Below are 67500 nucleotides of genomic sequence, written 5' to 3' on the forward strand. Positions count from 1 at the left end.
ATGTGATTTCAATGAGATTTGGTTTATAATTTAAGTAGTCGGTTATACTGGGCAACTACAACGTGGCTCCCCATTGGTTCATTTTAGAGGATAATTATAATTAGTGCTTAGAAAGAAGCTAATGTCAGCCTTAATATACAGGCTTCTATGACAGAGAAATATGTTCAGATCAATGGTTTTATTTACTTGCAAAAATAAAACGATTTTGTTTCTCTGTTTCATGTCTATTTTTAAAATGTGATACAGTAGATCAGTGAAATATAAGGCGAAAATAAAGATGGTGCATGGTGTGAATTTAATATATATGTAATATGTGTTTGTGAGTTGTGATGTTGTAGAGCTATGAAATATAGGCAGGAAATAAAAACAATGTGTGAAGTTGATATTATATAGTTAGATTTTATGAGGTGTATGAAATATCATATTGTAGAGCAGTATAATATTGGCATGGGAGGTGGGGGTGCATTTTGATGTATGTCTAAGATGTGTGATACTGTCAAGACGTGTAATATTGATAGGAAAAAGGATTATATAGTCAGATTAGATGATGTAGATTTAAGATGGGTGATGCTATAGAGCAATACATAATATGGATACTGAATATTGAATACAGAGAGTGTATAATGGAAAGTCAATATTATTTAGTTAATGGAAACAATAAGCATATAAGCAATCATGTTGAGATCCCAACAAGGAGACTTAGGTAATCAAGATATTCTATTTGTTAGATATTTTCATTTAACAAACTCCATAGCAACGAATGATTGAAGACAGAGTACTTTTGGGATGTCAGATAAGAACCATCACCAGAGAGACATAAATAGTTATACGGGGAGTCAAGCAAGTAGCGATAAACAAGGTGACAAAGATTTGAAGTGGCTGGAAGAAGTCCAGTAAATGCTTTCTCTGTTGGCAGCAATCAGATTATCTTCTTATGCGAAAGGCAGACTATATGATTCATGAGTTGGAAATGCAATGCTATATTCTAATAAAGCTTTTATATTTCCCTCTGCTGCCATCAAAAAATACAAATTATGCAAATGAACACATCCATTATTGATTGATGGCTTTTTCCCTTTCATTAATAGAAAATAATATCATATTCATAGATAAACTATTCCACGTAGATGCTTATTCTTCTTGTGTATCAATACTAACTAGAGGTATCTTTTATATACATACCGATGTCTCCAGTATATTGCTGGTACTAAAATGAAAACCAATGACTTTACAAATCCAAAGCAACGTAGTCCTAATGAAGCCCTGTTTTGTTACCATTCATTTCTTTATTTATACATGGTTAAAGGTGGCAAGCTGGTAGAAACGTTAGCACGCCAGACGAAATGCTTAGTGGTATTTCGTCTGCCGCTATGATCTGAGTTCAAATTCCGCCGAGGTCGACTTTGCCTATCATCCTTTCGGGGTCAATAAATCAAGTGCCAGTTGCATACTGGAGTCGACCTTATCGAATAGGCCCCCTCCCTACAAATTCCGGGCCTTGTGCCTAGAGTAGCAAAGAATATTTATACATGGTTATTGATATATATTTTCTAGTTTTCATTAATTCTTTTTCTGGCATTTAAAAATGCCAAATTTGCAGCACAAAATCATACTGACATCATATGAAGACAATCAAATTAGAGAAGAAGGGAAGGAAAAAAAAAGAAACACAGTTGAGGAAACTAAATATTATTTACATGTTCATGGAGGCATTCTAAGACATATCGTTTTTTTTATGTAACACAAGTTAACTTTTATTATCTTGCTCCATTTATTTTTTACAGATGTTTAGAGTACTTTATGTCTATTTATTTCGTACACTGATAGTTGTAAAAAAAAAAATAAAAAATAACTACAAGCTGTTCAGAATATCAGAAAGAACAGAGTATAAGTGTATGAATGAGGAAAGAGACAGACAGACAGACAGCCTGGCTGAAACAGCAAGAAAGACAGACAGAAAAAGCCAAGGGAAAAACAGACAAAAAGAGTCCAAAATTTTGGGTGTGTGAGATCCCTACATTTAATATCTTAGAATTACTTATTTGCAAGCATTTACCATAAATAATTTAGAAAATAATGAATGTTTCTATTTCAGTAAAGTATGTTTGAAATTATATTTTATTCTTCCTTCTGTTTTATTTTTTTGCTACTTTACTCTATTTTTTCCTCCAGTCAATAGAATTTCAGAAAATATTTCAGAAAATACTCTTGGTTAGCATATAAAATTACTTTCCCCACCTCCAGTACCTAACTAAATTTCAATTCTTCACTTATTTAATCAAATTTTATTAAAATTTTGCACAAATGTTTTTAACAATAGCTTGTATAATATTTTATGAAGGATAAAAATAATAAAATCATCTTTAAATATTAAAAAAAAATAATAAAACTCAATCAATAACTTCCACATTGTCATAAAGTTGCTCCATATTGTTCTAAGAGATTTATGCTTTTTTAAGTCTGACATTACTCAAAGAAATAAAATGAATCTAAAGCTCTTTTTCCCATCTTTTATTCAGATATTTATTTGTTGTTATGACAAGGAAGCATTTAAACTTAACCATCTTCCAAATTATGAAAAAATTAATCTCACTACATACATACATATATGTATTTATGTAAGTATACAAATATGTATATATAATATATATATATATATATATATATATATATATATATATATATATTACTTTCATATACATACATATATATATATATTCCATGGAAATTCAAAAAAATCTCTATTGCTTCAACCTATTTGCACAATATTTAGATTCCAGGTTAGTAAAATTTAATACAGTAATTTGTTGCACAAATGAAATTTTGTTGTAAAAAAAAAATAGCTTCAAGTTGAGTAGTTAAAAAAAAAATTAACTATAAGTTTACACAAAAGATATACATTTATCATCATCATCATCAGTAACAGCATCAGCAACATTGCAATGGGCTACACTGGTATACTACTTCATTTCTAAAGCCCAGCAAAGTGAGATCTGACCTCACTGAACTTAGCATTTAATGCTTTTTTTCTGACGCCCAAATCCAATAGTCTCATGTCTTGCTACCACTCATTACTTCTCACACTTTATAAACTGTGCACAATTTTACAGAATTCTCTCTCCTAAGAACTGCTTTGGCAAAGAAGCCCATCATATATATATATAAGGCGAGCTGGCAGAAATGTTAGCATGCCGGACGAAATTCGTAGCCGTATTTTGTCTGTCGTTACGTTCTGAGTTCAAATTGCGCCGAGGTCAACTTTGCCTTTCATCCTTTCGGGGTCGATAAATTAAGTACCAGTTACGCACTGGGGTCGATGTAATCGACTTAATCCCTTTGTCTGTCCTTGTTTGTCCCTTCTGTGTTTAGCCCCTTGTGGGTAGTAAAGAAATATATATATATATATATATAGGCGCAGGAGTGGCTGTGTTGTAAGTAGCTTGCTTACCAACCACATGGTTCCAGGTTCAGTCCCACAGCGTAGCATCTTGGTCAAGTGTCTTCTACTATAGCCTCGGGCCAACCAAAGCCTTGTGAATGGATTTGGTAGACGGAAACTGAAAGAAGCCCGTCGTATATATGTATGTGTGTGTGTTTGTCCCTCACCATCTAACACTTCTAACCCTAGGATTCACTTTCCATGTGTTTTGCTCCCAGTCACTGATGTTCAAAAGTATAAACTGATAACTGTGTCGTAGCCTTGACAAGCTATCACAGTACCTTCATCAAGGACTATTTGGAAAGAAATAGAATTACTGGTCCACCTTCTTACAGTTAGGTACATGCCTGATATATAGGTGCTGGCGTTGCTATGTAGACAGGTGAAAGCATGGCTGTCTGGTAAGAAGCGGCAATCTGGCAGAATCATTGACACGCCGGGTGAAATGCTTAGCGGCATTTCGTCTGCCGTTACATTCTGAGTTCAAATTCCACCGAGGTCGACTTTGCCTTTCATCCTTTCGGAGTCAATAAATTAAGTATCAGTTACACACAGGGGTCAATATAATCGACTTAATCCATTTGTCTGTCTTTGTTTGTCCCCTCTGTGTGTAGCCCTTTGTGGACAGTAAAGAAATAAGAAGCTTGCTTCCGAACCACATGGTTCCAAGTTCAGTTCCACTGCTTGGCACCTTGATCAAGTGCCTTCTACTATATCCTCAGGCCAGCCAAAATCTTGTGATTGGATTTAGTAGAGGGAAACAGAAAGAAGCCCGCTGTGTGTCTATAATATATCTTTGTGTCTATGTTTGTCCCGTCTACATTCCTGTAACTTAACAGTTTGACAAAAGAGATTGATAGAATAAGTAGCAGGCTTTATAAAATGTACCGGGGTTGATTCATTTGACTAAACACACGCACATATACATTTATACACACATATTCATACACACACATATTCACTCGCACTTACACAGACACACATACACAAAAATACATAATGCACTTTCTTACTTTTGTGTGTGTGTCTGTGTGCATGCATGCATGTGTGTGGGTGGATGTGTGCATATCTGTGGGTGGGTGTATGTGTACATGTGTGTGTATGTGTGTGTGCATGCGTGTGTGTATGTATGTGTGCGTGTGTGTGTGTGTTTCATTCTACTTGATCAGTATGATGCTTGGTTATGTTCCGCAGCTTTGCAGCTCAGTATGCAAAGACAAGCAGAATGAAGTGCCTCTTATTTCAAAACAGGTTAGGATTAGCATAAGAAATGGTATCTGACCATAGAAAATTGCTCAAAAAAGTCTCATCCGACCAATGCCAGAATGGAAAAAGCACATGCATAAAATGATGATAATCATCATCATCATCATCATTTAACGTCCGCTTTCCATGCTGGCATGGGTTGGACGGTTCAACTGGGGTCTGGGAAGCCAGAAGGCTGCACCAGGCCCAGTCTGATCTGGCAGTGTTTCTACAGCTGGATGCCCTTCCTAACGCCAACCACTCTGTGAGTGTAGTGGGTGCTTTTTACGCACCACTGGCACAGGTGCCAGACGAGGCTGGCAGATGGCCACGATCAGATGGTGCTTTTTACGTGCCACCAGCACGGGGACCAGACGAAGCTGGCAACGGCCACGGTCGGATGGTGCTTTTTACATGCCACCGGCACGGAGGCCAGTCAGGCGGCGCTGGCTAGGTAATGACAATGATGATGATTACACACACACACATGTATGCATGCACACATGGTGACAAACAGTACAACTTGGCTGGAATATCCACATCCAAATGAGTCATCTATCCTTTTGCCAATCTCCGTTCCATAGCCTAGGATGAAATGAGTATCAGACTATATAAAAAAGATAAGAAACCATGAAAGACCTATACTGACATTCAAAGACACTGCAAAAGGGGACATGAAATGGAAAGGAATTGATCATAATAAATGGTAAACTCAAAGGTAAAAGCCGACCGGTATGGAGAAAGCTTACCGAGTCATGCCCAAGCCACGAGCATTCATAGTTGCAGCAACTGACAGCAGATAATAATAAGTATCAGACAAATGTACTGTGATTAATATAAATAAAGTCAGCAAGCTGGCAGAAATGTTAGCATGCCGGGTGAAATGCTTAGTAGCATTTCGTTTGACTTTACGTTCTGAGTTCAAATTCCACTGGGGTCAACTTTGCCTTTCATCCTTTCAGGGTTGATAAGTTAAGTACTTGTTGTGTACTGGGGTTGATCTAATTGACAGCCCTACCTCCCCAAAAATTTCAGGCCTTGTGCCTAGAGTAGAAAAGAATATTAATATCTTATACTTTTGAAGGTGGAGGCACATGGCTTAGTGGTTAGAGTGTCAGCATCATGATCGTAAGATTGTGGTTTCAATTCCTGGACCGGCCGATGCATTATGTTCTTGAGCAAAACACTTCATTTCACGTTGCTCCAGTCCACTCAGCTGGCAAAAACGAGTAACGCTGTGATGGACTGGAGTCCCGTCCAGCTGAGGAACACATACACCATTGAAACGGAAAACTGGGCCCATGAGCCTGGCTAGGCTTTAAAAGGGTGCATTTATTTTTTATTTTATTTTATACTTTTGAAGGCTGTGCCTAGTATGACCAGAGTCCAATGAGTAAAACAAGAAAATGGCAGAAAAAGATAATAAAAAAAATGTTTATTACATTCAAAGTCAGAAATATAAATTAATGAATTGTTTATTAATTATGTGGTTTGTCCGTGAAGAGGTTATCATGTCTTCTTAGTATGATAATCTTGAATTTTGTACAAGATTCTCCTGTTTACAGAACAAGCCATTTGATTTTCATACAGAAAATACTTTGAGAAATTGTTTCAAAAATATTACTATTAATTAAATTCCAACATCATATTTCAAATCTTCAGAAAGTACAAAACTCTTCAAAGTTTCAGAACTAAGATAATAGCTTATCAATCTTTCTCATCAAGTGCTTTGTGAAATTTTTATGTGTTTACATTAATTTCCTATAGCCTTAACCTTTACTAATCTATTTTAACAAAATTATACATAGACTATTTTAAATAACATGATAGATAAGATCGAAATTTGTGCATTGTGATAATAGTGATTAAAATTGATCTACCTACACCTGGAAGTAAATGAATTGTAATTGGATAGAACAAGAGAAGGTGAAGACAATTCCAGAAGTGTGTCATGTGGCTGAATAGACTAACATCTCATAAATAAATCTATCGCAGAAATGAAGCAGGAAACAGACAACAAATAACTGTTTGGATTATGTATCATAGAAAAGTTTAAAATATCATACACCACCTTCGCATACGGAAATTAGAGATGTTCAAACTGTCGACACTAGTTGAGCTAGTGATGGAACATCGGATATGGTTACACAATCTGCTAGAAATAACAGTTAGTTTCCCTCAGATTGTACCTATTTCTTTACTACCCACATGGGGCTAAACACAGAGGGGACAAACAAACGGATTAAGTCGATTACATCAACCCCAGTGTATAACTGGTACTTAATTTATCGACCCCGAAAGGATGAAAGGCAAAGTCGGCCTTGGTGGTATTTGAACTCAGAACATAGCGGCAGACGAAATACTGCTAAACATTTCGCCCGGCGTGCTAACGTTTCTGCCAGCTTGCCACCTTAGATTGTACCTTGCTGACGCTGGGTGATAACACTTGACTCAAAGTAGGCACCTTCAGTTTTTTACCACATCCTCAAGACAGCTCCAGAACCTGTGTCTCAGGTAAGATCATCAAACACCTCCTTGATTTGGCCACCAGCTGAGCATTGATGCTGCAGACAGAGAGGTTGCCCTCTTTCTCAACCATGCCCCACATATAGTAATTCATGGAATTACAAATAGGAAAATTAGGAGGCCAGAAATTGGGGCTGGTGAAGTCATAGAAATTTTCCAACAACCACTTCTGACACTTTCTGGAGTTTAGAACAGAAAGCTACAAATGTTCCCTCCTGGTTTTCCTGTCAATTTTTGTATCATCCATCTGTCCATCGTCTGTTACATTCTTGTTCCATTTTTTAAAAATTTATATATACATAGGCGCAGGAGTGGCTGTGTGGTAAGTAGCTAGCTTACCAACCACATGGTTCCGGGTTCAGTCCTACTGCGTGGCATCTTGGGCAAGTGTCTTCTACTATAGTCTCGGGCCGACCAAAGCCTTGTGAGTGGATTTAGTAGACGGAAACTGAAAGAAGCCCATCATATATATGTATATATATATATATATATATGCATGTGTGTGTCTGTGTTTGTCTCCCTAGCATTGCTTGACAACCGATGCTGGTGTGTTTATGTCCCCATTACTTAGCGGTTCAGCAAAAGAGACCGATAGGATAAGTACTGGGCTTACAAAAGAATAAGTCCCGGGGTCGAGTTGCTCGATTAAAGGCGGTGCTCCAGCATGGCCACAGTCAAATGACTGAAACAAGTAAAAGAGTAAAAGATATATAGTGGCATACATACACATTTTGCTCAGCTTGTAAGTATATATCTAAATTCTGTATGACTTCCTTCTTTCCTCTTTTCTTTTTCCCGCTCCTCCTCTCTCACATTTCTTGCCATTCTCTTTCTTTAATCTCTCTACTTTCCTCTGTTATCTCCCTTGTACCTTTCTTTCTGACCTCTCTCTTTCTGGTTCCTTCCCTAATTCTTCAATCCCTCTGTTCTTCCCACCTGATCAGTGCTCAGCCAAGCATGATCTTTCTTTCTCGGTCTGACTGCCACTCACACAACACCTTATTTTCCTGTCTGCTGACTTTCATCTATGTTTGCTGCCTTAAGGCTTCCACTTAACATGTCAGCTTAACTTAACTTGTCCCTTTAGTCGAAAGACACCTATTGTTATTCTTGTCATTCTTGTTATTCTTGTGTAACATTTTCTCCATTTTCTCATTTTTTTTTTGTCCGTGTTGTTGTACATATTCACTTGCTTTCTTCCAAAAATTTAATGCCCTTAGCTTTGATTTTGGGGGCCTACCAATTTTGAACAGTTTCAAATGTAACAGGCCAAACTTGTAAGGATAACTGGAAGCTTGACTGATGAATAGAAAGCCACAAATATTCCGTCCTGGTTTTCCTGTCTGTCTTTGTATCATCCATCTGTCTGTATGTTTTCATTGTTATCCGTTACGTTCTTGTTCTGTTTTTTGGCTTTATATATATATAAATATATATATATATATATATATATATATACATGTATACATTTATATATATTTATATGTATATCATCATCATCATCGTTTAATGTCCGTTTTCCATGCTAGCATGGGTTGGACGGTTTGACTGGGGTCTGGGAAGCCAGGAGGCTGCACCAGGCTCCAGTCTGATCTGGCAGTGTTTCTACAGCTGGATGCCCTTCCTAACGCCAACCACTCCGTGAGTGTAGGCATCCAGCAACAGGACCTCCGTAATGCCATGATGGACCGTGAAGTCTGGCGTAGCATGGTAAATTCCATTGTCTCGACCACGGTCGAACAATGATGATGATGTAGTGGGTGCTTTTTACATGCCACCAGCACAGGAGCCAGAGGTGGCTGGCAACAACCACGATCAGATAATGCTTTTTACGTGCCACTGGCACAGGTATCACAAATACAATTTCCATTTGATTTTTATTTTGATGTTGATGTACTTGACTCAATAGGTCTCCTCAAGCACAGCAGGTCGCCCTATGATCCAATTTAAGCGCAGCAAGCTATTCTGCGAGCCATGAACTCACTTCATTTGTCAGGTCTTTGCAGTCACAGCATATCTCCAGAGGTCTCGATCTTTCGTCATTGCCTCTGTGAGTCCCAATGTTCGAAGGTCATGCTTGACCACCTCATCCCATGTCTTCCTGGATCTACCTCTACCTCCGATTCCTTCAACTGTTTTGGGAGTGGCACTTCATCACACATCTCCTCACCCATCCATAGTACATTACCATACCAACATGTAAACATATATGTGTGTGTCTCATCACCTTAATAACAACGACGGTCTCTCCCGTCGTAGACAACGTATAAGTGTTCAGCTTTTGCCAAACGACCTGCACAAATGACTTGTCTATAGTAGTCAAATATTTGTGCTGTACATTAGCTCACTCCCTCCATCAGATTGACATTGCCTGAACGGGTGTACAATGTGCCACACATCAATTGTCAAAATGATCATACTGCAACATGAGGTGAGGGGTTTTGCTCAAGAATGCAATGCACCACTTGGTCTAAGAACTGAAATAACAACAACAGCAATAGTAATAATAATAATGGTTTCAAATTTTGCCACAAGAGCAGCACTTTTGTTGGGAGGGAATGATTCGATTGCATTGACCCCAGTATTCAACTGATACTTATTTCATCAACTCCAAAAAGATGAAGGGCAAAGTCGACCTTAGGGAAATTTGAACTCAGAATGTAGCGACAAGTGAAATACCGCTAAGCATTTAATCCAGTGCACCAACGATTCTGCCAGCTCACCACCTTAAATAATAATAATCCTTTCTACAATAGACACAAGGCTTGAAATTGTGGGGGAGGGGGCTAGTTGATTACACTGACACCAGTGCATAACTGGTACTTAATTTATTGACACCGAAAGGATGAAAGGCAAAGTCAACTTTGGTGAAATTTGAACTCAGATTGTAGCAGCAGATGAAATACTGCTTAGCATTTTGCCTGGTGTGCTAATGATTCTGTCAGCTCGCCGCCTTAATAATAATAATAAGAAGAAGAAGAAGAAGAAGAAGAATAACAATAATACATACTGACAGGCAGACAGATGTATATATCTGTGTGTGTGTTTTCATGGAAAATCTACTTTTTCTGTCGAGGCCTTATATGCCCCAATATTAGATTATTTTCTTTCGTCAATATACGGTAATCGCTTATAAGCTTTAAGCTTATAAAACATTATTATTTACAGAATAATATATATAATATATATATATATATATCAACAAAAATAAAATAAATTGCAAAACTAGGAATTCTTGTAGGAAAATGTAGCTGCTCTAGTGGTATTCTATTTAAACTGTTTAAACTCTACTATTAAACCAAAACATAAACTGTAAACTTCCAGGCTAATTTGAGCTGCATAAAATTGTAATAATGAATATAATCAGAAACTTGTTCAGCCTAAGGACTTTAGGATAGGCTCGATGTTGTAACCTACATGTAGTTCAATGAGAATTAATAATAATTTCTGCTCTTTGCCACAGGGCAAATAAATATGATACTTTATAGTGGAATAACAGAGATAACTATTTTAGGTTGTATGTACATAATCACAAACTGTGAAGCCAAATTATACATAAATACATGTACACATATACTTATGGAATATGCACACTTATGCAAGAATGAAGTGCGCATACACACGAGCACACACTTGTGTATAAATGTGAAATGCACACTGACAACATGAGTGCAAGTTTATCTACATGTGCACGCATATGCACACACCAACCAACTGCAGGTTTATCTTCCTTGTAAATTACTTTATTAGATGTTTCGAAGTTCTCAGATAAAATGCTTTGGAATTAGCTTTTGCACCTTGATTCAGTGGCTGGAGCAAACAAGTTGTGTTCTTAGGGTCACATTCTGCTATCACATTATCAGAAAGATCATTTAAGTTCAATCAATGGCTTCATTGAAATATTGTTTGATATTCCTGTTTCTCTTTCATATTCTAACCTCTTCTCACCTGGCACACAACCAACCACTTCCCTGGGTTCCACTCCCTTTCTCAACTAAGAGGGCTTTGTCCTGCAAGGTACTTGATGATCCCACTGATGCTGGGGCAATGTATACAGAACTCAGTACACTGTTATGTGGTTGATGTCAAGAAGAGTATCCAGCCGTAGAAACAATGCCAAAACAGATTGGAACCTGTCAGCTCCTGTCGAACCATTCCAACCCAAGCCAGCATGAAAGACAGACATTAAATGAGGATGATGATGATTGTACCTTTCTGATGGCTGGCAAAATGTTTGTAAACAAGTTTTGAAAAAGGCTGACAACTATCTAAGTCTTTTTGTTTGAACGCCAAGTCACAAGTAGATTAAAATTGGCACAAACCTTCAAAGCCCCCACAGTTTGGACGAGTGATACAAAACCTGATTTTTGCATATTTTAAAGATTGATACAGATTTTTCTTCCCCAGAAATATAAGTCATGGAAGGCATACATTTTCAGAAAAGTTCAGTTTCGTTAATATTGCACAAATATTTTGGTGAACACCTTCCTTCACCTATAATATTCTTCAGCTCCTCAGGATCATTAATAACAGCTTCTCTGTTAGTCGGCTTCACCACTCATTTTAATGTTGTACAAATTAAAATTCCTCTTAAACGTTTCAAACCAGGCTTTACTAGCAAGAAGAAGTTTGGCAACAGAAGCCACACTTTCTACTTTCTCCAAATTATTACACAAACTTTGAGCTTTTATTTGATTAACCATTTTGTTTATTAGTACATCTAGTCTGAGCATCAAACATAATCAAGAACCATTCAGTTTTATGTATCACGTTAGGTGTATCAAAACCAATATCTGGACATTTAATAGTGAAGTTGCTTAAGTGCTTAACTAATTTTAATCTTTATTGTTGATCACTGTTCTCACTATACACTTTGAAACTGCAATGTTTTTGAATATGGTTGAGATTTTTTCCCACATAAAACCGTTTGAAAGCATTAAATATAATATCCAACATAACCTCTTCATAACTCATTAATGAACAACAGCCTTTGCTTCTCCTTGATAGTGTCTTTCTCTCTCCCCCCTCCCCCCAGTTGTCTTGAGTAGGGGTTATATTCTATAAGTTACATATTAGTACTTTAACCAAACAGTGACAGTGTTAGAGAAGCAATCCACACCAAGCTGGCAGAACCATTAGCACACCAGGTGAAATGCTTAGTGGCATTTACATTATGTACATTATTTGTCCTCATCTTGTTTGTTGTTAACACAACATTTCGGTTGATATATCCTCCAGCCTTTATCAGGTGTCTTAGGGAAATTTCAAACCTGAGATCTCATTCCTATGGTATTTTTCAATGTTGTTGTTGTTGTTGTTGCTGTTATTATTCAGGTCACTATCTGGAATCAAACTTTGAATCTTGGAATTAGTAGCTCGCACTCTTAACCACTAAGCCATATGCCCGTGGGCATTTGTGGAGTGAATTTTAGGGCTTATAAATCTGATATTTTCCTATCCTTCCTTAATACTGGTTCCCATATTCTACTCATATCTGCACTCAGTCTGCTTAAGAGGTTATTATGTCCTAGCATATGAGCTGCTTCTTTTAGTTTTCGTATTTTCCAGTGGTGTTCTCTGTCTATTATTTTAACTTCATCCCACAGGGGGAGGTGGTTTACATTTTTCCATACCTGATCAGCTATATTCAATTTATCAATATCTCCTCATGTCACAGCTTTGCGATGTTCGTCTACCCTTATTTTGATGGGGTGGCCAGTTTCGCCTTTGTATAATCTACCACAGCTGTTTGGGATGGAGTATACACAGTTTTTGGTCATATTCTCTTCTATTGGTGGTTTTAGTCAAAGGAGATATTTGCAAAGTTTTATATTACTCTTGAAACATTGTGTTAACAACAAACAAGATGAGGACAAATATCCGTCAAACAATGATAAATTAAGTACCAGTGAAACACTGGGGTCGGTGTAATCGACTGGTACCTTTCCCATAAATTTCAGGGCTTGTGCCTTCAGTAGAAAGGATTATTTGTAGCGTTATCTGCTACAAATTTCACCATTCCAAAACAGAATTACTTCACATATTGTGATTTTTATTTTTAAGATTGTTAAAATTAACTCAAGCTTCCATTTAGGGAAAATGTATAAGAATTCCAAAATTCGAGGTCATTCATTAAAACCATGGTGATGAAGACTGATGCAAGCTCACAAGGTGTATAGCTGACTGAATTACCCCTACTGTTTAGCTGATGCTTATTTTATTAATATGGAAGGAATGAAATGTAAGGACAACCTTGGTAGGATTTCAATGTAGAAATATGAAACTAAATAGACATTTAGTTTGGCAGAATAATCAGATCTGAAGATAAATTACTGTTAAAAGCTATTGACCTTTAGAAAAAAATAACTAAGAAGGTAAAAATTCTTGTTGTTATTGTTGCTCAACCCCAAGTCAAGTTCAGTTATTAAAGGCATTTTAGTAGTAACCATACTGTCATTTTAGGAGTTAGTTAATTAGTTCCCTCCATGCTATGAGGAACATAAGGCTACAACACAACCTCTCCAACCAGCTCTGTTTTCTGCCACTGTTCTGGTCTAATTCCAGCTTCTTCACCCTTTTCATCTCCTTCTCTGGTCCTTTGTTATGTGGTTATAGGATGCCCTGCTGCTCTTTTCCCCCTCAGGCTCCCACTTTAGTGGCACCATACAATCACTTTCTCAAACTTTTTAAGAGTAAGACTACATTATTTGATATCCTTTTACTTGTTTCAACCATTTGACAGTGGCCATGGAGCACTGCCTTCAGTCGAACAAATCGACCCCAGGACTTATTCTTTGTAAGCCTAGTACTTATTCTATCTGTCTCTTTTGCTGAACTGCTAAGTTTCGGGGATGTAAACACACCAACATTGGTACTTATTCTATCAGTCTCTTTTGCTGAACCGCTAAATTACGGGGATGTAAACACACCAACATTGGTTGTCAAGTGACAGTGGTGAGGACAAGCACAGACACATATACACACATATATATATATATATATGACAGGCTTCTTTCAGTTTCCATCTACCAAATCCACTCACAAGGCTTTGGTCGACTCAAGGCTATAGCAGAAGACAGTTGCCCAACCCAGTACTATGTGGTTGGGGAAGCAAGCTTTTTATCATACAGTCACACCTGTGCCTGTATATCTGAGCTTTTTTTTTTGCTTTTTAAGATGGTGGGTGTGACTTGAGGGAGATTTCTAAGGCTATTTCCAGCAGGTTGTGCATTAGGTTGTATAGAACAGTGTTTTCTAAATTTATTTTGGTCAAGGTACATATATTTTTAATTGCTAGATCTGGAGGAAGAGGTTGTGCTCATGCTTTTTGCAAGCTCTTTGAGGCTGGTGAGATGAAGGCTATTAATATTCTGCTAAAACAGTTGCCAATCGACATTAGCAGGGAAGACCTGAGCAATGTGGGAGTTCCAGAAAACCAACATTCTAGAGAAGGAAGATTTGGTTGAGAGCTTGGTGTAGGACCCAGGGAAATGAGCACAACAAGGGTGATGGAAAGAGGAAAGATGAGTGAGTCAGGAAAACCTCTGTGGCGGTTGCATAAGTCTGTCACCTCGAGAAGAAAACAAGGTTATAGGTCGGAGGGTGGAGAATGGCTCCTGGATGTTTCATAACTCATGTATAAAACTTTTATATTAACAGGACACCAGTGTGTTCTCTGTGGGTCAATTATTAGAATGAATTTGGTAGAAGGAAACTGAAAGAAGCCTGTCGTATATGTGTATATACAAACATATTCTTTTATTTCAGTTATTTGACTGTGGCCATACTGGAACACTGTCTTTAGTCGAACAAATCGACCCCAGGACTTACTCTTTGTAAGCCTAGTACTTATTCTCTTGGTCTCTTTTTGCTGAACTGCTAAGTTTCAGGGATGTAAACACACCAACATTGGTTGTCAAGCAATAGTGGGGGGGACAAACAAACATACATGCATACATTCATCATCATCATCATCATCGTTTAGCGTCCGCTTTCCATGCTAAACAATGATGATGATGATGTATGTATGCATGTATGTCTGTTTGTCCCCCCTACTATCGCTTGACATATATATATATATATACATACATATATACGACAGGTGACCCTCTTCTGGATGCAGTGTAGAATGTCTGTGTGTGCAGTAGCAGTAACTGTATGAAGGGGCACGGCTTAGTGGTTAGAGTATTTGGTTTATGATCATAAGGTCATGAGTTCAATTCCTGGCACCGTATTGCATCTTTGAACAAGACATTTTATTTCCCATTGCTCCAATCCATTCAGGTGAAAATGAGTTGTACCATTATTTCAAAGGGCCAACCTTGTCACATTCTGTCATGCTGAATTTTCATGATATCTACATTAAGGGTACACGTGTCTGTGGAGTGCTCAGCCACTTGCGCATTAATTTCAGGAGAAGGCTATTCTGCTGATCAGATTAATTGGAACCCTCGTTGTCATAACCAGCCAGGTGCCAGTAGGTACATCTCACTCAAGTGTGCTGTGTATGTGCCATTTGCAAAAACCAATGGCAAAGATGCTCCTCTGGTTAGCTCATGAGTAAAAATAGTCAAAGAAACCCGATAACTTTATTCAATGAGCTGAAATCTACTTGCAAGACTTGTTTTGTTAGCTGTGGTCTAACTACATAAAACCAATTAACAAGCCTGTCAATCATGCATAAAATCATTTGTTCATTGATTAAGTACTTATCTTTTTTTAATTTCATTCATTAGGCTGTGGCCATGCTGCAACACCACCTTGAAGAATTTTTAAATGAATAAATTGACCCCCAGAATTTTTTCTTAAGGTGGTACTTATTCTATCAGTCTTTTTTTACCAAACCACTAAGTCACAGGAATGTAAACATGCCAAAACCAGTTGTCAGATGGTGGTGAATGACAAACAGATACAAAGACATGCACACTTATATATATATATATATATATATATATATATATATATATATATATATATATATATATATGCATCATCATTATAATCATCTTTTAACATCGGCTTTCCATGCTGGCATGGGTTTGATGGTTTGACTGAGGACTGGCATATTAGAAGGCTACACCAGGCTCCAGTCTGTTATGGCAAAGTTTCTACAGCTGGATACCCTTCCTAATGCTAACCACACCGACAGTGTAGTAGGTACTTTTTACATGCCACCAGCACAGGGGCCAGTCAGACTGCACTGGCAATGACCACACTCGAATGGTCATTTTTACATGCTACCTGCATGGGAGCCAGTCAGGCAGCACTGGCATCGACCACGCTTGAATGGTGCTTTTTCCGTGCCACCAGCACAAAAGTCAGTCAGCGAAATTGGCACGTATATATATATACGTATGTGTGTGTATAGAGAGAGAGAGAGAATATAAGTCATTGTCTCCATTTCTGCTCACTTGGATTCCCCTTTCAGTCACTCTTTACCCTGCTGACTTGGTCCTCACTGAAGATATCAAAGTGTAGGTTCAAATCATTTGAACTCTACAAAGTGTTTTCCACACTGAGATTCTCTCGATCTCATATGTTAATATATAGACGCAGGAGTGGCTGTGTGGTAAGTAGCTTGCTTACCAATACATGGTTCTGGGTTCAGTCCCACTGCGTGGCACCTTAGGCAAGTGTCTTCTACTATAACCTCAGGCTGACCTAAGCCTTGTGAGTGGATTTCGGAAACTGAAAGATGTCCATCCTATATATATATATATATATATATATATAGGGAGAATTCACAAAAAAAAAAACAGAAGACGAAGACAGGTGGTGTTGACAACAAACAGATGTATTAGTATAACGCTCGGTAAGTGAAAATCTTTAACGTTTCAAGCCTATGCTCTTCCACAGAAAGAAACAGGGAGAGAAAATAAAGAATGTGTAGTGGCTAGCTATCTATGCTTGTCACCCCCCACCATCACTTAACAACCAATGTTGGTCTGTTTACATCCCCGAAACTTAGCGGTTCATTAAAAAGAGACCAAGAGAATAAGTACTAGGCTTGTTCGACTAAAGACAGTGTTCCAACATGGCTACAGTCAAATAACTGAAATAAAAGAATAAAATAATATGTTTGTGCATACACATATACGACAGGATTCTTTCAGTTTCCTTCTACCAAATCCATTCAAATAATTGACCCACAGAGAACACACTGCTGTCCTGGCAATATAAATGTTTTGTACATGAGTTATGAAACATTGGGGAGCAATTGCACCGAATCAGTTCATACTTGGTTCTTTTAGTTTGGTTTCTTCTGTAGACAAACAAGAACTGATGGAACTAACCATTCAAAAGTGAGAGGGTCTACTTAAAGCTGATATGCTTTATTATTCATTGATCTACTGCTTCATTAATTAAATTATAGTACCATGATTAATACGATGCCATAGTTAAAAACAAATGTTCTTTGATGTTTATTTATTAAAATATAGCTGGAAGCAAATGAGATAATGAAGGTAATTTAGTCCATTAAGGAGAGAGATCGCTTCTAAAAACAATCCACTAATAGGCCACCCACACGAAGAAATAAAATATTATTAAAATTGAAGATCAGTTAGATGTGTTCTGATGAGGGTAACTTCCAATTGTTTAAATGGCAATCAACCTACTAGAAATAGCAGCAAAATCTATTCCAAGTCTCATCCCATCATCCTAAAAGAAGGAATAATTATACAAGGTCATCAATATACTTCTAAAGAACATGGGTTAGTTATTTCTTGGCCAGAATGCTCAGACAGTTGCTGCTACTGCTGTTACTGCTGCTGCTGCTACTACTACTACTACTACTATTCAGACAGTGTTGATCTGGGCTTAAAATCATCATCGTTACCATCACTATCAATCAGTTAGACAATGAGAGGCATTCAATCTGGCTAGAAATAGCAGCCAAATCTTTTTCAAAGCACCCTCTACTTTTCTCTTGTTTCAGTCATTAGACTGCGGCCATGCTGGGGCATTTGCCTTGAAGAATTTTAGTTGAATTAATTGACTGCAGTATTTTTTTTTTTAAGCCTATCAATCTCTTTTGCCAGACCACTAAGTTACTGGGGTATGAATACACCAACACTGGTTGTGAAGTAGTAGTGGCATACAAACACAGATACAAAGACACACACATACACAGAAACACACTCATGCACATGCACACACATACACACACACAAACCCATATACACTCACACACAGAGAAATACATTGGCATGCACACACATTTATGACGGGCTTCTTTCAGTTTCCATCTACCAAATCCACTCACAAGGCTTCAGCTTGCCCGAGGCTACAGCAGAAGACACTTGCCCAAGATGCCCCACAGTGGAATTTGAACCCAGAACCATATGGTTGGGAAGCAAGCTTCTTACCACACTGCCACTCCTGCATCTTTGTTCATTCTTTCTTTTAAAATATAACAAAAAATTTAGTAAAATAACTTAGTTATCTTTCAGCTAGTGTGAGGAACATAAATTGTGACTAAGGTTTGGTGGAAGATTCTAATTCAGAACTTATGGAAACAAGACATTTGTACAACAGAGCCAGAGGCAGTTTCAGGTGGGTTGGTATCAAAAGGGTTAAATTAATAATTTGTTAACCCTTTTGTTACCATATTTCTGTTGTGATGCTCTGTGTTTCTTTCAATTAATTTTAAATATAACAAAGAATTTAGTAAAATAGCTTAGTTATCATTAAGCTAGTGATAAGGAACATAAATTGTGACTCAAGTTTTGTGGAAGATTTTAATTCAAAACTTATGAAAACAAGACATTTGTACTCAGATCCGGAAGCAGTTTCAGCTGGCTTGGTAACGGAAGGGTTAATTGCTTAATCTGTGTCAGATATTTCTCAGTGAAGGCATATGGCTTAGGGGTTAGGGCATTTGACACACGATTGTAAGGTTATGAGTTCAATTCCCAGCAACGTGTTGTGTCCTTGAACAAGACACTTTATTTCATATTGCTCCAGTCCACTCAGCTGGCAAAAATGAGTTGTACCTCTATTTCAAAGGACCGGCTTTGTCACAATCTGTGTCACGCTGATTCTCCCTGAGAATTTTATCAAGGGTACACGTGTCTGTGGAGTGCTTAGCCACTTGCACATTAATTTCACAAGCAAGCTGCTCCATTGATTGTATCAGCTGTCATCTTAACCTACTGAGTGCTCCTTTCAAGTGGAGGTGCAATGGCCCAATGGTTAGGGCAGCAGACTTGCAGTCATAGGATCACAATTTCGATCTACAGACTGGGCGTTGTGAGTGTTTATTGAGTGAAAACACCTAAAGCTCCGTGAGGCTCCAGCAGTGGGTGGTAGTGAACCCTGCTGTACTCTTTCACCACAACTTTCTTTCACTCTTTCTTCCTATTTCTATTGTACCTGTATTTCAAAGGGCCAGCCTTGTCACACTGAATCTCCCTCAGAACTACATTAAGGGTACACATATCTGTGGATTTGCATGTTAATTTCCCAAGCAAGCTGTTCTGTTGATCGTATCAGCTGTGGCCCTCGTCATCGTAACCGACAGAGTGCTCCTTTTAGATATTTCTTAAGCAGAATTGATTAAACTTCTTCAACAACAAATACAACTACAGCTGCTGCTGCTGTTGCTGCTCCTCATTATAATGTTTCATGCTAAAATAGAGTGAAATAATTCATAAGTCGAAAGGCAATCTACCTAAATAACAAGTTGCCATAAATCAAGGAATAATGATTGCTGAGTGAAAGCAATTTAAAACCATTTACCAGCTTCCATTTATTTTCTCACCTTATAAACACAGCAGAACACAGAACAATATCTGAGTATAAGAAATTCCAGAAATTTGTTACATTCTTGTTTTGGAGGAATAAATGATGTGTGTGTGTGTAAGTGTGTGTCTGCATTTGTGTCTGTGTGTATGTAGCAACTTCTGAAATTTTGTCTAGGTGAATCTAACCGAAGAGAACTAATCAAATTTATGTTAACAAATGTAACTTGGAAAGTTCAAAACCTAGGTCCTAGATTATTCACATCTGGGTTGTGCATTTTTTTAATGTTCTTCCTACAGGTTCACTGCCTGCAAACATCTTTGCCAGTATATAAATATATATATATATATATATATATACATATTTCTTTACTACCCACAAGGGGCTAAACACAGAGAGGACAAACAAGGACAGACAAACGGATTAAGTCAATTATATCAACCCCAGTGCGTAACTGGTACTTATTTAATCGCCCCCGAAAGGATGAGAGGCAAAGTCGACCTCGGCGGAATTTGAACTCAGAACGTAGCGGCTGACGAAATACCGCTAAGCATTTCACCTGGCGTGCTAACGTTTCTGCCAGCTCACCGCCTTTGTATATATATATATACAGTGAAGCTTTAGTATAGGGTTGTATATTATTGACTGTATTATTGTACCACTATTCTACATATATATATATATATATATATATATATATACACATGCACACGCACACATACACGAATTTATTACCTCAGATTAAGGTAAAATTATTTTTAGGATTACTAAATATAAGAACAAACATTAACATATATGTATGTTTTTATCAATATTTAGCAGAAGTAACAGAGTGACTCAAGGTCTGAGAGTTTTGTGCATTGGCACGAAACTCTCAGACCTTGAGTCACTCTGTTACTTCCGCTAAATTCTTTTATTCTTATATTTGTTTTGGTCATTTGACTGTGGCTATTCTAGAGCACCGCTTTTAGTCGACCCCAGGGCTTATTCTTTGTAAGCCTAGTGCTTATTTTATTGTTCTCTTTTGCTGAACCGCTAGCTTACGGGGGATGTAAACACACCAGCATCAGTTGTCAAGCGATATTGGGGGGACAAACAGACACACAAACATATACACACACATAAATATATACATATATTTAAAATATATATATATCATCATCATCATCATCATGTAATGTCCGTTTTCCATGCTGGCATGCGTTGGATGGTTTGGCTGCACCAGACTCCAATCTGATCTGGCAATGTTTCTAAAGCTGGATGCCCTTCCTAAGGCCAACCACTCCGAGAGTGTAGTGGGTACTTTTTACATGCCACCGGCACAAGAGCCAGTCAGGGAATATTGGAATCAGTCACGATCGGTTGATGCTTTTTACGTGCCACTGGCACAGGAGCCAGTCAGGCAGACTTGGCATCAACAACGTTCAGATGGTGCTTTTTATGTGCCACCGACACGAGTACCATTTGCATGACTCTGGTATCTGCCATGACTGCAATTTTACTTGGCTTTTTAGGTCTTCTTCTCAAGCACGACGTAAAGCCAAAGGTCTCGGTCATTGCCTCTGCGAGGCCCAACATTCAAAAGGAGCTCAACCACTTTGCCTCCATGAGGCTCAATGCTCGAAAGGTGAATTTTACATACCACCTGCATGGGTGCCAGGTACGTGACACCAGTACCATCCATGACTGCGATTTCAAATACATGTATATACATAAATATATATATATATATATATTATATATATATATAAGATGCACCAAGTGTAAGCTATGGACACATAAGAGATGCAGCAATGTCAAAGGAAGGCTAACTAGGAAGATGGTTTTTGTATGTGGCAGATGCTCAGGAACAATAAACACTGAAATGCTCTGAGACCAACTTCCGTCACTTCCAGGGAGAAAAACTAGAAATAGTTGATAGTTTCCGTTACCTAGGTGACCAAGTCAGCAGCGGGGGTGGGTGTGCTGAAAGTGTAACTGCTAGAGTAAGAATAGCTTGGGCAAAGTTCAGAGAGCTCTTACCTCTGCTGGTGACAAAAGGCCTCTCGCACAGAGTGAAAGGCAGACTGTATGATGCGTGTGTACGAACAGCCATGCTACATGGCAGTGAAACATGGGCCGTGACTGCTGAGGATATGCGTAAGCTCGCTAGAAATGAAGCCAGTATGCTCCGATGGATGTGTAATGCCGGTACTCACACTCGGCAGAGTGTAAGTACCTTGAGAGAAAAGCTGGACCTAAGAAGCATCAGTTGTGGTGTGCAAGAGAGACGTTTGCGCTGGTATGGTCATGTGGCGAGAATGGATGAAGATAGTTGTGTGAAAAAGTGCCACACCCTAGCGGTTGAGGGAACCTGTGGAAGAGGCAGACCCAGGAAAACCTGGGACGAGGTGGTGAAGCACGACCTTCGAACTTTAGGTCTCACTGAGGAAATGACTAGAGACCAAGACCTCTGGAAGTGTGCTGTGCGCGAGAAGACCCGGCAGGACAAGTGAGTCCACAACCCGTGGCCTTCTACATGGGATGGAGCCAGCCTACGTATGCATACCTTCCCTTCTTGGGACACAAAACTCTACTTGTGAAGACGTGTTGAGGCAAGTGAGGATCAGAATCGAAATCGATCAATGGAAATTGCGGATGTGCTACCAGTGCCGGTGGCATGTCGAAACTCTGCTTGTGAAGACCCATTGAGGCAAGCGAGGATCAGAATCGAAATCGATCAATGGAAATTGCAGATGTGTTACCAGTGCCGGTGGCATGTAAGAGAACTTTCCGTTTCGCGACCGTTGCCAGCACCGCCCCGTTTCGTGTCCGTTGCCAGCCTCGCCTGGCCCTCGTGCCGGTGGCACATAAAAAGCACCATCCGTTCGTGGCCGTTTGCCAGCTCTGTCTGGCACCAGTGCGGGTGGCACGTAAAAAGCACCCACTACACTCACGGAGTGGTTGGCGTTAGGAAGGGCATCCAGCCGTAGAAACACTGCCAGATTTGACTGGGCCTGATGAAGCCTTCTGGCTTCACAGACCCCAGTAGAACCGTCCAACCCATGCTAGCATGGAAAACGGACGCTAAATGATGATGATGATGATGATGATGATAATTTCTGTAAAAACAATTAAGATTCAAGTGAGTTCCAATGAATTCACATGAATGTGGTACTTAACTTAGATGCACCAGAAATCTGTATGGTATTAACCATAAAATAATGTGGGGTGATTATAAACAAGAAAAAAGCAACAAGAATGGATTAGTTGTTCAGTACAACTGTTTCATACGAAGAACAGCTTATTAAAAGCTATTTGCAGCTTTTGATAAAGCTGTTCTTCGTATGAAACAATTGTACTGAACAACTAATCCATTCTTGTTGCTTTTTTCTTGTATATATATATATATAGTAAATCCAAAATAAAAACGAAGAACAAACACAAGAAAAAAACAACATGAGGACGTGGTACAAGGCAAAGTATTAGCAGATGCTCAGGGAAGGAAAGAAAGGTGGTTTTACATTTCGAGCAAAGTTATTCTTCAGAAACAGGAGACAGAGGGAAGTCCAAGAGAAAAGGAAGACGAGGGAAAAAATCACCAACGATTCACATGTTGTTTTATATATATATATATACACAAATAAATATATTGTACAGTGCTGATTAAGTGATAAAGATGGTCAAAAATATTATCAGAAGTTTGGAGAAAATATAAAACTAAAGTTAATGGATATAAATAACAGAGAAAAAAAATAAATTACCCACACAAGTTTACACAACTGATATTTAACAAATTATCCTAGAATGACCCTTGTAGCTAGCAATTTTAAATAGCAACTAAATGCTTGAGTTGTCTTTTAGGTTAACATATGACAAATGTCAAATTATTTTGTCAATGAGTGCCACTAAAAAATACAGCATTCAGTTACACATACAGTTTATTTAAATGGGTTTTGGTATTGAGAATAATATTCTTCTAATAGTTTTCTTTCTACTTACGACTAATTACTAAAACAATGTGCTTCCTTTTTTTTTTCGTAATGCATTCATTCTCTCTTTCTTTCTCTCTCTCTCTCTCAAATTAATTATGTTCTGTTTTAATAAAGTTTTCAGGTGTCATTGGTGTTTGTGTCAAAATTAATTGTGCTAGAATACTTGCATATATGAATGTAGATTTCTGGAAATGTTGTTGGCATCCTTTTTGTCTCAGGAGACAATGGAGTTACGCATAAAATAATCTAGTCCAGCTTTTACATTTCATGTCCTAATACATCTCCTGTTGTGGCTGTGTAGTCCTATCCTGGACAAACACTCCCTCTGGCAGGTGCCGCAAATGTAACAAAGACTTTGCCTGGCTGGTTGTAATGTCATACTTTCTTGTTGACGTCTTTTCTTGTCTTTCCATTTCTCCTCTCTCCCTCTGTCACTCCTTTGTGTTCCCTCTTTTACGGTACGTCGCCAATCTCCATGGTTACTAGCAACTGCTTTCCAGTTCCTAATATCGATGCCACAGGCCTTCATGTCCCTTTTGCAAACATCCTTGTATAGTAAGAATGATCTTCCCACAGACCTAGTGCCCCTAGCAAGCTCTCGGTAGAGTATGTCCTTGGGGATTCCGCCATCTTCCATACGGCTAACATGTCCAAGCCATCTCATACGTCTTTGTGTGAGGAGTGCAAACATGCTTATTATTCCTGCTTGCTTGAGGACATCTTTGTTGGGAACATGATTCTGCCATTTGATGCCAAAGATTTTCTGGAAATGTGTTGTGTGCATATCTCATGCCCTTGCTGGAGCCACGTAATGAGCACTTTTGCCGGTCCTACATAAAAAGCATTTGTGCTGGTGTCATGTGAAAAGCACCAGTACACCCTGTAAAGTGACTGGTATTAGGAAGGGCACCCAGCTGTAGAAACCATGGTAAATCAGACAATTGGAGCCTGGTGCTGCTCTCTGGCTGGCCAGCACCTGTCAAACCATCCAACTTGTGCTGGCATGGAAAATAGATGTTAAATGATGATGATGATGAAAAGGTATATTTTTAACATTCCCCCAAAACAGTCCCATTTAAGTTATAAATAGATGAAAATTCACACTCCAATGCACATATGCTAAAGGAAAACCTTAACCCTTTGGCATTTAAAGCAGCCATATCCAGTTCAAATAGTTTAATTGTTATATGTTCAAACTGGGCAGATCTGGGGTCTTACACCTATCCTATAATGTCGTTTTAAAAATAAACATCATCAAAACCTCAAAGCTACAAGGTAATATATTATTATTTTTTTTAAATGCAAATAAATAAGCATTAGATTTGACAAGTAAGCTGAATGCTAAAAAGTTAAGAAACAGCATGCATATATATATATATGTGTGTGTGTGTGTGCATGTGTAAGGAAAAAGAAAATGGAGAAAACATGGATGTATGAATAATTTATTTGTATGTTATAAAATTGATAATTTCTTTTAAAGAACATAGCAGTGCAAATAAATTGACTACATGTTGTAAAGCTCGAAAAAAAAAAAAATAAAGGAACCTACATATTTGGTTAAGCACTAAGAAACCTATGTGATCAACTAGGTGATAGGACTGAAACATATATGTAGGTTCTTTTATTTTATTTTTTTTCGAGCTTTACAACATATAGTCAATTTATTTGTACTGTTACATTTTTTAAAAGAAATTTTCATCATTTTATAACATACAAATAAATTATTCATACATTTATTTTTTTGTCCATTTTCTTTTTCCTTCAATGTTGATAATATATAATTTCAGTAATTCCAATGACTTTTGCATTATATGATAGAGATTAACCAGTGGAATATCTTGGATTATATAATCCCTAATGAGGATATAACTTCAAGTTAACTATATATATATATATTGATAAAAGTGGTAAGACAACAAAAGAATGAAAGAGATCTCAATATTATGTAAATTGAGGAATTTATCTGTAAAAGTAATATGTAACAATTATTCGGTAGCCATGATAAAACTCCAAGTTTCGGATGCCAAGGTGGAAATCCACGCCACCATCTCTTCAGTTATCTGGCCATCAGAAAAAAAGAGATGGCGGTGTGGATTTCCACCTCGGCATCCGAAACTCGGAGTTTTATCATGGTTACTGAATAATTGTCACAAATTACTTTTACATATCTTTATATATAAAAGAGAGGTTGTGTGCTGTCTGTCTCCTACGATTTAAATTCCTAACTACACCCACATTTTGCGGTGCAGTTTAACCTAAACCGGGTATCTTATAGTTGTGATTCATATCGAGCCCTTCTGGGTATTAGTGCACATCTATGATGAGTCTACGATTTTAAAAAAAATTTACCATCAATTTTTCCCATTTTTAATGCATTTTTGGGGGAAGTAACTCTCTAAAAATTTATTATTAAATCTCAGAACGTAATAAGCTACAGTAACACCCCCCCCCAACTTTGTGGTTAGCCATATTGAGATGGCTATTATACTTTACATCTCTAAAAATGCTTATATAGTTATTTCCCTTACAAACCCGAGCAACGCTGGGCGATACTGCTAGTATATATATATATATGTTTCTATTTGTAGATGCAAATAATTAAATTAGTAAATACCATTTTTTTTTTAAACTGTACATATGGTAAACTGTTAAAAACAATCATGACAATTGTAAGAAAAAAAAATTTAAGCTAACAATAAAACCATTTGATTTAAAAAACGAAAATGAACAGTTACACTAAAAGTTGGATTTTTCTTCTCCCTTCCATCCTCACCTAATCTTATCCTTCATTTACTTGTCTGTTGACTTTTATACTTAATTAGTTTTAGTTTTTTTTTTTTTTTTCATCCTGAAACTATTTCATTAAAATAACTACTACAAATACAAAAAAAATCTTTCTATTGTAATTTTTACAACAAACATAAAATACTGTAATCTCTGACATGGGATGTGACAGGAAAAAAATTGTCTTGTGTATTTTAGTCTGTCTAGATTGGTTTTTTTTTTCTTGTTTTCCTTTATGCCTGGCTAATTTTTACCTTCAGTCATCTTCTGAGGTCAATTAAATGAATATCAAACAAAGCAATCAGGTCGATGTAATATAATTGACTAAAAAAAATTGTAGGCAGTGCTCCAGTATGGCCATGATCCACTGACTAACACCTGTGAAAGAATACTGACACTCTTTGATTGATTTCACTCACATGACTGCAGCCATGCTGGGGCACCAGCTTCAAATGTTTTGGTAGATTAATCAACCTTGGTGTTTATTGAATGTGGAAACAGACATGAATATAAGCAACACCACTTCATTAATGATAAATATAAACACACACACACACATCACATGCACACAAATATATAGTACAAGCTTCTGCATAGTTTCCAGCTACCAAGTTCTATTCTTAAGCTATTGGTCAACCCAGCATTATAGTAAAAGAAGGTATGGCTTACTTCACAACTCATTTGGTTTCAGGTTTAAAACATTTAAAACAATTAAGGAAAGCATAGCACATGCATCCAAGTCATTCTCGCTTTTGTGCTCTGGTTATGGATATCATAGATGTTAGAGAACAGTGAAGTCTTTTGTTCTTTCGGAGTGATTGTGTATAAAAAAAAAATAGCTTGTTGAGATTTAAATATAGTCCTTATAAATGCACCATATCTCAGCAAGGTTTTTGTTTTGCTTTGTCATTTTGTAGGAAGTGGGGAGGGCTCTTAGTGACACAGGAAGGTATTAGTCTATATGATTCATCAAAAGCTTCCATATCCTCCTCAGCAGTGTACACAGCCTGCTTTTGATGCTGTGAATGCAGGTAAAAAATATTTAAAAATCAGACAAGATAGCTCTTAAATAAAATATTATTCATGATCATCATCATCACCATCATCGTTTAATGTCCGTTCTCCATTCTAGCATGGGTTGGACGGTTCAACCGGGGGATCTGGGAAGCCAGAAGGCTGCACCAGGCTCCAGTCTGATCTGGCAGTGTTTCTACAGCCGGATGCCCTTCCTAACGCCAACCACTCCGTGAGTGTAGTGGGTGCTTTTTGAAAGGATTATTATTATTATTAAGGCAGCAAGCTGGCAGAATCATTAGTACGCCAAGCAAAATGCTTAGAGGTATTTCATCTGCCACAACATTCTAAGTTCAAATTCTGCTGAGGTCAACTTTGCTTTCATCCTTTCAGGATCGATCAATTAAATACCAATGAAACACTCCTCCAAAAAATTTCGGACCTTGTGCCTATAGTAGAAAGGATTATCATTATTATTATTATTATTATTATTATTATTATTATTATTATTATTATTAAGGCAGTGAGCTGGCAGAATCATCAGCATGCTGGACGAAATGCTTAGCAGCATTTCATCTGCCACAACATTCTGAGTTCAAATTCTACTGAGGTCAACTTTATCTTTCATCCTTTCAGGATCGATCAATTAAGTACCAGAATAACACAATATTTTTCAATGTAATTGACTAGTCCCCGCCTCCAAAAAGATTTCAGACTTTGTACCTTTAGTAGAAAGGATTATCATCATCATCATTATTATTATTATATTATTATTATTATTATTATTATTAGTGAGTGACTCAGTTGGTGCATGTGTACTGATGTCCACAGATGGTGTTTTATAACTCGTGATTATTACAAAGCAGCAAAATAATGCAAACCTGCAGTGTTTGCACTAAAGGCTGGGTAAGGGGGGGGGACAGGGTGCAATGATTCAGAAGTAAACTGAGACATTTGCTTCTCATTTCTATTTTTTATAATGATTTTTTCTTTTTTGTAATATAAAATATACTTTATTGATGTTTTGACACAGTTATCCAACAAGCCATCAACTTTGCTGTCGTTCAGGTTCAGGTCAAACAGATCTGTAATCAAAGACTTTCCATCCACGATCATCTTGTCTTTCTTGGATGTGTACATCTATATTATCTACTGTGTCAATTTATTAAAACATTAAGGTTTGACATGAGGCCTGTACAGCCCTTATTAACCATTCCTTATTAACCAGCAGCAACACGAACATCAAAATAAAAATCAAATGGAAATTGTAGTTAAGATGCCCGTGCCGGTGACACGTAAAAAGCACCGTTATTTCTTATTTTTATTTTCCTAAAAATTTTCATTGCGTCTTGCAACCTTTTCAAGAGTCTTGAAAAGGTTGCAAGATGCCAGTAAAATTTCCACTTATTTCTTATTTTATTTTCCTAAAACTTTTCATTGCGTCTTGCAACCTTTTCAAGAGTCTTGAAAAAGTTGCAAGACGCAATGAAAATTTTTAGAAAAATAAAAATAAGAAATAAGTGGAAATTTTACTGGTGAGTGTGTTACATTATAAGGCACAAAAAGAAAATGACTCTCCCCAGACACAACAGAGTGTGTTGTGAATTTATGGAAGAAATCCCATAAAACTCAACAATTTTGATAAAAATGGAGAAGAGAAGATGTTAAAATATATAAGAGAATTTTAATTCATGCAGATGATCCTTTCGTACAGTGATATAAAAATCATGCAAATTCATGGTTGAATTGAATTAATTAGTGTAAGAAATATAAACAAATTTCTTTACAAATGACTTGAGAAAAGAAAAAGCACAATAGAATATAGGAGATTCATATTTATCCTTATGAGAAAGTAAGATGTGTGAGTCCAGTTAGGTATTAACTAAAACTAAAGGCCATAATGGTTATTTGAAAATATATTTATCAAAATTGTTGAGTTTTATGGGATTTTGTCCCATAAATTCATAACACGTCTTGCAAAGAACTTGCACATGCAAGTGCTACCAGTCAAAAACTCTGAATGCCGGAAGCCATGGGGTCTTCAGGAGAGAATGCGCACCGTTTCGGGGCCTACTTCTCAATGGCATCAATGCACGTTACCCCACCTCCCCATTGATATGATGCCCCACTTACTAGATCAACTGGTTATCAAATAAAGCTCAGTATTCTTCTAGCCATTGCTCATCGTCTCTTTTTAACCAAATTAATTGGCTAGCCTTCTCTACTGAAGTTTGGATATCGGTCATCATATACAAGCATACATGTATGTGTGTTTGTCTCCCCACCATCGCTTGACAATCAATGTTGGTGTGTTTACATCCCCGTAATTTAGCAGTTTGGCAAAAGAAAACCGATAGAATAAGTACCAGGCTTACAAACAATAAATCCAGGGGTTGATTTCTTTGATTAAAAAGGTAGTACTCCAGCATGGCCACAGTCAAATGGCTGAATGAAGTAAAAAAAGTAGAAGAATAAAAGAACCCATGTGATGTTGAAAAGACTAAAAGAGGGTATCTGATACCAATTACATATAAGAAGCAAAAAAAAAAAAAAAAAAAAAAAAAGGAAAGAAAGTTGACAAAGCTGAGTGGTTCAGAAGTTTGCTTCAGAAATATGTGGTTTCAGGTTCAATTCCATAATATGGCACTTTCAGCAACATACAAACATATAATGTGTGTGTGTGTGTGTATTTTATCACCACTTGACAATCATTATTGGTTTTTGTCCCCCATAACTTATAATAAAAAGGAATACTAATAATGAAGAGGAATACTGGTGGAATGTTTCAGTAAAAGCCTCAATAAAATGTAAGCACAACAGACCTGATATAAGGATTTGGGATAGAAAAGAGGTTTGGCAAAAATAAATCAACGGAATAAGAATTAGATTTCAAAGAAGTAAAAAAACATCTCTGGATTGATTCAATGAACTAAACCTCTCAAAGTTATGCTCCAGTCCAGTGTCTGAAAGCAAGAAAGGAATAAAAGAGGAGAAAGTCAAAGAACAGCTGAATGTTTCTGTTGTGAAATATATTTTGGAAGCTACCATCGATTGGAAGGTTTTAGTAACGGTTGATAGTTCTTTAAGAAGCAGTTGCATCATCAACCACCGTAGCATTTTGAAATCTTTCAAAATGTCATCTCAGTCTCTCTCTCTCTCTCTATATATATATATATATATAAGAGAACGAAGTGTACGTACGCCGCTATATATATATATATAATAAAATACAGAATGAGACAAGAACGCAAAACATCTGGACAACTAGGTGATACAAAAAGGGACAACAAAACCGGATGTTTTGCGTTCGTGTCCCATTTTGTATTTTATTTATATATATATATATGTATGTATAACTGATACCATATTTTCTGGTATACAAATTGACACAGTATACAGTGTAAACATTCAAACATCATCTCTGTCTTTCCAAATCCTGCAGCATTTTGTATAAGATTTTTTTACTGTTATAAGTCAAATTGCCTTTGAAAAATTCAACTTGTATATCCTGGAAAATACAGTAGTTTGATATAAGTTTGTAAATGTGAACTAGCTGAGTGGGTAAACTCTCAGATTACATGCTCATACAACATGAGTTCAAATCTACTGTAAATATTTTCATTACATTTCAAGGTACAATATCTTACTCTGTCAACATTACTGAAGCTGAACAAAAGTGGCAGGCAGTCTTTGGTTGGTCATTTCAAATGCAAGAAATAGCAACCAAACCTCTTTTAAATTACATTCTGCATCTCTAACAAAAGGAGAAAATATAACCACTAACATACCATGAGATGAATTATGATTGAAAAGCCAGGGTGATCTTAGCTTTTAGCATGCCACTGATTTTGTGGCCTGCTTCACTAGGTCTGCCCCCTGGCTAAATCCCAACAACATACCAGGAATTAGTGAAAATAAAAGGATCTCATCTGGGAAGGTTATCTAACAAAGTCAGGTTTCCTACTTCTCATACATGTGTTTTAAATTATTTTTGTCATCATATTAGATGTACCATAGCTATATTGGTTATAGGTTTTCAGTGGCCAGTCACTGGCTCAATGCCTTCTTATCATAAGATGTACAAAAGATTGTCTTTGAATCTTAAGTGGAACAGATACCACACACAATATTTAGATTTGGAAGCTATGTATTCGAACAATTTATCACTGATTTTTTACATATGTCTCCAATATACATCAAAAGCCATGCACACACACACACACACATGCACGCATACACAAACATACATGCCAGCATACATACATACATGAGTGGCTGTGTGGTAAGTAGCTTGTTTACCAACCACATGGTTCTGGGTTCAGTCCCACTGCATGGCACCTTGGGCAAGTGACTTCTACTATAGCCTCGGGCCGACCAAAGCCTTGTGAGTGGATTTGGTAGACGGAAACTGAAAGAAGCCCGTCGTATATATGTATATATATATATATGCGTATGTGTGTCTGTGTTTGTCCCCCTAGCATTGCTTGACAACCGATGCTGGTGTGTTTATGTCGCCGTTACTTAGTGGTTCAGCAAAAGAGACTGATAGAATAAGTACTGGGCTTACAAAGAATAAGTCCCAGGGTGAAGTTGCTCGATTAAAGGTGGTACTCCAGCATGGCCACAGTCAAATGACTGAAACAAGTAAAAGAGTAAAGAGTATGGTAGAAGCCATAGCCACTAATAATAAAGAGGAATACTAGTGGAATGTTTCAGTGAAGGCCTCAATAAAATGTAAGCACAACAGACCTGATATAAGGATTTGGGATAGAAAAGAGAAACTGTGCACAGCTGTGGAAATTAGCTTCTATAATAAAGACACTTACCCAAGGTACCACACAGTGGGACTGAATCCAGAACCATGTGGTTGGGAAGCAAGCATCTTACCACACAACCACAACTGCACCTATATGTAGCTTTGGTGCCACATAAAAAGAACCCAGCCCCAAAATTTGGGGCCTTGTGCCTAGAGTAAAAAAGAATGATGATGATGACAATAATAATGATGTTGATGATGATGATGATAATGATGACGACAGTGATGATGATGGTGTGTGTGTAGGTGAAACATTTTTGACACTTTTTAATATACAATATGATCAAGAAATAAACCACAAGCGAGCATGTAAATATAACAGTATATGCGTCATTTTAAGTGACAATCGTAACTCTACCATGATGTATTAAGTCTATTAAACCTGATTCATTCTTGTTTTAAACTGTACAACTTCTTACATAAGTTCACAACTCCTGCTGTTTATCCTGGAGTGCTGTCAGAATTTTGTGTAGTCTTAGAAACACACTTTACTTGCATGTAAACTCAGAGTTTAATTATCACACATCATCTTAAATATATTCATTTCTCATAATCAACTACAACAGTAAAATATCTGGAGGGGTTCTTATATGCACTCACATTTTTCTTTTCTTATCCATTTTCCTTTTATCTGCAAGTTTTGAAAAACAGCATGTAGTCATAGGTACGTGTTTACTTTGTGTGTGAACTCTCACACAACATATATTACAATAATACCCGTTTGTCATTGTTGTGTGTCTAATTAATATTCATTTACTTTTGTGGTTTGTTCTTATAATCTTAAACACAAAAAAACATATACTATTGTGCATGCATGTGTCTGAGTATGTGACTGTGTGTTAAGAAACATGGTTCCAGGTTCAGTTCCACTGCATGGCAAATGTCTTCTACAATAGCCTCAAGCAGAAACTGAAAAATGCCTCTCGTATATATATATATATATATATACATATATATATATATATAACTAATATAGGATAAAAAATTTTTCGGGAAAAAAATTTTATCAATGGCCAGCATATCAAAAAATACCTTTAAAGGTTAAATTTATAAATAATTTACAAGATAAGGGCAAAAGAAAAATTCTAATACCAAATATGCCGAAAAAAAGACAAAACTTTTCAATAACCATTATAATTTATGCGTCTCGAAACAAACTGATAGAAATTTCTAAAAAATTCGTTATTACCGTATTGGTCCAATTTCGGGGTTAATTAATTAGAAATTTTCCCCTCTTCAGCGGCAAATACGCGAGATATAAGTGAAATACTTACTCATACCCATGGAAAAAGCAAACACCAAGTCCTGAGCAGACCTAAGTACCCCAAATATATCCAAAATAGAAAAATCTTCGGCACATCTCGAGACATTAGAATTTTTCTTTTGCCCTTATCTTGTAAAGTATATATATATATCATGTTTAAATTGGTATATCTTCACAAATAGTTTCACCTAAATTTTTTGCTTCATATATATATATATTCTTTTATTCTATTGACTGTGGCCATGCTGGAGCACTGCTTTTAGCCGAACAAAATGACCCCAGGACTTATTCTTTGTAAGCCTAGTACTTATTTTATTGGTCTCTTTTGCTGAACCGCTAAGTTACAGGAACATAAACACACCAGCTTTGGTTGTCAAGCGATGTTGGGGGGGACAAACACAGACACGCAGACATATATATATATATATATATATACGAAAGGCTTCTTTCAGTTTCTGTCTACCAAATCCACTTACAAGTCTTTGGTCAGCCCAAGGCTATAGTAGAAGACACTTACCCATGGTTCCATGCAGTGGGACTGAACCCGGAACCATGTGGTTGTAAGCAAGCTACTTACCACACACCCATTCCTGCACCTAAATATATATGAGACCCAGGAAGACATGGGATGACGTGGTGAAGCATGACCTTCAAACGTTGGGCCTCACAGAGGCTATGACAAAAGACTGAGACCTCTGGAGATATGCTGTAATGGAGATGACCCGCAAGTAAAGTGAGAACCAGCCTATTTAAAAAATACCTTTGAATCATCGAGTGACACACCATGCTTTGGGAAACCTATTGAGTAGTCAAGTAAAATCAAAAATCAAATCACAATCAGGAATTGTAGTTGTGGCTGATACCAGTGCCGCCTAACCAACCACATGGTTCCGGGTTCAGTCCCACTGCGTGGCATCTTGGGCAAGTGTCTTCTGCTATAGCCCCGGGCCGACCAATGCCTTGTGAGTGGATTTGGTAGACGGAAACTGAAAGAAGCCTGTCGTATATATGTATATATATATGTGTGTGTGTGTTTGTGTTTGTCCCCCTAGCATTGCTTGACAACCGATGCTGGTATGTTTACGTCCCCGTCGCTTAGCGGTTCGGCAAAAGAGACCGATAAAATAAGTACTGGGCTTACAAAGAATAAGTTCCGGGGTTGATTTGCTCGACTAAAGGCAGTGCTCCAGCATGGCCGCAGTCAAATGACTGAAACAAGTAAAAGAGAGTATAACAATAATATAGCATGGAAAACAGACGCTAAACAATGATGATGATGATGATAAGATGAGAGAATAGAAAGGTAATTAATAAATTATACATTAATTAAAAAATTGACAAACATTCCTTACAGCTGTTTCAATTCAGGCTCTCACAAAATTAATTGAATTAAATTAAAATTAATTAATAAATAATAATTTATTAATTACCTTTCTATTTTCTCATCATATTATTATAATAAATAAAATATATATAAACCACAGCTTATATAGTTACCTTGCGGCTGAGTATTAAATGTAATGTTCAGTATTCTTTGTATAAGTAACTAACGAGTACTTTCATAGGATTCTGCTATCCCTGAATGAAGTTTGTAACCTTTAATTGTGCTTCTTTTATATATATGTATGTATGTGTATGTGTGTGTATGGTTGCATCTGTGTTTGTCACTCCAACATTGCTTGACAACCGGTGTTGGCATGTATATATCGCTGTAACTTAGCGGTTCATCAAAAGAGACCAATAAAATAAGTACTGGGCTTACAAAGAGTAAGTGCTGGGGTCGATTTGTTCGACTAAAGGCAGTGCTCCAGCATGGCTGCAGTCAAATGACTGAAACAAATGAAAGAATAGAAGAATGCATATACATACACATACAACATTTTATATAGAGTATGTTCCTCCATCCTACGCAAATTCTCAGGTCCTCAGTAGATGCAGCTGTAGTGGTTATTTGAGCCATGCAATTGAAATGCAGTGTAGCACCTTGGGCAAGTGGCCTCCACAATAGACTTGAGCTGACTAAAGCCTTGTGAGTGGATTTGGTAAATGGTTACTAAAAGAAGCCCATCATGTGTGTGTGTGTGTTTTAATGTCTGTGTTTGTACCCCATCAGCAGGTGTTGATGTATCTACATCCTTGTAACTTAGTGGTTCAGTAATAGAGACCAGTAGAAAAAAGTACAAAGCTTTAAAAAATAAGTCCTGGGGTTAATTCATTCAACTAAAGACTCTTCTAGTCAGTGCCCCAGCATGGCCGCAGTCTGTTGACTGGAACAAGTAAAAGATAAAAAATCACCCAAAACAATATTTTTTTGAAAAGCTTGTGTCTGCTATACATCTGTCCAAACACCTTCCATAAAACTCCATTTTTCAGCCTTTTGCATGTTCTTCATTGAGAGTATGAACTATTCTTACAATGTAATGTTTCCAATGACAGCACTTCATAATACAAGAGAAGCTTCATTTTAAAATTCCCATCTCAGAACCAGCTGCTGCATGGATTTCTCTTTTTCTAAAATCTGGCAAAACATTTCTACTACATTTCATTTTTGTATTTGGTTTACAAGATTCTTTATGTGAATTCGTGTGTTGAAGCATATATTATTGGTGTCTGGGGAGAATCACTCTCTTTTAGTGCCTTATTATTTAACACACTCACTGGTTTGATTTCCACTCATGTTTTTTTTCTTTCTAACATATTCGCTGTGTCTTGCAACCTTTTCAATAGGCATAGGAGTGGCTGTGTGATAAGGAGCTTGCTTACCAACTACATGGTTCTGGGTTCAGTCCCACTGTGTGACACCTTGGGCAAGTGTCTTCTACTATAGCCTCGGGCCAACCAAAGCCTTGTGAGTAGATTTGGTAGATGGAAACTGAAAGAAGCCCATCATATGTGTGTGTGCATGTTTGTTTGTCTGTGTTTCCCCCCCCCCCCCAACATCGCTTGACAACCAATGCTGGTGAGTTTACATACCCATAACTTAGCGGCTCGGCAAAAGAGACCGATAGAATAAGTACTAGGCTTACAAAGAATAAGTCCTAGGGTCAATTTGTTTGACTAAAGGTGGTGCTCCAGCATGGCCACAGTCAAATGACTGAAACAAGTAAAAGAGTAAAGAGTTATTGACTTTGTCCGTTATCAGAGCTGCTTTCTGTTTGTTTGTTTGCGTGCATGTGTGTGTGTGTCAGTCTGCATGTGTATACACGTATGTATGTATGTGTGTGTATGCATGTATGTGTCTGTGTATGTATGCATATATAAGTATGCGTGTGGTTACCTTTTTATGTATGTATGTATTCTGCATATTCATGCGTTTGTGTGTGTGTGTGAGGATTCCTCTGTCTCTTTGTTTGTGCATGTTTGAGTGTGTCTGTGTGTAAGGGTTTTGTGAGACTTGTAAAATATTCGTGGTCATCTGGAAGAGGTTTTCTTAAATTTTTTTTCTTGCTTGTGGACATTCTAAACAGTTCCGTTTGCTTCTAACTTATTTCTAGTTTGTGTGATGCTAAGTCTTAAATCGTCTTTGTGCTTTGGCTGTATTTTCAAACTTCCACTTGTACTTTCTGATACATTTCCTTTGTTCAAACTTTAGTCTGGCTCCCTTCATTATTTCTAATGGATTAATTCTAAAAAGAAATGAAAATTGAGTTGTCAGCCGTAAAATTATGCATACATTTTGGAGACATGAATATATACATACATATTTATACATACATACATACATACATATATACATATATATCATCATCATCATCGTTTAACGTCCGTTTTCCGTGCTAGCACAGGTTGGACGGTTCGACTGGGGTCTGGGAAGCCAGGGGCTGATCCAGGCTCCAGTCTGATCTGGTAGAGTTTCTACGGCTGGATGCCCTTCCTAACGCCAACCACTCCGCGAGTATAGTGGGTGCTTTTTACGTGCCACCTGCACGGAAGCCAGTCGGGGCATCGGCCACGTTCGGATGGTGCTTTTTATGTTCCACCGGCACGGAAGCCAGTCGGGGCGGTGCTGGCATAATATATATATATTCATATAGCAATAAGAAAATGGAGGGCATCAATAGGTGGTTCATCAACTTTTAGACATTATATTAACCTATTTATTTATTTACTAAACTAATAATTACAATAATATACATACATACACTAGGTAATGTAATTGCAATGCAATAAAAAACACTTCTGCGTTAATTGGGTATTCTACCAGCAGTATATTGGATAGATATTATCCCTTAGTGGGTTGGATTCACAACCTCTGACTTTCTTGGAGTATATATATGTATATATTATACATTCATATGAATATATATTTGTTTATCTGTCTTTCTGATTTTGTGCACGTGTGCATGTGTGTGTAATTATTTATGTATTCCAACATATAAATATTTATTGAATATTTTTATATACATACATATATATATGTGTACATATATATATGTGTGTATATATATATATATATATATATATACATATTTGTAGTTCTGGGTTTGCCAGCTCATAGGAATATGGTCAGACCACTTGGAATAAAGGACTGAATAGGCAAAGTGTTAGTGTGTGCATGTGTGTATGTATAAAATTTATGTCAAATGTTGTATTATGTGAAATGAACAAAAATGAAATGACAAAAGAAAACAAGGAACATTACTTCAATGTAATTAATCTACATTAAGTATCTCAAGTTAATTTTTTTAAAAATTACATTACTTTTTGTCACCTACTTTCCCTGCTTTATTAAATTTATTAGTGAAAATAAGAATTCTCTAACGGAATTCTGAAGCTATTAATATGTCACAGAAAATTTTCTTTGAGAACTAGATGCATTCAGAGAGGATAAAGGATACTTGAATTCTGTAAATAAATACCTGAAGTGGGGAAGGGAACACATTCTGGTGGGGATGCTGAAATTAGGTCCCTCTCCCCCCAGCCCCTACAACCTGGTCTTACAATGCTTCTCAGGGTAGGGGATGGTAGATTCTTTCCTAAGTAATGGGTTCTTAACTGGATATTATGAGATAAATATCACTTCAGCTTGTAAGGTCACATTGATAACAACTTACTGTATTCAGGAAATATTTGTTTTATGGGGGTGGGTTTGCACTTTTTCTTTTCTTTGTCTTTTCTTTCTTCAAACAGAGGCAATAAGAAAGCAGCCTCATTGAATTTTGTGTGGTAGGAGATCAGCACAATAGATTTGGTTAAGAAGTTAACTTGACAACGATGTGGTTTAGGGTTTGATCCCCTTTCACAGTACCTGAGGCAGATGTCAGCTACTTTAGCCTCAGGCAGACTAATTCCTCATGAATGGAATTGGTAGATGTAAACTATACAGATATTCAGGCACAAGTGTCTGCTACTGTAGGAATAATTCTCAGCCATTTTTCACCTATTACGATTTTATTTCAGTGGACCCTCATACTTATTCAAAGTTTAAGAAAATACTTTTATATTTTTATGATTAAATATTATTAGGAATTGTAATGAAAAAGAATTGTTAAAATAATTTGTGTATTCTTTTACTTTTTTACTTTTTTCAGTCATTTGACTGTGGCCATGCTGGAGCACCGCCTTTAGTCGAGCGAACTGACCTCAGGACTTATTCCTTGTAAGCCTAGTACTTAGTCTATCAGTGTCTTTTGCCAAACCGCTAAGTTACGGGGACGTAAACACACCAGCTTTGGTTGTCAAGTGATGTTGGGGAGACAAACACAGACACACAAATATATATATATATATATATATATATATATTATATATATATATATATGTATGTATATATATATGTATATATATATATATACATACAATGGGTTTCTTTCAGTTTCAGTCTACCAAATCCACTCACAAGGCTTTGGTCAGCCCAAGGCTATAGTAGAAAACACTTACCCAAGGTGCCACGCAGTGAGACTGAACCCAGAACAATGTGGTTGAGAAGCAAACCTCTTACCACCTTTGAATGCAGTGCTCCAGCATGGCCACAATTCAATGACTGAAATGCACTAAAGAATAAATGCCTAACATAAGCTGATTAACTACATAACTTGGTAGAAACCGAGAGCATTTATTGTGCATTTGTGTCAGAACATGAATAAACTGAAATTATCTCATTTTGTTCATGTTTCATACACTTTTAATACATAATTAACTGGCTGGTAAATTTTGTTTTAATTGAATTTCAAAAACGTAGATATAAATGAGGTTTGAATTATTTAAAAACGTTTCAAAGTATATTAATTTCAATATAGCTAGAAGCCTACATTCTTTAGAAATTTAACTAGGAAATTAGCAGTGCAACAGCTGTTACCAGTTGAACGGCTGTAAAGACAAAACAGACAAAGATAATGTCTCAAATTTTTGCAGCAATTTGCTATCCTTAACAAGAGAATTTAAAGCAGATGAAATAACAGTTGTTAAAAGAAGTGTACTTTAAAAACTTGCTTGCTCACATCAGCTATGTAATTGCCCCTTTTGAGTTCTTGATAATTTTTATCTTTTACGGGTATTCTTTTTGTATTTGCAGTTTATTAGCTGTGGCTGCGAGGCTGTGTCACTGCTGTTATACAAAATACAAATATTTTATTTTGTCATGTATGAATGAGAAATTATAAATACGTATAAGAAGTACACATATGGTGTACTAACACGCACACACACACACACATATATATAATATACATATGCATATGCATATATGTGTATATATATATATATATATATATATATAATATATATATATACACACAGTAAAAATATATTACAAAAAGAAAATATAAAATACACAGGGAAATGTAAGGGTAAAATATGAAAAATCAACGAAAATGCACATTGTAAATAAAAAAAAGGCTTTTTATGACAGGTAATGACAAATATATACACACATATATATATATATATATATAATATATATATATATATATATAATACAAATAAGAAAATGGAGAAACCATTTAGTTGGTTCATCAGCTTTAGGATATTAGAATGTTGACTTACTCTTTTACTTGTTTCAGTCATTTGACTGCGGCCATGCTGGAGCACTGCCTTTAGTCGAGCAAATCGACCCCGGGACTTATTCTTTGTAAGCCCAGTACTTATTCTATCAGTCTCTTTTGCCGAACCGCTAAGTGACGGGGACGTAAACACACCAGCATCGGTTGTCAAGCAATGCTAGGGGGACAAACACAGACACACACACACACATACATATATATATATACATATATACGACAGGCTTCTTTCAGTTTCCGTCTACCAAATCCACTCACAAGGCATTGGTCGGCCCGGTGCTATAGCAGAAGACACTTGCCCAAGATGCCACGCAGTGGGACTGAACCCAGAGCCATGTGGTTGTTTAACAAGCTACTTACCACACAGCCACTCCTGTGCCTATACTTATTTATCTATTTAACAAAAACGAGAACCTTAATAACATACATATGTATATTATAATTCAATACATATAAGATAAGAATACAATTATAAAAATCTTAATATATATTATTGAAATCATTAAAATCACTCTTACAGCTGGTATATATATATATTTACGTATGCGTGTATGTATATGTATATATATATATATATATATGTATGTATGTATGTATATAATTGTTAAAGAGGACCAACAAACATCTTGCCTTAACGTTTGTTGTCCTCTTTAACAATTATATATCCGTTTTATCAGAAATCTGCAATGTCTCCATAACTACCGTCTCAGCTACAACCTTGGAGCCTTAGTAATCCGTTGCAGCACTCACCTGTGAACTAAACCCCCATATTTTGCATACATATATATATATATATATATATATTCCTCTCTTTTATCTGTTTCAGTCATTTGACTGCGGCCATGCTGGAGCACTGCCTTTAGCCGAGCAAGTCGATCCCAGGACTTAGTCTTTGTAAGCCTTGTACTTATTCTATCGGTCTCTTTGGCCGAACTGCTAAGTTATGGGGACATAAACACACCAGCATCAGTTGTCAAGTGATGTTGGGGGTACAAACAATGACACACGAACATATACATACATACATATATATATATATATGTGTGACAGTCTTCTTTCAATTTCCATCTACCAGATCCACTCACAAGGCTTTGGTCGGCCCCAGGCTATAGTAGAAGACACTTGCCCAAAGTGCCACGCAGTGAGACTGAACCCAGAACCATGTGGTTGGTAAGCAAGCTACTTACCACACAGCCACTCCTGGGCTATATATATATAAACAGCAGTATCATCAGCTCTTAGAGAACACCCATGTTAAAGAGGCAATAGACACTACCTTTTGGTTCGTGTATTGCTTCTATCTTGAACAGGTTTACTAACAGACTAGTCTCCTAATTACAAAATTAGTGATTATATGATACTGTATTTTGTATATATTGTATATTCTGCTATGCCTGACAAATGAGTGCCCACCACCGAAGAGATCCTATAAGATTGAAATCTCATGGACTTGTGACCTTGAAGCCCAGCTGGCAGGAGTTATCTCCTACTTGTAATAAATACTAAGTATGGAAAGCACACTGGATAAACCAGCTGGAGGTGGTAAACACTACCTATATATCCATTATGACCAATCTATATAATACTGTACATTTAGATTAATATAGCCACTTTACTGACTTATGGATTATTAGATAACTTACATATATATATATACATACATATATATGTAATATTTGGCGTAATTATAAACAGGGCAAATTTTAGCCATTTCTCCGCAGACTGAAGAAAAGGATGATCAACCTTAATCAATTTTCGAATCGATTATTGGGTTCTCATCAGAGGTGTCCACATCATTTTGGCAATCTCCAAACTGTTTATATACTCAACAACTGCAGCAATTACTCTATGAAGGAGTTCCTAATTTGCATACTGAAAGTGTTTAACACTCTATAAATACCAGCGGCCTATGTATATGTATTGTGTACAAGGTGGTACTGAAAAGTCCCTGGCTTTAAGGGTGTCGTGAAAGGCCTGGATGGAGGCTCAACCTCCTAAGTTCTCTTACAGGGGTGAGAAATACTGAAGGACTAACGCAATAAGTGTGTGAATCTGAGAGGGGAATATGTTGAATAAAATCATAATTAACTGATCCTCCTGTATTTTTTTTACCCAAAGCCAGGAACTTTTCAGTACACCCTTGGCTATTGGAGTTTGTGAAACTGTTGGTCACTTTCTGACCAGACATATATTTAACTTCATATAAATACATTACCGTTCTAACTTTTAGAGTGTGTTTCTTTTTTTTTTTTTTTTTTTTTTTTATATATGATCCACTGATAATATCATCATCATCATTGTTTAACATTTTCCTTCCATGCTGACATGGATTGGATGATTTGACAGGAGCTGGCCTGGCAGGAACCTGCACCCAACTTCTGCGTCTGTTTTGCAGGGGTTTTTGTGGTTGAATGCCCTTCCTAACACCAACCACCCAGAAGAGTGTTTTTTACATGGCACAAGAACTGGCAAGGTTTTTACAGCTGGATGCCCTTCCAAATGCCAATCACTTTACAGTGTGGACTGGATATACAAATATATATATATGTGTGTGTGTGTGTATATATATAAATGTATGTATACATACATATGTATATTCTTTTACTTGTTTCAGTCATTTGACTATGGCCATGCTGGAGCACTGCCTTTAGTCATACTAATTGACCCCGAGACTTATTCTTTGTAAGCCTAGTGCTTATTTTATTGGTCTCTATTGCCAAACCACTAAGTTACACAGACATAATCACACCAACAACGGTTGACAAGCAGTGATGGGTGGGGACAAACACAGACATACAAACATATACATACATACATATATATATATATATCATCATCATCATCATCGTTTAACGTCCGTTTTCCATGCTAGCATGGGTTGGACAATTTTGACTGAGGGCTGGCGAACCAGGAGTTCATATATATATGTGTGTGTGTGTATGTATATGTTTGTCCCCACCTACTATTGCTTGACAACCGATGGAGAGGTCAATGCTTGGAATCTCGTAGAATATACATGCAGCAAGTTTAGATAGGCTCGACATATTGCCCGGCTCACTGATAATTGGTGGACCCACGCAGTTGTCAAGTGGCACCCACTCAAACAGAAACGACCACTTGGAAGGCGGACGATTGGGATCACGTGGATGAGGAAGGCGTGATCCAGAGAGGAGTGGACAGCATGCTGTGACCAGTGGTATCAAATGGATGCCCGACGGACTGGTCGGTCAAGGTGATATATATATATGACGGGCTTCTTTTAGTTTCTGTCTACCAAAACCACTCACAAGGCTTTGGTCAGCCCAAGGCTACAGTAGAAGTCACTTGCCCAAGGTGCCATGCAGTGGGACTGAACCTGGAACTATGTGTTGGGAAGCAAGCTTCTTACCACACAACCACTCCTGCATCTATGTATGTAGGTATGTATGTATATATAAGCATGCAGGTGAAGCATTGTTGTTGGAAGCATTTGTGATTATAGATGACAAACTAATAGTTCATGAGTCTGAAACTTCTGTAATATATCTATTAAAGTAATGTACTTTACATGAGATATATTCTGTCTAGCTGAATCTTATCTGGTTAGAAAATAAGTATTAATTATATACTCTGTGATAAATATCAAGTTATATTTCCTGCAATCCATAATCTAAATCCTTTCTAGGCTGACTTGACATTTAATTTCATCAGGAGTTAATGAAATAAGTAGATTGACAGTAGAAATAAACCATTTTATGAAACAGGCTTATTTGCTGTTCAAAGGACAGTGCCCTAAATTTTGAGTTGCAATTTGCAGAGAGAATGACAGAAATAGGCTGGATGGGTGAAGTTTCTGATATTAACAATGCCAACCCTATCATGGCCATTCTTTTATAAAAAATTACCATATTTGATGGCCTAAAGACTCACAAGTGCACAGAATGCACCCTGGCCTAGGCTTTCTTTTGTAAAATAAATTACCACTAAAATAATGTTTTAACTCCTCCACTTACCTGTATAACTTTGTTATTGCTGGTAATTATAAGCAATTTATTGCATCCACATTTGATATAAACATACCATAGGTGATTGTACACCAATAGATGGCAGCACACGTTTTGTAAACATACATACCATTTTGAGCGAGATTTGAGCCTATATTGAGTGCATTGGACACAGGAATATTTTAAGCCATTTTTAGGTTTAAAAAAAAAAAGGTGTGTCTTAAAGGCCATCAAATACGGTACCTAAATTCCTTTTTAAATAATAAAAAAAATTTTGCAGGATTTTGTAAAATAACATTTTTATCAGTGGATTAGTGTCTGTAAGACAATTTAGCAAAAAAGCCTTTAGATTATAGGTGTGTGGTTAAGGAGATCACTTTGCAACCATGTGGTTTTAGGTTTCAGTTACACTGCAATGCACCTTGGACAAGTGTCTTCTCCTATAGCCCTGGGCCAACCAGTACCTTGTGAGTGAATTCAGTTGATGAAAATTGTGTGGAAGCTTGTCATATAATGTGTATGTGTGTGTGTTCCTCATCAGTGCTTGACAACTGATATTGGTTTGTTTACATCCCCATAACTTATAAATTTATCAAAAGCAATTGATAAAATGAGTAGCAGACTTTAAAATAAGTACTGGGGTTGATTTGTTTGACTAGACTCATCAAAAGTGGTGCCCCAGCATGGCCACAGTCCAGTAACTGAAACTAGAGATAAAAGACAAATGATGAAAAGTATAAAAAGTTTAGATATGAAAACTTCAAAACAAGCAGTTTTCTATCAAAGAACCAGAAACTGTCTCCAGGCAAACTAGTTTCAAACAAATCAAAGTGTTTTGGATAAATGAATTTTAGAAATTGGAGTCAAAAGTCTATTTTCAAATATTGATGATGAAAAACTGTGCATATCTCTGCGAGCAGTGTCTTTCATTTTCAATCTCCTGTGAAAACATGTCTGGTCATGGAGAAATATTACTTTGCTAGGAAACAGCCCCAATAAATTCTGTCCAACCCATGCAAACATGGAAAAGTGGATGTTAACTGGATGATGATGGGAATGGACTAAACAGAACAGGAGGAGATACTTGGGATGGAGAGTTGTTGAAGGAGTCACAGGATGTAAGACAGATTTCCAGGGAAAGGAAAGGAAATAAAAGCAATAACAAATCTAAATAGAAGAATGAATATATAGAGTGTGTGTGTGTTTGGCAAAAAACAAAAATGACCATCTTGAAATATAATAATAGATGATGATGATGATATCATATATATATATATATATACACAGGGGTTGGACAAAATAATGGAAACACCTTAAAATTTCAAACAAATTTAATTTAATATGGGGTAGGACCGACTTTGGCAGTAATTACAGCTTAAATTCTACGAGATACAGCCTCGTACTGATTATAAATTGTTTCCAAAGGAATTTTTGCTCATTCTTCAGCTAAAACAGTCTCCAGTTCTTGTAATGATGATAGTGGAGGATATCGACTTCTTACTTGTTTTTCTAAAATGCATCATAAATGTTCAATGATATTGAGATCTGGTGTCTGTGGTGGTCAGATAAGATGTTCAACTTCACTAGAATGTTCCTCGTGCCATTCAATAACAACTTTAGCTGTGTGAATTGGTGCATTGTCATCCTGATAGATTGTGTTTCCCTCCGGAAACAGTTCTGCAACCATAGGATGAATTTGATCAGATAAAATGCTTAAATAGTCTTGACTATTAATTCTGCCATGAAGGGAGACCATTCGGCCAGCTGATTTCCAATATATAGCCCTCCCCACCAGATCATCACAGAGCCTCCTCTATGTTTAACAGTTAGAGGGAGACAGTCTCAGTCAAATGCTTCTTTTGGCTGTATCCACACATATACTTGGCAAGTGGTTGAAAATAAGGTAAAGGATGACTCGTCCAAGAAAATAACATTCTTCCACTGCTCTAGGGACCAATTCTGTAGGTTTTTACTCCACTCTAAATGCTTTGCAACGTTCATTTTTGAAAGTAATGGTTTTCTGATTGCAGTGCTCCCACGAAATCCGGCTTTGTGCAGCTCCTAGTGAACAGTTTTTGAGGAAACTGAGGTAGTCATTAAGTTCTGCAGTAATTTTGGGAGCTATACTTTTGTGATCCTTTCTAACAATTTGCATAAGAGTGCAATGGTCCCTATCTGAAAGTTTGGCTTTTCTTCCAGAGTTTTGTTTCAACAAGGAGGTTTTTCCCTCTTTCTCTAAGGCTGTCATTATTTTCGAGACAATACTTCTTGATACACCAAATATTTTGGCTGTTTTCGTTACACTAGCACCTGCCATACAAGCACCAACAATTTGACCTCTTTGAAAGTCCGATAGATCTGTCATTTAAATGAATTTTAATTAGCTTTTTCTGGCAATATCTGAAAAGAAGCATCAATTTTAGCAAAACATATTAGCAACACTAATTGATAAATCAAAAAACATTAAAATAAACAAGTTATTGATGGTTTTATAAATATTTCAAAATTATGATGCTGGGTGTTTCCATTGTTTTGTCCAAGCTCTGTATATATATATATATATATATATATATATATATACACACACACACATATACGTATATATATTTCAGATAATTGATAGGGAAGATAGAGTGTACTGTAAGCTTTATTTAGCAAGAGGCTCATTTCAGCTTACATCTACACCGTGTGTATATATATATATATATATATATATATAATATATATATATATATATATATATATATATATTGGCAGTTTCTACAGCTGGATGCCCTTCCTAACACCAACCACTCCGAGACTGTAGTGGGTGCTTTTACATATATATATACACACATCAGAGGCTCGGGCATGGTTATCTTGTAAGAAGTTTGCTTCCTAGCCACACAGTTCTGTGTTCACTCCTGCTGCATGGCACCTTGGCAGATGCCTTCTACTATAGCCTTGGGCTGACCTAAGCCTTGTGGGTGGATCAGGTAGATGGAAACTGAGTCAGTCATATATGTGCACACACGTGTGTGTGTGTGTGTTTGTCCCCCACTATGACTTGACAACCAGTGTTGGTCTGTTTACATCTCTGTAGCTTAGCAGTTCAGCAAAAGAAACCGATAGAATAAGTATCAGGCTTTTAAAAAGTAAAACATAAACAAAATAAGTCCTGGGGTTGATTTGCTCGACTAAAATTCTTCAAGGCAGTGCTCCAACATGGTCACAGTCTAATGACTGAAACAAATGATGAAAGATGAAAGAAGTGTGTGTGTGTACATATAGTTATGAGTGCAAAAACGTTTAGAGTATGTGACACATATCTATCTATATATATAAAGCTGAAGTTGTCTGTGTGTGGCAGGTTTGGTAGCCTTCAACTAACACTATCCCCTTCAAGACCCTGCGGCGCAAGTTGACCAAAATTGAGAATATGATAGAAGAAGGCTTGCTCTTCTTCCGTAGAAGAAAAAATTCAAATTGGACCTTGTTAACACCAAAAATTATTTACATCAAAAAGGTGCTTTTTTTTTCTATGAAAATCCCTATTTTTTACGATTTTTTGACTGCTGTGTTGCCATTTATCGGTGTATTTCAACCAGAAAAATGTTCACTTAAAGAGTATAACAAGCTACACAATGCAAAAGTTTTACTTTTCAAAAATTCCAATTCTAAATGGTCAAAACAAACCCAAGCAACGCCGGGCGATACTGCTTGTATATGTATAAGACCAGAATGCTGTATTTCACAACAAATGTCATTATTATAATAACACTAAACAGCATCACTTTGAAATAGGTGTTTAATCTTTCACGTATTTAAATAATTCAGTAATAAATATGTTTCCTTCTGTAGAAAGAAAGAAAAACACAAGACGGGGAAAAAAAAAAATAATGAGGAAGAATGAAAACTGACAAAAACACGCCAGTTTATTAGAAGTAATTTGACAAGGAATGATGATACTTCTTGACAATGATGCAACATAATAAATGAGTTTTGGTAGAAAAAGTGTCAGAAAGAATAAATGTAGAAATGAAAATAGTTCTTCAATTGAAACTTATTTACCTGGTTTTTAACATCAAAACAAATATATTTCTTGATTGATAAATACAATATCATTTTATCAAAGAGAAGTTTCTTATGGCTGAAAATTACATAACGTGGGCAGATATATTTTCCTTTCAGCTAAAGTGAGAGTCTCTACACAGTTGCTTGACCTGCAAGAAATACCAACCAAATCACCCTCAAATTATTATTATTATTAGGTTTGTGCATAATTATTGTGGCTTTTTGTCAATAAATTTTATTCAACAAAATATTTAAACAAAACACCAATCAGAAATTGAAGTAGATGGTGACTATGCTCCAGAATAATTATTCAAAGATGTTTTTGTTCAATGTTGTTATTGTTTTTGTTGAGTAAAATTTATTGAGAAAAAGCCGCAATAATTATGCACCAACCTATCATAAGGCATTTTTGTGTCTCTGGCCAAAATGCTTCATGGCATTTTGCCTGTCTTTACAGTCCAAGTTAAGATTCCACTGATGTCGGCCTTTGCCATCTGTCCTTTCAGGGTCAATAAAATAAGTACCAGTTGTGCACAGGGGTCAATGTAGTTGACTTCTCTTTCCCTGAAATTGCTGGTCTTGGTCCACAATAAGAAACTAGCATTACTTTTTATTTGCTTTTTAAAAAAAGAACTTATTAGACAGTGTACTCCTAGGTACATTATGTGAGGATAATAAAAGGCTAGATGTTCATGGTTGGAATATCCCCTATTATAGATCTACTCAGTCAGAACTAACTTGGAACAAAACAACAAACTGAATTTATTACCTTGAGCTAATGAAAGAACCATTGGTTGTGAGCTCACAGGGAGACACTCTGAGGGTAACTGAATGCTCAAAAGGGTTGTGAATTAAACCAGATACAATACACATATTTTAGATACATTTTCAAAGAAATCTTTGTGCAGGATAAAATATGAGTAAAACATTACATTATCAGAGAGCAGAAAATATGATTGATGATGTGTCAAAGTCCAAAATAATTTCATTATGTAAGCTTTTGTCATTTTCTTTTGTAATTTCCTTCAAAATTATTATAGTGGACAATAGTTCGCACAAATATCTAAAAAGAGGCACATGCTGGATGAGAGATTGTAAAATATGGATAATAAGCCATTGTGTAAAATTAGCTTCTGTCTGATTAAAATAATTTGCTGTTTTGCGGGGTTTCTTTGGCTGTGCAAAACATGGGGTGGTGGGTGTGTAACATGCCATTTTGTGAAGTTGTGGGGAGTGGGTGGGTGCTGAAGTACCACAGCTCCACACAATTATATGAATTACAAGACATGGTAAACGAGTCACTCTCAAATCACAAGCTGTTTTTTTTTTTTTTATGTCCACAAGAATGGATGTGTAGTAAGAAGCTTGCTTCCCAACCACATGGTTCTGGGTTCTGTCCCACTGCGTGGCACATTGGACAAGTCTTCTACTATAGTCTCGAAACAACCGAAACCGTGAGTGTATTTGGTAGACGGAAACTGAAAGAAGCCCATCATATATATAGATATGTGTATATGTATGTATGTATATATTTGTGTGTGTCTGTGTTTGTTCCCCCCACCACCACCATCGCTTGACAGCTGATGTTGGTTTGTTTATGTCCCCATAACTTTGCAGATCTGCTAAAGAGACCAGTAGAATAAGTACTAGGCTTACAAAGAATAAGTCCCAGGGTCAATTCCTTCGACCTAAAGACAGTGTTCCAGCATGGCCACAGTGAAATGACTGAAACAAGTAAAATAAAAGAAAAAAGAATATATTGAATAATGTGGTCCCATGTAGATTAGGGCTTGATGGAGGGCAGGGTAACCATGAGTAGAGCTTCAATTATAGGATTCTCATGTGTGCCTAATTTGAAGTTAAGCACACATGAGCACGCACACACACACACACAAGCGAATAGAATACACACACATACACAGACTCACACATGTTTATGAACTCATAGAGGCACAATAAACCAATAGATACACACACATATCTATATATACACACACTTACACACATATTCACTCAAGTATGCATACAGACACATACATACATATATACGAGCAAGTGCAAAGTCACACACATGCATACACTGCAAATCCACATGCAAGCATACACACATTCACAGACAACATACATGCACACATATACATACTCTCACACACACATACACACACATGCTCTCGCACATACACATACGTACACAAACACACACATTCCAACACACATATACATGCACATGCACACACTCCAACACATGCTCTCACACATGCACAAACACTCAAAAACATGCTCTCACACACACTCAGATGCACGCATGCCCTCACACACACACACTCCAACACACATATACTCTTATAAACACACACACACACATACAAGCACACTCTCAAAATCACATATGCCTTCACACATACATACACACACACACATACAGAGACACATACACACACTCTCCAACACACATATGCCTTCACACATATACACACACACACACACACACACACTCCAATACGCATATGCTCTCACACATACCCACACATGCCCTCGCACTCACTCAGACACACAGACGCCTTCACACACACTCAAGCACCCACACACACATGCAGACTCCAATATAACCTCTCACACACACACACACACACACACAAATTTGGTAATATTTTCTTCAAATATTAAATCGCAATGTTTAGAAGTTGTTTTGAAACAGATAAAACTATTTCTTCGCCATAAATCTGACATGAACTATTTTTATTGAAACTATTTTCAAAGCTAATAATAGTTAATAAAAAGACAATTGCCACAGAAGCTATTTGAAGAATTTGCTTTAGATTAAACAAACAGGAAAAGTGAAAAGTTTCAATAGACTGGAAATCTGCTTCAAAATATGTGTTTAATTCTTAGCTTATTTATTTAATAATTTTGGAAATGATAATGAAACAATATATCTGCAGCGAACTATATAATGGAGAGATGTGTTTTTCTGTAAACTGCAGCAAATGCAACGATTGCTGGAACTTAAATGATATATATGTGTATATATATATATACTCTTTTACTCTTTTACTTGTTTCAGTCATTTGACTGCGGCCATGCTGGAGCACCGCCTTTAGTTGAGCAAATTGACCCCGGGATTTATTCTTTGTAAGCCCAGTACTTATTCTATCGGTCTCTTTTGCCGAACCGCTAAGTGACGGGGACATAAACACACCAGCATCAGTTTTCTAGCGATGTTGTGGGGACAAACACAGACACACAAACACACACATACATATATACGACAGGCTTCTTTCAGTTTCCATCTACCAAATCCACTCACAAGGTATTGGTCGGCCCTGTGCTATAGCAGAAGACACTTGCCCAAGATGCCATGCAGTGGGACTGAACCCGGAACCATGTGGTTGGTTAGCAAGCTACTTACCACACAGCCACTCCTGCGCCTATAGATATATATAATTTTTTTTTGTGGGTGGGTATGTGTCTGCCTCTGTGTATGTGTAATAATAATGATCCTCATCATCGTCACAGCATCCTGCAGTAGCGTCATCATCATCGTCGTCATCATCCTCATCAACAACAACACCAGCATCAGCAGCATCGTCTCATCGCCACCAACAGCAACACTACCATCAGCATCATCACCACCAACAACACCAGCAGCATCTTCATCATCATCATCATCAACAGCAGCAGCAGTAGCATTATCATCATTATCATCATCATCACCACCAACAACACCAGCAGCATCTTCATCAACAGCAGCAGCAGTAGCATTATCATCATCAACAACAGCAGCAGTAGCATTATCATCATCATTATCATCATCATCACCACCAACAACACCAGCAGCATCTTCATCATCATCAACAGCAGCAGCAGTAGCATTATCATCAACAACAGCAGCAGTAGCATCATCATCACCACCACCAACAACAACAACACCAGCAACATCTTCTTCATCATCATCACCACCATCAGCATCGTCATCCCCACCACCGTCGCTATTACTTCGCATCAGCTTTTCATGCCAGCATGACTTGGATGCTATGCAACAAGCAGAATCCAAGAAGACGGATGACCCAGTGCTGGACACCAATGAATAGGTTTTGCCATAGTAACTTTGGCTGGACGCCTCTTTCTAATGCCAACCATTTTACGGAGTGCCCTGTGTGCACTTTTCATATCTGCTGTACTTGCAAATTACAAAGCACCCTCGCAAGCCTTGGGTATAAGTGTCGATGAATGTATATATATATATATATATGTGTATCTACCCAGTTATAAGTGTATATGCTTGTGTGTGTGTACATGCATGCATAGGTATACACGCAGCATTCCACTATTAATTGCTCGTATCTAAATATTGCATCTATATTAAATGTTATCATCATCATCATCATTTAATATTTGGTTTCAATGTTGGCATGGATTGGATGGTTTTTGACCAGGGGACCACACCAGGCTCTATTGTCTATTTCGGTATGGTTTCTATAGCTGGATGTGTACACATGAACAAAATAAGAATAAACAAAAACAACAACAACAAAAACAAATTTCATGAACGTAGGCGCAGGAGTGGCTGTGTGGTAAGTAGCTTGCTTACCAACCACATGGTTCCGGGTTCAGTCCCACTGCGTGGTATCTTGGGCAAGTGTCTTCTACTATAGCCTCGGGCCAACCAAAGCCTTGTGAGTGGATTTGGTAGATGGAAACTGAAAGAAGCCTGTCGTATATATGTATATATATATATATATATATGTGTGTGTGTGTCTGTGTATGTTTGTGTGTCTGTGTTTCTTCCCCTAGCATTGCTTGACAACTGATGCTGGTGTGTTTACGTTCCCGTCACTTAGAGGTTCGGCAAAGAGACCGATAGAATAAGTACTAGGCTTACAAAGAATAAGTCCTGGGGTCGATGTGCTCCAGCATGGCCGCAGTCAAATGACAGAAACAAGTAAAAGAGTAAAGAGAGTATATAAACAGAAGATACAAATATTGCAGGCATCCCCCCACACACACACACTAAATAAACATAGACGCACATAGAGATATAAGCATGCGCAAATGAAGACATGCAATAGAAATACAAAATGGCTGACGGTTAGTAAGGAGAGACACAAATAAGAAAGAAGAAAACAAAGGACCACTGATGTGGTCACAGGAGTGTCACGAAAGAACTCTGGCCGAAATAAGATTAAGATAAATGTAAAAAAATAAATAACACTGAAGCAAAATAACACCAAATATATAGTGCGTGTATTTTTATTGGCTAAACTGGCAAAATGACCATTCCGAAATATAACTATATATATATATATATATATATATACACACATATACATTATCATAATTTTCAGTGAAATATTGTCCAGGTAAAAATCAGCTGATGAAGACTAATCAATTTTACGTTCACAAACATATTTGAAGAGTCCGAAACCAAAGTACTGCATTATCTAATTCCAGGTTGTCCATTTATCGAATGTTCTTCCTAGAGGTAAGACAAAATTTTTCATGTTTGCTGCATTCACATGTCTTTGCCAGTATATACGCAGTGAAGCTTTACTAAAGCGTCATAAATGTATCGACTGCTATTTTCCAGTAAATATTGGCGCCTTGTTGTACCACTACTCTATAGTTATACTTTATCATATATATATTTATATTTATATTTGTATATATACCTTATTATTAAAGTGGCAAAAACATCATGAAAATATCCCAAAAGACTGTCGTCCGTTGGGCAGTTGTGATCAAGAATGCAATAAAGATTTTTATTCCATTCTTGATGGCAACTGCCCAACAAACAAGAATGTAGCAGTTTTTTGTGAAATTTTCGTGATGTTTTGGCAGCTTTAATTGGTATTCAACTATTTTTCTCCCATCATTGTTTCATATTTATGTCTTTACTCGGGTATATGTGATTTTCTATGTAAATGATGATATTTCTTTCACTTTGCTGCTTTTCTGTCTACGAAATGAGAAGATACATTGCAGAACTGTTATTTTAACGAGTTGTGTCTATTTATCACCTGATGAGACACATCTACACTGCCAGATGCTCCTGAAACAGGGATTGATGCTGGATATATCGAAACAATTGTCATGATTAATAATAAAAATTCTCATACATTCCATCTTATGTCCTTCATTTGACATATATATATATATATATATATATGTTTCACCTTGACCGACCACTCCGTCAGGCATCCATTTGACACCGCTGGTCACAGCACGCTGTCCACTCCTTTCTGGATCACACCTTTCTCATCCACGTGATCCCAATCGTCCTCCTGAAATCGTAACTCCACAGTCATGGAGGCCTTCTGAGTGGTCATTTCTGCTCATGCGAGTACCACTCGACAACTGCGCAGGTCCACCAATTATCGGTGATCCGGGTGACGTGTCCAGCCCATCTAAATTTGCTGTGTGTATACTCTGCGATGACATCCCTCATGCCGGACTTCTTTCTGATGTGCTCTCTCAATGAGATACCAAGCATTGACCTTTTCATGGCTCTTTGAGCCATTACCAGTCTCCTGAATATATATATATAATATATATATATATATATATTATATATATATATATATTATAGGTGCAGGAGTGACTGTGTGGTAAGTAGCTTGCTTGCCAACCACATGGTTCTGGGTTCAGTCCCACTGCATGGCACCTTGGGCAAGTGTCTTCTACTATAGCTTCAGGCCAACCGAAGCCTTGTGAGTGGATTTGATAGACGGAAACTGAAAGAAGCCCATTATATATATATATATATATGTTTGTGCGTCTGTATTTGTCCCTCCCATCCCATAATCGCTTGACAACCGATGTTAGCATGTTTACATCCTCATAACTTTGTGGCTCAGCAAAAGAGACTGATAGAATAAGTATTAGGCTTACATAGAATGTGCTGGGGTCGATTTGTTTTAGTAAAGGCAGTGCTCCAGCATGACCTCAGTCAAATGAGTGAAACAAATAAAAGTATATATATATATATAAAAGTATATATATATATAAATACACACACTCTCTCTCACACACACACACACATACATACATATATATATATATCATCATCATCATCATCATCATATATATATATATGTATACACACACACACTTATATATGTTCTACCACTTACACCAATGGGCTCAACATACACATACACACATATATATACCTAGATATGCATACATATATACAGAGGGGGAAAGAAAGAGTGATGAGGGAGAGACCAAATTATATATTTATATATATATTATAGGTGCAGGAGTGACTGTGTGGTAAGTAGCTTGCTTGCCAACCACATGGTTCTGGGTTCAGTCCCACTGCATGGCACCTTGGGCAAGTGTCTTCTACTATAGCTTCAGGCCAACCGAAGCCTTGTGAGTGGATTTGATAGACGGAAACTGAAAGAAGCCCATTATATATATATATATATATATATGTTTGTGCGTCTGTATTTGTCCCTCCCATCCCATAATCGCTTGACAACCGATGTTAGCATGTTTACATCCTCATAACTTTGTGGCTCAGCAAAAGAGACTGATAGAATAAGTATTAGGCTTACATAGAATGTGCTGGGGTCGATTTGTTTTAGTAAAGGCAGTGCTCCAGCATGACCTCAGTCAAATGAGTGAAACAAATAAAAGTATATATATATATATATAAAAGTATATATATATATAAATACACACACTCTCTCACACACATACACACACATACATACATATATATATATATCATCATCATCATCATCATCATATATATATGTATACACACACACACTTATATATGTTCTACCACTTACATCAATGGGCTCAACATACACATACACACATATATATACCTAGATATGCATACATATATACAGAGGGGGAAAGAAAGAGTGATGAGGGAGAGACCAAATTATATATTTATATATGTAGAGTATGTAGAGAGAGACAGAGAGAGATATGGAGGAGAGACGAGATTACTACCAATTATAAAAGCACTGAAGGAATTTTATCTAGAAATATTAAATAATACATATATTGCACCATACCTAACACCAAATTATAAACATATATATATATATATATATATATATATATATATATATATATATATATATATATATAGGGATATAGCCACCATAGACTCAATCAAATGACTGAAATAAGAAACAGAGTAGAATAACATTACTTGCATTTGTCCTCATCTTGTTTGTTGTGAACAATTCCAGGCAGTGACCTGAATAATAATGATAATGATGATAGTAATAATAATAATAATAATAATAATATGCCTGGTGTACCCTTATCAGACAGATAGTCATGATGGGTATACTGGGCTTCGTATATTTTACCCCAGTGTCACTTTGATGGTATGCACTGCTCTCTCATAATAATAGTAACAACAACAACATTGAATAATACCTTAGGAATGAGAACCCAGGTTTTAAATTTCCCCAAGACACCTGATGAAGGTTGGAGGGTATATCAGCCGAAACATTGTGTTAACAACAAACAAGATGAGGACAAATATCTGTCGAATGTAAATAATGTAAATAATGTACATAATTCCTCATCTCTTAAATATAGAACAGAGTAGAATAAATTTAGGTAAAAAATGGTTCCTTTTTAATAGCAGTGATACTAGTAACATCAAAACAAATACACACAACCAGGTACAGCTTTCCAGCATACCAGGTCTGGTTAAACTGTCCAACCCATGGAAAACTGATATTAAACAATTGTGGTTTATGATGACAACAATGATGATGATGATACACATAATCATGTGCTGCTGACCTACCAACACTTGCAAGATGAAAAATTAGATCACTAAATTATATTATATATAGGAATATTTTTGTCGGTGAGAGAATCTGACTTTTCCCCATCTTTGTTGATTTTTGGTTTAATGAGCTTACAAACCCATTAGTGCCCTACTTCACATTTCAAGGAGTTCATGCCAAAATTATTATTGTTGGGATTTTCCCAATAAATATACAATAATGCAATTCAAAGTGAAGAGGCAGAATGGTGTCAATCCAAATTCACTTGAAATTTGAAACTTCTGGAGAGAATTTCTCCAAGAGGGGCAGTGCCTAGAGGCAAGTTTGGTTGGGCATTTCAGAATGTTTTTCCATGTTGGAAACACTGTCCCATTAGAAAACTCTTGCCAAAGTATGGAATATTTTATTGATAACACCTTCAGAAACTGATCAAGTACATTGATTTTCTATCTCAGTGCTGGCTGAACTTTTGCCATCACACCTAGAATCTATAATTCTTCATAATCCTGTTTTCAATATATTCCAATGGGATACACTTAACCAACAGTTCTCAGCCATGGCTCCCAGGCTCGAGCATCCTTCTGGCAGCCCTCAATAATCATCCTTCAATAAATCATATTCAGCATCATCATCATCATTGTTTAACATCCGTTTTCCATGCTGGCATGGGTTGGACAATTTGACTGGGAACTGGCAAGCCAGCTAGGCTGCGCTATGCTTCAATCTGATCTGGTATGGATTTTTACAGCTGGATGCCCTTCCTAACATCAACCACTCAGAGAGTGTAGTGGATGCTTTTTACATGCCACCAGCATGGGAGCCAGTGAGGTGGCATTGGCATCAACCCATATTCAGATGGTGCTTTTTACATGCCACCGGCACAGGAGCCAGTCGGGAGGGGGGAGACTGGCATTGACCACATTTGGATGGTGCTTTTTACATGTCACCAGCACAGGAAGCCAGTCAGGCAGCAAGCACTAACATTGACCCATGCTTGAATGGTACTTATTACGTGCCACCAACATGGGTGCCAGTCAGGCGGCACTGGCATTAGCCACAACCACTATTTCCATTTAGATTTTGATCTTGATTTGCTTTTGATTTTGACTTTACTTGACTCAGTAGGTCTTCTCAAGTGCAACGTATCACCCAATGATTCAAGGGTACTTTTAAATGGGCTGGTTATGCATTTTCTTTAATTGAATTATGTTTTACTGTTTTTGGTGGAGACCCCTAGAAAAATCCAGATTTTGGATCTGGACCAAATTTTTAAAATGTTCAAAACCACATCACTTAACATTTAGTATTATTGTTGAGAAAATAACTTTCAGCTTCAGTTGCTACTTTTTTTTTAATAGTAAATGTTGTGTTGTATCCTTTATGCCTTTACCTTATTATATCGCAATATGTTCATGATCATCTTACATTATATCAAATTCTTCAAAAATTAAAGATTTATTGTCTAGTTTCAGAACTGCTCATCTATTTATAACATCATCTCAACTTCAGATCGGAATCACTAGTTTTCTATTGCTATAGCTGCCAATCTTAATTGCTAAGAACATTGTAAACACCAGTTTAAAGATCTCTCCGTATGTTATGCTGATACTGTCTCTGTCATTCACAGTAAATATTACACAATCTTAATGACAGAGATTATCAGCTTATTTACAAATCATTACCAAACGTTTTGCATATGAACTGGAAAAACTATCACACAAGAGATGTCATTATATCAATTGTCATAGCTTTTAAACAGATTTTGATTTCTATCAGTTTACCAATGGAGTGATTGCTTCTCAGCTGGATAATATTTTATGTGTTCTAGCAATAATTAGAGTCCTACATAATTATGCTGTTCTTTAAGCCCAGCTCAGCATTTATTTAGAGTATATTTATGACTCCATTATCCAAATATGTACTTGCTTTGCTTTTTTTAAAACAAGATTGTTATTTGGGTGAGATTTGGCAGCTATTTCAGGCAGGCTGAGTGATTACATATAGGCTTCTTCACTGGCCCATCTCATATAATTTTGTATTGAGAGAGGCATAGGTTCATCATCATCATCATCGTTTAGCATCCGCTTTCCATGCTGGCATGGGTTGGACGGTTCAACTGGGGTCTGGGAAGCCAGAAGACTGCACCAGGCCCAGTCTGATCTGGCAATGTTTCTACGGCTGGATGCTCTTCCTAACGCCAACCACTCCATGAGTGTAGTGGGTGCTTTTTACGTGCCACCAGCACAGGTGCCAGACGACGCTGGCAAACGGCCACGATCGGATGGAGCTTTTTACGTGCCACCGGCATGGAAGCCAGTCAGGGCGGCGCTGGCAACGGCCACGTTCGGATGGTTCTCTTATGTGCCACCAGCACTGGTATCACAGCTACAATTACCAAACTTTTACTTGTTTCAGTCATTAAACTGTGGCCATGCTGGAACACCTCCTCCAAACAGCTAAGTCATGGGGGCATTAACAAACCAACACTACTTGTCAAGCAGCAGTGGGGGACAGACACACACACACACACACAAACAAACAACAGACATTTCAGTTTCCATGTACCAAATCCCCTCACAAGGCTCTGGTCAATCTGAGACTATAATAGAAGACATTTGTCCAAGGTGTCACACAGTGGGACTGAACCCAGAACCATGTGGTCAGGAAGCAAATTTCTTACCACACAGCCACTCCAGCACCTTTAAGGAAAACTTTATTTGAAGGGAAAATTTTATTTTAGTTAATCAACTCAAATTTCATTTTGATTAATAAACTCCAAACAGTAAATAAACTTTACTTCAGTTAATTAGCCCCCAATTATGGAATGAAAGGGTAATGGGAAGTTTATGAAATCTAAGAAAAATTTCTTACTGCAATAAGAAGTGCTCATTGCACTTTCATGTTTATGGGATAATCATCATACTCATTATACAAATAAAACTCTTATATGTACTTTCACACCAAAGACAAAGTGAGATTTGAAACCAATCTTTTTTAAAAATTATTTTGTAATTAATATTAAATAACATTTTTTTATGACTGATATTTAATATCATTTCGTTACAATTTCAGAACATTAGCAAAAGCTTGTTAATATACGAATAAATTAATGTTTCTTAAAGACAGACTTAATAAATTTCATCCTGAAATAATATATAACAAAACTAAAATATGAATTAAAAAAAATTTTTGTTTTGTCTTTGTCACTGCAATGAGATAAAAATCATTTTTATGTGCTTTCTATTGACAGAAATATAATTTTTCCCTATAAAATGAAAGAAGATATTAAATTTCCTCAGGACATACAATATATTTTTAATTGATTTTTTTTTTTTTTTTTTACTTTTCTAAAATACATCTCATTTTAAAGCCAATCAATTTATGCAGATTGATTTCTGACACTGCTGTTGTTGCTGTCATTGTTGTTGTTGGTGATGGTGGTTGTGGTAGTGATGGTGGTGGCAGTGGTGTTGTGGTGCTGTAGTTGTTTAGCCTGAGGTTTATCACTGTTTGAGCAATCAGCTGTGACCATCTCATCTTTTCTCCAAAGTACATGCACACAAGACCAAAACTGCATTATCCAATCTGGTTTATATTTTTTCAAGACAGTAGGGTGTACTTTGAGAGAAATTTGGCTACTGTTCCTTGCAAGTTGAGCAGCCAACCACTCTCGGAATGGTTGGGAAGGGCAACCAGTCATAGAAAACCATGCCAAATCAGACTGGTGTCTGGTGCAGCCCTCCAGCTTTGGTCAAACCATCCAACCCATGCCAGCATGGACAATGAATGTTAAATGATGATGACAATACCCATACACACACTCTTGCATACACACGCACACACACATATGTATATACATAAACATAAACCCACGTGTGTGTGTGTGCATTTTTGATGTCATATGAAAATTATAAACTTTTGAGAGAAGTACATCCATTAATTCTATTTTGTAACTGGATCACAAAGTACAAATACTATAAATAACAGCATGTAAATATCAGGTTGTATGTATGTATGTATATATATATATATATATATATATATATATATATATATATATACATGTGTATGTATGTGTGTGTGTGTGTGTGTGTGTATATATATACACAAAAACTGTCCGACAAACGGGAACGTGAAACTCAGAGTAACAGGTTTTGTTGAATTTTCTGCTGCTTTTAAATAAAGCATATTACTCTACCACTGGTATTTGAGTACTCTTTTTCCCACCTTGTTTCACATTTATGTGTTTACTCCGGTATATATATATATATTATATATATATATATATATATATATATATATATATATATATACATAAATATATGTACATGATATTATCCATCAAAATATCATCATTCTATTATTTGAATGGCTGCTAGCTTTTCAGGTGTCTTACCTGTTGGCATCTAGTTGGATAAGGCTAATAATACAAACAGAAAAAGCTCTATCAACTCCTACACACATAAATGGAATGTATTCAAAGAATTAAATCCTTGTAAAGCAGCTTGGAAAAATTCTAAATGCAAAGTGTTGCACAAGAATGGCTTGAAATTAATAGCAGGTAATTTCCTCAAGTTCATCAATGTAGAGGTAAGAACGAGTGTAGTATTTCAAATGTAAGTTGAACATGGAGAAATATTTCGCTGATTTTCCTGTTAAACTGATTGACAGAAAAAGAAACCATAAGCAGTACTGTTGTCGGGCATGGCTTTTAGATATGTCAATATGGTAGCTAGTAGGAATGTCAGTGAGATTATAGGCTTGTATCGTAAGACATACAGTTAGTTGGTTTGTGGAACAAAGCAGGTAAGTTGATGGAAGTAACCATAGAACGAGTAATATAATAAAATCTAAAGATTAAGCATATTTGAGAAATGTTCTATCATGCCTACATTCATAAAGATTTAATTCAGCATCTTTAATCAAGTAGAAGAGGCAAGTGTATGAAACTGTATTTATCATTTACATCAAGGAACATTTTAATACATAAAAGTTGAAGCCAATTGTAAAGTGGAATTTATAACAGGAATGAAAATGGAATTGATTATAGAGATTACAGAGATGACGAAAAAGGGAATAGATTAAGAATCAACATAACTATAGATAGTAAAAGTTGATCAAAGTAGATTCCTGAATTGCCTGCCTGAAATTTGAAGAGAACTGTCATGTTAGTGGAAATATTCTGTTGGGCAGGATATCAAGTGACTAGTTTAAGAAGCTTAGTTGAAGTAGGTCAATGAAACTTAAGTAAAATATTGTGCTGGGTTTTACTAGTGATAAAAAATGGTTCCCTGTTTATCAAGGTTCCCAACTAAAATTAACTACACATTCAACACAAATATAAATAGTTGTAACACTTTTAAATGAAATGTTAGTTATCTTTAGAGATTTTAAACACGGTAATATAATTTTCCCAAGATGGGATAAGTTTTATTTGCAGACAAATAATTTTTGTTTTTTTCCCAAATGCTCTCAGATTTCAGAATCCAACAATCAGTTGTACGGTAATGAAGGAAAGTAAATTAAATTTGGCTAATGTTGATAGAATTTTTATTTAATTATTAAAACTCATAGTTTAAAGTTTCAATGGCAGAGCCAGATACTAACTGTATTACTGTTGGAATTTGAAAAATCACACAGCTATAATTGATTGATTAATTGAGATAATAAGTTAATGATGTTTTGTATTTAGTTTTCTTTCTTGTTTAGTTTCCTTCCTTGAAAGACATTAGTTAAAGTTATAGAAGTAAATTACATTTACCTCAAGTTTGAGAAATATAATTTTAGGTGAATGAAAATCAGTCTGTATTTAATCATAACTTTTCTTTATTTATTCAAATTTTAATGCTCAATACATGTCATCATTAATCATTTTAACATTTCAATTATTTTCAGAAAATACATCACTTATTACTTTAATACTATGATATGTTTGTTTCCATAATTATACTTTAAGAGCATATTTAAAATTAGCTTTGTTCCGAGGAATTTTATTCATGATTACCAAATGTTTTAGCTAACATTTTCTGTTGAATGCCTGTCATTACAAAATATTCAAGACACATCAGCTGAGACTATATACAAAGGGAAAGTGATTAGGTGCTTGTCTTCCTTTCTTTTCTTTTTTTAATCCGTTTTACAGAATGTAAACCTAAATACAGCATTGCTGGGAGTTTCTGTTCACGCCTGTTATGAGACTGACTTTCTGAACAAATTTTCCTGGTATTCAAGATAAAGTGATCCTGTTTTTCTTATAAGCACAGCTATAGTTTAAATTTTATAACTGTGGTCTCCCCAGGAGAGACAAATGAAAGGCATTTGAAGAAGATCTGACTTTAACATAAAGCATGCTGGATGATAATGCAAAGCTCTCCGCTGTAATCAGATTATCATAATAAGGCACCCAACTCTATCAACAGCCACATGATGAACTGTGTAATATTTCTAATAATGTGAAGTCTATAGGCACAGGCATGGCTGAGTGGTATGAAGTTTGCTTCCCAATCACATGGTTCCGGGTTCAGTCCCACAGTGGGGAACCTTGGTCATATACCTTCTACTATAGCCTCAGGCCAACCAAAGCCTTGTGAATGGATTTGGTAGATGGAAACTGAAAGAAGCCTATTGTATATTTATATATATATATGTGTGTGTGTGTGTATGTGTTTTTGTGTCTATTTTTTTCCTCCACCACTGCTTGACAACTGGTGGTGGTGTGTTTATGTCCCTATAACTTAGCAGATTAGAATAAGTACCAAGCTGAAAAAAAAGACATTAACACTAGGTTCAATTCATTCAACTGAAATTCTTCAGAGAATAGTGCCCCAGCATGGCCACAGTCTAATGACTGAAACAAGCAAAAGATGAAAGAAATGAAACATCAAAACTGTTCACAAAATGATTAAACATTTCATTATCAAGCTATACTATGTAAAAGATTCCAATTTCATGCTAACATTTTTTCTTTTATTTTTTCCAATTTTGTTTACAATTTATTTTATGGAATTTTCAAAGAGAGAAACTACAATTGCAATGTATAATGCAAAATCCAGATTCAAAATATCTAAAAATATCTGTTGCTAAAGATTCTTTTCATGTGAAGAATTATACATAGGAGATTGGGAAAAGAAAAGATAAAACAAAGATAAAAACATTATGCACAGTTTATTTTATTAGCAGTTTCACAATAAAGAGATGTCAAAATTTATATGGAGAAACAGTAATTCCTTCCACTAGTAGCTTTTGTAAATATTTAAGTGTGCAGCCTCTAAAACAATTTAGATTCCATTTTTATTCAGAATTTTCAATAGCAGAATTTCGTTTTAAACAATTGTTAGTTTATGACTACATAATTTCATACATCAGGCTAATCTCATGAGATGTTAAGGATTTATCAGAATGGATAGACGACAAACATTTTCTTATAATCTATATAAACATTTTCAATGTGATGCTAAGAGTACAATTGAAAATCACGATAAATTCTGAGCAAAAGTAAAACTTCATTATATTGATTTTTTTTGGACAAAATTAAATCTGTTTCTTATTCATAAATAAAATGTAACAATATTAACCTTAAATGCAGTCTTGCTATCAATAACCCTATAATAATCAGATGATCATTTATAAAAGGTAATAGTTAGGTTAGTGTTAAGATATTAATGGGGTTAAGATGTTAAGCATGTTCATGAGAAAGTATAAGAACCGAAAATGAAAACAGTTTTGTCCATGAATAAATAGTGTTTTGATTTTATTGTCAATTACAGAAGACAATTCCAGACATTGTTTGGTCTTACACAAAGAAGTAGCTTGGGTTCCTTAGCATAGTGTAAGTACAGAAATAAACTTACACACAAAATGAAGCACCCAGCCTTTCATTTGCAAGTGTCATTGTGTTATTTCAACTGCTTGTAACTGCTGAACGAAGATGTTGTACTAGTTGCCACTTTGCCTCCATGTGGCCCAATGCTACATTGAAAATGTAGATAGTTATTAGAATGATATTCCTTCATATATCTATAATATAAATTGGACATGGGCAATCGTTGTATTCTTTCTTGTCTTGAGGTTCACAGCCAAACGGCTGGGTAGATTCGCATGAAAAATGACACACATGTGGAGACAGGGCATAGATTGGAATGCAGTTTGTATTTTTTCCTAACCCCCATACTTACTGAGAAAATCAATTAAAACTTTTTCTAATGGAATTTCCCTCTTTCTTCCACCATTAAAACAACCAGTTGCTTAGAAGCTGTTTTCTGATGGGGTTGGGGGCCAGGAAATTTTCATATAGCTGGAGGATCCAACCAAAACAGGGGACCCGAAATGATAAGGTTGAGAAATGCTGTTATAGATTATGCCTAACCGAAAATGATCACAGCCACATCATCCAAACAGACCGGGTGAAACCGGGCTTAGCTGCTAGTGTATATATATATATATATATATATATATATATATATATGAAAAAATATCAAAAAGTCTAAGGAACATGTTAGTTACCCACCAAATTCTAAATTCTAGCAAACATCTTTTCCTAATCTTTAAATTTATTAGAGAGAAGTTCAAGTCTGAATATCTCTGTTTCACACATTTAATCAAAGTGTTTTAAGAGGATTGACTGAATCATATTAACAGTGGCATGTCTGCACTATTTATCTGTGTCTCATTATATTCTGTGTTCATTTCTTGCATGTTCCATTTTCTTTTTAATCCTTCCGGTACCCCACAACAGTTCCTCCTCTATAAATATAATAATGTTTTCTTTAATCAATTTGTGTTTTACTTTTTATGGTGTGGCCCCTAAAAAAGTCCAGGGTTTGGATCAGGCCCAGATATTGAAAAGGTTAGGAATCATTAGCATATGCATAGATGCTTCCTGTGTTTGCTAGTGTGTGGGCTTAGCCATGTGATTACTTCAATATGCTACTGTTTTATTCTTTTGTATTCCAGGCACAAAGCCCCAAATTTTGGGGGAGAGGGGGGGGCATCGATCAGATCGATCCCAGAATGCAACTGGTACTTAATTTGTTGGTTAGTGTGTGGGCTTAGCCATGTGGTTACTTCAATAAGCTATGTTATCTTCACCTCACCACATTAGCCGATCATAAGATTGCATTGAGTGAACATGTCTAGCCTTTTCTCAATAGCAGAAAGAATGGAAGTGGAAATGAGAACAGGTTCTGTTAAGCAAACATGTGGCATTTTTGAAGTGTAGTTTCTAGGTAGAGGTTTAATAGCAATGCGAACAATACAAATGTTGGATAAGAAAAGGTGCCCTACAGGGTCAATACACAATGCCCCAAAACAAAGAGACCCTACAGTTTGAATGCTGGAAGTTATTCAGGGTATTCACCATAGGATTACTCACAATCCAAAGAAGTCAACACATAAATTGGTGTTGCAGTCTCGCATAAGCAGGAGGTCATAGCAATGGATTATGAAATGTCTGAAGTTGAAATCATATTATTTTGCATGTGTACAGCAACTAAAAGCCTACTTTCTGGTCGAAATAACACAGTGGCACTTGCAAACAAAAGGTTCAATGGTTTTCCATGTGTGTAAATTTATTTCTATTTTTACACTATGGTATGGCACAAAGTTCCAAAGTGAGCTTTTAGCCACACAGCTACACCTGCTCTGATATATATATATATATATATATATATATTAGAAGAAATAAGGTACTTGGAAATCTGGATGGTTTTATATTTACAGATATTTATTATGTCACATGTTTTTATATGTGACATATAGAGTGGACGCAAGCGCTAATATATGATTTATAAAAACACATGACATATTAATAAATATCTGTAAATATAAAACCATCCAGATTCCGAGTACCTTATTTCTTCTAATGTATAATACCTGTACATCATCTCCAAACCTTCTA

The 67500-nt window shown here is 36.5% G+C and overlaps 2 long non-coding RNA genes across 2 annotated transcripts; one reads left to right on the forward strand and one right to left on the reverse strand.

The window, feature by feature from the left end:
• Positions 1-35355: 35355 nt before the first annotated feature.
• On the reverse strand, positions 35356-48417 carry LOC118767430. The gene is made up of 3 exons (XR_005003355.1): positions 48407-48417; positions 41582-41611; positions 35356-35413 (listed from the first exon to the last, which is right to left on the reverse strand). It is a non-coding gene; the product is annotated as an uncharacterized LOC118767430 (long non-coding RNA).
• On the forward strand, positions 42746-48046 carry LOC118767431. The gene is made up of 3 exons (XR_005003358.1): positions 42746-42933; positions 46735-46745; positions 48036-48046. It is a non-coding gene; the product is annotated as an uncharacterized LOC118767431 (long non-coding RNA).
• Positions 48418-67500: the final 19083 nt, after the last annotated feature.

Source organism: Octopus sinensis, linkage group LG2 (genome assembly GCF_006345805.1).
Source record: "Octopus sinensis linkage group LG2, ASM634580v1, whole genome shotgun sequence".
Classification (NCBI taxonomy): Eukaryota; Metazoa; Mollusca; class Cephalopoda; order Octopoda; family Octopodidae; genus Octopus; species Octopus sinensis.